At 39.9% G+C, this 65019-nt stretch overlaps 7 protein-coding genes and 1 pseudogene across 12 annotated transcripts in view; 6 read left to right on the forward strand and 2 right to left on the reverse strand.

Annotated features, from left to right (window-relative positions):
• smyd4 (SET and MYND domain containing 4) overlaps window positions 1–3683 on the forward strand; it is a 10026-nt gene extending 6343 nt beyond the window's left edge. Inside the window, exons 7-10 of the mRNA XM_027273723.1 lie at window positions 632–773; window positions 864–980; window positions 1818–1941; window positions 2036–3683. Of these exons, the coding sequence (XP_027129524.1) occupies window positions 632–773; window positions 864–980; window positions 1818–1941; window positions 2036–2159 (507 nt within the window). The 3' untranslated portion in view covers window positions 2160–3683. The remainder of the gene's footprint in view (window positions 1–631; window positions 774–863; window positions 981–1817; window positions 1942–2035) is intronic.
• A 13499-nt stretch (window positions 3684–17182) lies between these two features.
• On the forward strand, window positions 17183–19987 carry tpbgl (trophoblast glycoprotein like). The gene has a single exon (XM_010743979.3). The coding sequence runs from the start codon at window positions 17428–17430 to the stop codon at window positions 18499–18501; it is 1074 nt and encodes a 357-aa protein (XP_010742281.1). The 5' UTR covers window positions 17183–17427; the 3' UTR covers window positions 18502–19987.
• A 15544-nt stretch (window positions 19988–35531) lies between these two features.
• On the forward strand, window positions 35532–36494 carry LOC104929449 (olfactory receptor 24-like). The gene has a single exon (XM_010743973.3). It carries the CDS (start codon window positions 35532–35534, stop codon window positions 36492–36494), a length of 963 nt encoding a protein of 320 aa, XP_010742275.2.
• Window positions 36495–39065: 2571 nt separating this feature from the next.
• LOC104929453 (olfactory receptor 1496-like) lies at window positions 39066–40162 on the forward strand. The gene has a single exon (XM_027273725.1). The coding sequence runs from the start codon at window positions 39143–39145 to the stop codon at window positions 40160–40162; it is 1020 nt and encodes a 339-aa protein (XP_027129526.1). The 5' UTR covers window positions 39066–39142.
• A 4297-nt stretch (window positions 40163–44459) lies between these two features.
• On the forward strand, window positions 44460–46425 carry coa4 (cytochrome c oxidase assembly factor 4 homolog). 6 transcript variants are annotated; one of them, XM_019261215.2, is made up of 2 exons: window positions 44460–44588; window positions 45997–46425. In XM_019261215.2, the coding sequence occupies exon 2, from the start codon at window positions 46033–46035 to the stop codon at window positions 46288–46290; it is 258 nt and encodes an 85-aa protein (XP_019116760.1). In that variant the 5' UTR covers window positions 44460–44588; window positions 45997–46032; the 3' UTR covers window positions 46291–46425. The 6 variants fall into 6 exon arrangements, with proteins under 6 accessions (XP_019116760.1, XP_010742271.1, XP_027129639.1 ...); XM_010743969.3 differs by having other exon boundaries at window positions 44484–44650; window positions 46000–46425; XM_027273838.1 differs by having other exon boundaries at window positions 44485–44588; window positions 46000–46425.
• Window positions 46426–47519: 1094 nt separating this feature from the next.
• On the reverse strand, window positions 47520–50699 carry LOC113744407 (radial spoke head 14 homolog). The gene is made up of 3 exons (XM_027273839.1): window positions 50408–50699; window positions 47799–47884; window positions 47520–47716 (listed from the first exon to the last, which is right to left on the reverse strand). Exons 1-3 carry the CDS (start codon window positions 50411–50413, stop codon window positions 47560–47562), a joined length of 249 nt encoding a protein of 82 aa, XP_027129640.1. The 5' UTR covers window positions 50414–50699; the 3' UTR covers window positions 47520–47559.
• A 5908-nt stretch (window positions 50700–56607) lies between these two features.
• Window positions 56608–57674, forward strand: LOC113744362 (olfactory receptor 24-like). The gene has a single exon (XM_027273726.1). The coding sequence runs from the start codon at window positions 56685–56687 to the stop codon at window positions 57672–57674; it is 990 nt and encodes a 329-aa protein (XP_027129527.1). The 5' UTR covers window positions 56608–56684.
• A 1259-nt stretch (window positions 57675–58933) lies between these two features.
• On the reverse strand, window positions 58934–63233 carry LOC109138559 (runt-related transcription factor 3-like; annotated as a pseudogene).
• Between the last annotated feature and the right edge of the window lie 1786 nt (window positions 63234–65019).

Below are 65019 nucleotides of genomic sequence, written 5' to 3' on the forward strand. Positions count from 1 at the left end.
TAAATGCACACATTCAGTGTTGTCTTGTCTTATCTCGTCTTGTCATCTTGTCTTGTCATACCTGGTTTTAGCAACACTAGGTAACAGTAGCCTTAAGCCACTGCACTTTACTTATTTATTTTAACTTAGCTTAGGTCTTGTTTTGTCTTGTGAACTTGCACTTTACTACTGTTGTTGTTGTTGTCTATGTAAACGCATAGGAAAGTGAGAAACGTAATTTCGATTCCTTTGTATGTCAAGTACATGTGAAGAAATTGACAAATAAAACTGACAAGTTGTCTTCTAAAGTTGTATAGTGCAAACAGAGACAGATTTTGTCCATTGTCTATTGTCCCTCCTGCCATAACTGAGAGCTGTTGTACAGTCTGCTGGCCCTGGGGACGAAAGAGTTCTTAAGTCTGTCTGCCTGACCGCGCAGGGCTCTACATGTGAAAATAACAAGCTTAAAATGAATTTATGCACTTGATGAGTAGTCAGAGTTGAGCAGATAAGATGGGTGTGATGTGAGTCGTCTGGTTGGACCTGCGAAAGGGAATCGCAATAACAGTCACACATTATTAATTGTACTGCCTATTGATGATTTCTTCTCTGCAGGTTAACCTCAGTACTGTTGACGTTATGTAATTTTCAGAATAGCAGTGAGGACAGAGGACTAGGATTTCTATGTTCATCCTGTGGTCATCGCGTGCCTTCCTCTGAAGTGAACCACAAGCTGCAGGAGATCAGGGTCGACCTGGAAAAGGCTGTGGACCTCATGGAGAGAGACAGACCAGGTAGTTGTCATACACTATGCAGATAAATTACATATGTACGTATGTATGATTTTTGCCATTATGTCATTCTTGTGCTCTGCCCTCCCTCAGATGAGGCTCTTAGCCTGTTGAAAAGAACCCAGTGTCAGTCCGGGCTGATCCTTGCAGAGACACACCCACTGCAGGGAGAGCTGGCAGATGCCACGGCCAGAGCATATGCTACTATGGGTGAGAATAATAAATGCATGAGTATTTTCAGATGAGCTTTGTTCAAGCACCCCTATGTTTTCATGTGGTGGTCTGTTTAGGTAGATTTACCTTAACACATGGGCTTCTAGCATATCTATATATTCATTAAATAACTCCCCCATTCACCCAAAGGTTTGATAACTTCTCTACCAAAGAGCAGGAATGTCAAGATAAACAGAAAATGTAAATAAATTCTAATTTCCCCGTTCATGATAACTGTACATCTTTGCCGATATTTAGATTAGCCGGGAAGTGGAAGAAGCAGTAAAGCCAACATGGTGATGGCTAGTGCTGCATATGTTCAGCTTCAGAAACCTGTGGGTGACGTCTCATGCCCTGTCCATTCTTTACACTGTCACTGATTAATGCCAATTTCCTGGAAGGTTTTCACCTGAATGATTGTGGTGTTTTGAAAACCCAGTGCGCTGGGACCATACTTCCACCAGTTGACATATCACAACTCAAAATACTTTCTAGCGGTAGAAAACACCACTGAAGGGTGAAGGAATGATTAACTTCCTGTACCAATGTACTTTTCTGTGACAGGCATATACTGTAATAAACAACATCATGCAACACCATTTACTTTGAGCAGACATGAGAGAATGTAGCTCTAGTAACTATGTGGCAGTTGAAAACTTATTTTAAGGAGGTCAGAAATAACCAACCTCACACTGCACTGTAGCAGACTTCAATAGGAGAGTAGTACTAACAGCTACTGGGTGTCTAATTAATTATTATGAACTTCAGCACTAAGCTATGAGCTGAGTTGTGCAAAGTTAAGATTTTGCTTTGCTTTTGCTTTGCCTTCATTAGGTGACTGGAACAATGCAGCCTCCCATCTTGAGCGAAGCTCTGCAGCTATTGGTTCCCAGTACGGAGCAGACAGTATTGAACTGAGTCGTCAACTCTTCAAATTAGCTCAGCTTCACTTCAATGGGTGAGTGAGTCACACAGACAGTGAGGAATACTTTTTCTTGTGCAATTAATCCTAAAAGTACTAATAAAGCTCTGTTCTCCTCTTCTTCTCCAAGTGGTGCCAGAGGACCGGCCCTCTCAGTTATCCCCGAGGTCAGACGCCTGCTCTGCCTTCACTGTGGTCCTCAGTGTCCGGAATTACAGGAGCTGCAAGCTATGGAGGACTGTCTACGAGGGTAGTCTTACTTACTGATGAAAATGATTCAAATCTGTGTATTCTTCTCTTTGAGAAACTAAAATGTTCCTTTTTTACAAGCCCTTGTGTTTGTATATACATGTACTTTTATTGTGATATATAAATACACTGTTCTAGAAGCAACACGCGAGTCTGCACAGCTGCCAAATGGCCACAGGTATACATGCGGTTGATTGTGGCTCTCTGACCTCTTGGTGTCAGAATGTATCCATCAATAGTTTCAATTTCATGCTTCAGTGGTGGCCGTGCAGCACAAGGCAACTTTTCCACCAGGTGCTTCCAGCTTCCATGTAAAGAATGAGACTGAAGGGAATGTGCGGGCTTTTAATGACCGTGGTTAAGAAATGGTTTAGATTCCAGCTGGTTAATCAATCTATACAATCTCCAAATACCCTCGGCTGCTACACACACATATAGGTACACCTCTGACCTTCAGGTGGCAGCAGTTAGCCACTGACAAATTCAATTTCATGCTCTGATGGCTGGAAAGCAAGATGTAGCACTGACTGGACCTACAGCACCCACCCCATGTCCTTCAAGACCTTTATACATCTAACTTAAAAGTCTTTAAAGGCCTGTTAAAGCATGACATGTATGTTAAGGCTTTTAGTTTTTCCCTCTCTCATTTCATAATGGATCAGTAACCCTCTATGTAACTAGTGGATGAAGAATAATTTCTAGTGTGTCACATAAACGGTCAGAAAATAAGGTGTCCGGTCACTGTGAGCTCTGCAGTAGAGGTTCACTGGTTTTCAGACATGAGAGACGACTCCTGTTGAGCAAAGACAATAAAATAGCGATCACAGCTGGAACTCTGAGGCATCTGCCAGTTAGACATCGCCTGTGTCTGGAGGGCGGCCAATCTGACAGACGTGGATAAGTACTTGCAGGAAGTCAAGGTTAAGTCAAAAACACCACAGAGGCAGCTGGTGAGTCGTGTAACAGTGAACTCAAAAGGCCCCACCGGGCAGGTTCCTGCTGATCACTGTCATGACGAGGTTGCCACAGGTCCCGGACCAATGAACGGAAAGTCAAGAGACAAACAAGTATAGTAATATCACAGGTCTTTAGAGTATTCAGAGGAAAACTCAGATCACAGCTGCAGACGATAATTATTTTCATCATGTATCAATCTGCTGATTAATTTCTCCATCTGGTTTGGTCTGTAAAACATTGAAACATCCTGATACATGTACCATTTTGTCTGATCAACAGTTCAAAATGTTTACTCCAGTGTAAGACACATTTGAGACCCTGGAATTACAAATTAAAAAACAAAACAATGAGTGAATTGATTATCGATTTCTGTTTTAAATCAACTAATCATTGCAACTCTGAGTTTACACAGGGTTGACACAACCTTCTTAAAATAAACATCAGACAATACGTACTGCAAATAGAAACGTGTCCTTTCTGTAACCCGAGATGATTTTATTTTGTCTTATTACTGATCATGTTGATGCACAGTCTGTAGACAGTCAAACAATACAATACATTTTTGAATTCAATGTGAGATAGTAACTCCTTTCCATGCTCAAATCCCCTTTAGATAATCCTCAGCACTTCTTTGTACAGTTTCTCCTCTAACAAGCTGCTCCATATTAAGGTAACATGACATAAAATCTGCAAATGTTGAGCCAGAGATAACAATGCTTACAGAGATATAAAGTGATCCCACACACAATAGGACATCCCTTCATAGTTGTCATAGTAATCCTAGAGATAATAAAGCTACAGTATTTGAATGCTGAAATCCAGTAATATCCCTCTATAAACACACTGATAAAAGAATATTGATATAAAAAAAAGACCATTATGAGTCAGGTTTTAGTTTTAGTGTCTCTCTTTGCACACAGATTCTGATGTATTTCTGGTTGTTTGTTGGCTTCTGTGAGCTAAGCTATGTGTGCGTCTCAGCCAGGAGCTTGGGGAGAAAATGTAAGCTTGTGTTCATAAGAAAAGACACAAGCAAATTGGAAAATATTGTGGAGAAGGCAGGGAAATGAAGAGGAAGAGAAACACAGGCAGCATGAATAAGACTGCAGACGTCTTGCTGTTCCAGTATCAGATCGCAAGTTCCTCATTCGACTGTCCAGTGCCATTTGAGGCCATTTCCAGTAGCTGTGATCTCAGGCTTATCAGATGTCTTGCTATACATAATGCAATCAAAATTGGCCAGACCGCAAACAAAAAGTGTATTCTGTAACAATGCTTGCGTCGATATCTGTAACACAGACAGACTGAGTTACGAACAGCCGAGTTTGCCTGACTTTACGTGTCTCCTGTAAGCCATTACAACCACCCTGCATGAATTATACACACAGCTGTTACCATAACAACTCAACTCAACCATGACAGCTCAACTCTGACCTTCAGTGTGAAGGTGTGACTGCAATGGTAAAGTGACACACAGTTTAAAGCATGGAATGATACAAGCTACGGTGAGATCATCAGAATAATCACAAGCTGCTTCGATAAACAAACTTGTAATGAGATACACAATACCTCTACAGAGTGTAGCATGAATGTTTTTCATTTATGATGAGGGGTGGAATTATTATTGTCACCTTGAAAATTTGATGCTACAAACTATAATAAGAGTAACCTACAAACTAACTACAAAAAAACTACAAACTAACTACAAAAAGAGTGTCATATTTGAGAGGTATGAAGTCTTTCATCCGGAATCACAAACAAATCCAGTGATTTGTAATTGTACCACTATTAAGTTAGAGCACTGGTTCTCAAACTGTGGTACATGTAGTGTTGGTTGTACGCAACCTCCTTGAAGCTGTATGTGGAGGAATCCAAAACAAAGCAAAAAAACGCATAATACTATCAAAGTACTAAGCTGGAATGTAACTTGAAGGAGTTTTTTTTTCTTTATTTTCTAAAATATTTTGTTTCAATATCAGCTTGATATGTAGACACATTTATGGAGGTAACGCACACGTCCACAATTAGCTATAAGCTAAAGTTGGTGGTAAGATAAATATGTCAGTGCAGGTAAAACAAACAGCAACCATGGCTCCAAACAAGAAATATTATTTATTACTTTTTCACCACACTAGCTCTGGTTCTTTAGCTGCACCATTGCACTAGTCACCAGTCCTTTATCCAGTGTACAAATGTTACTGCTGTACTTACCTGTATGTACAACTGAGAGCACAGTGAACGGGAGTCAAATTCCTCATGTGTACACACACCTGGCCAATAAAATGATTCTGATTCTGATTCATCTGGTTCTGTTCGGGATTCAACAACAGTCAACAAAATAATAAATCTTCCTATTAAGAATACCTGCCTCCTGTGTCAACTGTCTGCAGGTGAATTTGTATTTGTCATGATGGTGGTACTTGGAGAACCGAATGTTTTCGGAGGTGGTGCATGACGTGAAAAGTTTGAGAAATACTTAGAGGATTCACAAAAGACAGATTTAAACAAGGAGCCTGCAGCCCACTATCTGTGAAGCTGCGATGTTGATTGTAATGAAAGTCATTACAAAGAATTTGCCTCATAATGGTACTGAATGAAAATGGTGAAAATCAATGGAGTAGTGAGATATTCTGATGTTTTGTCCTAAAAAAAATGGTGAATGAAATGGGTCCTACAATTCCCACAATGCAACTGTTTCTTTATCTAGACCCTCAGTGTCTCATAAGCTCCCTCCTGTTTCAAACTCTGCTTCCAGTGTCTAACAGGTTTTCCAACAAAAACGTATAATCATGATAACTTGTTGTCTTCAGAGCATCAGGAGACGTCAAACAGCCGCTTTAACAGGCACTCCTCATGACAGGTAAACTGATCCTGATGTGTTAAGCTGCTGGAGTGTCTCTTAACCTGTCTTGCTTGTTTTGCTTTTATTCAGAGTTAAGCTTTCAGACACTACTGTCAGTTTATCTGTCCAATCGAAGAGCAGAGGCTTAAAGTCACTGCCACTATAGTACAGAGGCCAAGCTCCAAAAAACCCAAAAGAAGACCAGATACTAAAAGCAACGGAAGCAAAGCATTAATGCTTAAACTGTTCAGTCACATTTTTACAGCTTTAATCATTTCGAGTTGCTGTCATTGTTGTTTGTGATCAGAATTTTCTTTCATTTTGGTTCTTACACTGTACCAATCCCTCTTACCTCCCTTTCACCACTTATCCATCAACCTGTATTTTAAATCCCCCCAGGCAAACCCCTGTGGAGGGTCTCATGTTCACCGTTATTGGACAGAATATCCCCTCTTGTTGCTTTCTAACGATCCTGATAGTTACACAAGCCCCTCACTCGGCACTCTCAGAGCTCTGACCCCCTTGAGCTCTCCGATGTCTGCATCTACCTTTAAGTGGATTTGTTCCTTTAGTCGGTCTCCTCGATCTTTCAGCCCCTCTCACCATAGCAGAGGACATCTGATACATGATGCAGACGATGCTAATGTGGCTGGTGCTCATGTAAAAATAAAATCCCCATCACTCTCTCACATAGGCAGGGTTATTACAGCCTATTATGGAAATGGCTGACAGTAAATAATAGTCATTCAAGACCAAATGTTAAGTACAATGATGTATTAAACAGTTTAGAAAGAAAGTTTATCTCGATCTCTGTCGGAACAAAAATAGAAACATTCATTAGTTTTTACTTGCACTTGCAGGCTGCAATTTCAACATCCAAATCATGATTAGAAAGAGACAGGAGGGGCTTGTGGGTTGAATGAGAATCACAATCTATGTGTTCGAGTGCTGGTATAATTTCAGCTGCAGAGAGAGAGGGGAGCCTTGCTAAATTTGGCACGTTTGCGTGAGAGGCGTGTATACTACTGGACAAGGTGAGGGTCAGACGGGGCGCCAGACCCGCCGGCAATCACTCTCCTGAAACAGTTCACCTTGCTGGAACATAGTCCCAAACCTATGACTAAGCAGCAAGCATAGAGTTTGATTGGCATTCCAGTCTTTGGCTTTTTTTAGCCGTGTAAACAGCTGGATGAATAGAAGATATTCATGGTTTAGGATGAATCCTACTGACTTGACTTACTGATTATTAGTCACAATGATCCTTTAACTTTTTAACTAGCACCACTATCATTGTCAAATATTTGTTCGATACTTTGGTTTATCATCGTTAATATTAACGACATTCCCTCTTCTACTTTGACGCTAATTCATAAATGCTAGCATGAGCTATGACACTTATTTTGCAAAGATTACACCCATATAGGCCTACGTATGATTACACCTTCTGTTTGTGTCTTTGTGAGCATATCATGTATCATGTATGTGTAAGTTATCATTTAGCTAACACCATGCAGCCCCACAGAGTCTCTAGCATGGCGGTAGACTCCAGTTTCCTTGTTTGTGAGTTTGGGAAGTTATGTTTGACCTTTTCTACATCAGTTGATTCCTGTACAAATCCTGAAGTAATGTTATTATTTTGTATAATTTTGATTTCATTGTCATCTTACACAATGAGAGGAGTTGTTGCCGACAGACTCCCTGACTACTGTCTCTTTGCTTGTTGTGATGTTCCCAGATATGAAAGTTGAATATTGCTGACATTATTCATCACCACACCAGGGAACAATAGCCCAAGTGACATATTCTGAGCCCTCAAAAAGCAAATAAAAAATATTGACTGGAAATTCGCCCTTGGGGAAATTTATTTATTTACTTAGTTTATATTCTGTGCTGTCAGCTCTAACCTCTGCAGCCTAGAGTACTAAATGTGTTAGAAGAATAAAAGGGCTGCAACTCCTTTTCTATCTTTTCTCATAACTGCTATAAAAGTGTATCAATCTGACAAAGCAATGATAATAGAAGTGGGACATATTTTGTGTGTGTTTGATGAAGCTGTAGTCGAGTTTTCTAAAACAGGCTCACATAAAACCGTAGATCTATCTTGTCGAGCCATGGGGGTAAAAGCTAAGAATAGGTCCCTCTCTCTCTCACTGCTCTCCAGATAAAAATAATGACCTCCCCTTTTTAATAAGCTCCGCCATAATAAATGTAAGATAATCTCTTCCTCCTCTTCCTTGTCCATCTATCCATGCCTCCTTTTCTCTGCAGATGTCTCACTCTGGTCGCAGCCGTAATAGCAGAGTATTTTCAGCACCGTGGTGAAACGTGGATGGATGATGAAGACATTTCCCTCTATGACCGCTCATGCTTCTCCTTCATCGGCTGTCCCTCCCTGTAGTGTAATATGATCCTTTATTGCTCTCTGTAGAGACATTTCATTTTCACTTTTTCTCTTCACAAGAAAAGTACAGGATCAGCTACAGAGCAGACGGGACTTTGGTGTCATGTTCAAGGACACCTCAGTAGGGAAGTGCTAGTCCTCCTGCTGTCCCAGCCCCAGAATAGTGGTGGTTTACCTTGGAAGGTTCACCCTGATTGTGGGTAGAAGTGATGGACAGGTGGAGGGTACTACACTGATTGTCTGGCCCTGCCAAACATAAATATTGTCTCTTATTTTGCCCCTTCAGGAGCGCCTGTCAGCACCAAGGTTTATTGAAAGAGGATGAGGGAGTGATGTCAGGTAGGCCAGGCCACAATGTATGAGTTTGTTCTCAAAAAAAAGTTCACGTCCTTTATTTGTCCTTTTTATTTAATTGATTTAAAGTGATTAATTTGAGCTGTTTGTATCTGGATAGGCTGCCGCTGGTATTTAACGATTAGGTAACTGGCATCAACACACTTGATTTGTCACTTGATGATCTGATGACCTATGGACTCTGGAAACTCTCTCTGCCCCTGACAAATGTTACTTCTGACCTCAGTCTGATTGTATACTTGAACAAAGTACACAGACTTTATGCTGAGCATCGTATTAATGCATATAAACAGAATATGACCATTGATGATACGGTACCACCATGTTATTTAACTCAAATGAGTGAAAGAGCACAAACAGTACAGTATTTATAGTATAAATATCTCTCATACAAATCATTTTATCCTTGTAGTGGCACTGAAACTGGATCACCTGGAACTGATTAACCCCTTCTAATGGGACTGGCGACAGGCCAGTGTCTTGCCCTGACTCAGGCAGTTGGTTCACTTTCCAAGGGTGTCACTGATACACTTCACCCTTCAGTGTGAGTGCCTTAACCGCCATGGGCGTCAGTCGATGACAGCCACAAGGACAAATAGCGGTCACCTGAACATCAGATATCAACCGTTTTGTAATTCAATCTAAATAGAGACATTGCAAATCCGAGCCAAGTATCCGTATCGTTTGTCGTGATCAAACTCAATGTTCATTATGGACCAGGAAGAGACGTAAACTAATCCAACTGGCTACAGGAGGAGTCATTGTGTAATACTAACTGTGTAAAGGCATAGGACTTTGGGGGGGGGTTAAAATATATACAAACACAAACACATTTGTTCGCACTCAAGTCCTTAGACCTGAAGGTTTCATTTTGCAGCCCAATAAACAGGATTAATTAACAAAATAATAAACCTTTTTGACCAAAACAATGCCATAATAACCCAAACAAACTGTTGTGTGGAACAAAATCAATTGATTATTACATGATTATTACATAATTAACTCACAGACATCTTAATAAAACATTACAAAAACATTTTGGTGTAGGGGTGATTCTAAAGTCAGTTACATGATAGTCAAAATTAGCTCTTGGATTTAGATCAATAAAGTATAACCTGTAAATGTGCAGCTGTATTACATGCTCATGTGATGAATTCAAAGACTGCATATTTAGAAAGTGTGTGAATTTGATCTTCACTTCCTCCTCTGGACTATTGATTTCATATCACATTACATTCAGACCTCCACATTAGAAGAGTTTGAGGACTGTGGAGTACCACTGAGAGAATGTGATGCATCACATGAAAGTACGTCCCCCCAGTCAAGACTGTAATGTGAAAAATTATAAAGTTATGTATCAGTGTGACTATAAGGTTCGAAAACATCCTTCATCTACAACCTTGAAATGGAATATTAAATTTTTATTATATGCAGGAGATTTGGTGGGCAAGAAAGATGGTTAATGGAATATTATATTTATTATTATATTATGTATAAAGAAAGAAAAGAACTTATGAAAGAAAAAGTTAGTTATTTTACTTTTCCTGTGTGTGTTTATGTATCAACTAATATAATGTTTTCACCCTATCTTTAGAGATCCTATATGAATCTCTAAACAACTAATAATAATAATTATAATTAATAATTTACTGCTGTTTGTATTATTATATTAGTAAAATACAATTTATTTCGATTGTTTATATTAATATCAGAATCCAACAAAGAGAATATATTCCAGAGAGTATATTAACAGCAGTAGCTCAGTTTGTAAGGACTTGGGGAACCAGAGGGTGGCCAGTTCAGTTTCAGCACAGACCACAGTATGGTGTGTGGAGCAATAACTGTATAAAGAATGGATAGTGCATGAGTGACGTAATCCACAGACGAAGACATGGATCATCAGCAGACCCGAGGCAGTCTTAAATGACTCCTGGATCCTCTAAGTAAAAAATAAATAATCCCCATTGAGGGAATAAGATAAGATATAATAGACTTTAATGATCCCACACCAGGGAAATTCACTTTTCACAGCAGCTCATATACACAAGGATGATAAGAAATGACTCAGAAATAAAAATACATACAGATAAGAAAAGAAAAAACACTCACAAGTAAGAAATCTATAGAAAAGGTCATGAAGTCATGCTGATGAAAGTCATGAAGTCATGCTGATGAAAGTCATGAAGTCATGCTGAAGAAAGTCATGAAGTCATGCTAAAGAAAGTCATGAAGTCATGCTGAAGAAAGTCATGACGTCATGCTGATGAAAGTCATGAAGTCATGCTGATGAAAGTCATGAAGTCATGCAGTGTTAAAGAGTGTGACAGCTGTTGAATGAAGGACCTGTGGTAGATCTCCTTCTTACATGGTGGGAGTAGCAGTCTGTTACTGAAGGAGCTGTTTAAGACCTCCACAGTCTCATGCAGGAGGTGAGAGGAGTTGTTTGTGATGGATGTCACATCATGAACATGAACATGCTCCTCTCCCCCACTTCCTCTGTGGAGTCTAGGGGGCAGTCCAGGATAGAGACCTCTGGACCTCCTCACCAGTTAGTTGAGTCTTTTCTTAAAATAAAAGTAAATCTTCTCCTGCTCTTACATGTTAAATTATATGTTAAGTTATGACATAGACTGTCAGAGTGATTCATCATAGTTTTCCATTCTGGCCACACAGAGTGATCAGCGGCAACAGCTAACTCCTCTGATTGAGTGACTTGGCTTTGTTCGCCCGGTTGTGTCCGTCTGGCTATGGCTCACTCTATTACAAGTCTAAATGACTAATTAATGGTCCCGAGACAGGTGACACCGGCTTCTCAAGATCTATTTACACCCTCATCACCACGAGGCTCTAGCTGGACTCCCCTGCACTTCTCCCTCACCTTCATCCTCTCCCCTCCACGCTCATCCCCTCATGTCTTATTCATCTGGTGGCGGAGTACTGTTTAAGAAGCAGGTCTGCGGATAGACAGATGGGCAGATTGAGAGACAGGTGATCTAGACAAATAGAGGTAGAGACTTCATTTGGCATTGGAGGGAGAGAGAGATAAAAAAAGAGCGAGGCGGCTGATGTGTTACTATCTTCACTGGTCTTTTCAACTGTGAGGTATTTTGCAGTCCTGAGGAGAGATAGATGAACTCTGATCTCCACCTACCTATGAGTGCAGAACACCCACACTTCTCTCTGAAGAGTCTATGTTGGTCAGATAGATAGTATTCAACCCTGTGTGTGTGTGTATGTGTGTAAAAACACATTATTCACAGTTTCTGTGAGTTTCTTCAGAGTCCTTCAACTTCTCACCCCCAGTTGCTTTTTAAAGTGACGGACACTATCAAACATTCACACACGGAGTGCAAGGAGAACGATTCGGGAAGATTTTAGATGAAACTACTGTTACCCATGAGCACCCTGGTGTACCAAAGTATATCCCCTGGCACCCATCTAACAGACAGCAGCAGTTTAAGTGTGTGTGCCTCTAGCCAGTAATGATCCTACACATACAAAAACTCCTTGAGTCACTTTCAAAGCCAACAGAGTTATGTCTCTGCAGAGAGGAAAGGAAACGTTCACTTTTCTTAAAGTTAGTCTGAAAGTCCTTTTCATGCAAAACTTTAATGGGCATTGCTAATCCATCAAAAGGTAAGAAGAAGGGCAGAATCCATTGAAGGTGTAATGCTGTAAATCTATGGGAAGGATAGAGCTGTGTGACAAAGTAGTTTAAAAGACCACCCTGTTATTTAAAGATCATGATTTCAGAATGGGTTTTTGAGTGCAGCTCAAATATGGGAGACAATAGAAAGGGAAACTGGTACAATATGATGCAGTGTAATAGAACAGCACCACAAACTACTGCCTTAACCATTATTTGAATAGCATCTCTTTGAAAACTCCACATCATACTCATTATTAGCACAGTTTTTCATAATATCGTGGACATCCACACTTTATTCATAAGTGTAGCTCCTTTATTCCTCCTTGCTATGTTCACTGTCATTTGCTGCAGCTAAGAGAATCAGATAAAAACACTTTTGCAAGGGTCAACATGTAAACGTCAGTTCTAAGCACGGGTACTGAATCATTTTTAGGCTTTTTTTATGTACACACAGTGTTCTCACTGTGATATTGTGCCAGAGAGATGATCAAGGTGCAGATTATGTCTCTGATGTACTGAGACTGTGTGTTGAGTTCAGACATCTCCAGCAAGATGAAGGAGATGGTGACTGACTTCAGTTCACACTGGTGAACATCCAGGGATTGGATGTGGAGATGGTGGGAACAGTGGGGAGGAAGTTAGCAAAGCTGACATCCATCACAAACAACTCCTCTCACCTCCTGCATGAGACTGTGGAGGTCTTAAACAGCTCCTTCAGTAACAGACTGCTACTCCCACCATGTAAGAAGGAGATCTACCACAGGTCCTTCATTCAACAGCTGTCACACTCTTTAACTCAGCATGACTTCATGACTTTCTTCAGCATGACTTCATGACTTTTTCTATAGATTTCTTACTTGTGAGTGTTTTTTCTTTTCTTATCTGCACCTATTCCAACTATTCTGCACCTTCTGGTACCTGCAGGCCTCATCATCGATATGCTTGTGTCCTCTACCTGGGTAATATCATATTTAAGTCCAGCATGTGTCAATCATGTACTAGCTGAGTGGAGGACGACAGACAGATCAGCTTGGCTGTTAAAACAAGGTTAATGAATGACGAATGACACAGCAAGGATGAAGGAGGAAATTAAAATGTGTGACTGCAGGAGCAATTTGATATATCCACATATATCATTTTATGCACAAAATGTAATCGTACATACACACAAGGCAAAAACAGTATGCAGTATGCAGCATGTGTGTCAGAAATAACGACACACCTGAGAGTAGAAGGAAAACTCGCCTGCCAAGGTTATTGCCACCTGGTCACCCACAAGTTTACACACACACACTGTAGTCTGGAGATAGGGATGGGCAGCCTTGAGTAAATCAATTACAAGGTTCAGTGTCAAGTTGAAGGCCGTGAGGAGGGCACCATAACAATATCCCAGCAGCGACCTGTGAATAGCAGCCACCACTAAATCGGCTCTCTGGACTGGTAGATAGCGCAGACACCTGTGGAGCAGGCCGAGGGGTCCAGAGAGGGAGAGAGGACTGAGCTGATGTCCTTGTTTGTTTGGAGAAAGAAATACTATCCCATATGCCTAAATAGGCAAAACAACCTGACGTTAATATGGCCCCTTGTGCTTATCAGGAGCAGCAGCAGTAAGGCCATTCTCCATCATTCTCTATCTCTTCCTGTCTCATTGTCTCTCTGTCTCAGTTTCTCGTTCTCACTGTCTCCCAGTATCTATATTTACATCCCCACCGAAAGCCATTTCTGTCCATCCGTTCCAGATTTAGTGGGCATGACAGCGGAGTGCAATCAGCCCAAGACTGCAGTGCCATGGCCCCCATTAAATACAAACAAACACTAGGTCTTAATGTCTTCTATGGTTCCCGTTGTCCTTTAAAGCACCACTGCGTCACTTTTCTACCATACAATAACAGATTTTAAATCATTTTGATGCTACACTGACTTGTCATGAGGTGAATGTTGCCTCTGTCATTCACACTTTGTGCCCCGTACGTCTGTTCTCGCACTATGTAATGTATGTATGTATTACACATCACCAAATATTTCACTGATTTTGTTAAACCATATCTTATGGAGAAAATGTTTTCTGATTTCCTGTTCCTTTCTGATTTGCAGTAAAGAAAGCTGCTGCCAACTGTAGCTGCTGTTAGCTAATGTTAGCTCAATTTGTTAGCCGGGCTGCCCAAACTGTGAGCACAGAGCAGTGGTGGAGTGTTAGTGTTTGTGCCAACAGGCATTTTGGACCACAAGGAGGAAGAAGAGGAGGTTTCCAGGCCCGGTGCACTGGGAAATGTGGGAAAAAACGAAGCTGGGCAAGCGGCCATTGCTCAGCGGCTTCAATAGACGTAGTAACAGAGACGACAAGACCGAAGGGTATGTGACAGAAGAACCTAAGAAGAGAAAAGGAGAAAGTGCCCAAGTGAGATGCTGCCGGAGAAGAGTAAATGTGGGACTGACCTCTAGTCTTTGGCGAGAGCTTGGTGAAATAAAAGGCTGAAAGACAGATGCCGAGCTGGGCTGACTGCTGTTGGAGTAATTAGTAATATTAGCTGCTGCTGTGTCTGCTGTTGGACTACATTCTCAGAAAAATTAGCCCTTGATAAGTGCTCTGGAGCGCTTTGTGTTCTCTGGAAAACCTTTTTGTCTTTAAGAACCTCTTTGGAGAACTGAACTCATTTAAGTCGTGTCTGCAGCACTTTTGATGCATAGAATATATTTAGAGAGAATATATTTATGTGTCATTTTTTTTTTCCTTTTAAATGTTCTTTGGAAAACTTACTAATAAATAAAATGTTCTTTGTGGAACCGACAAAGGTTCAGGCATCGCCATGAAGAACCACTTTAGGTTCTAACTGTGAAATAAGTAATATTAGCTGGCTGCTATGTCGTGTGTTGTTGCACTTGCTTGACGTTGAAGTTATTTTGTGTATTTTTGGACTAGGGTTGTTGTTTTTTTATAATTTGAGCTCCATAGTTCTATTTAAGGGAAATATTCATTTGACATCATATGCTGATATTTTAAATAACAGCATGCTTCCAACTTTCTGGCAGCAGTTTGCAGGACGTCCTTTCATGTTTTAACGTAAAAAAACATTAGTTCCCAACTAGCAACTTCCTAAATAACAGCCATTTGTGAATGAGAAAATGGCTGGCACTGTGACTACAAAACAGGCCTCAATAGCATTGAGGATCTAAATCATTAAAATAATGAATAACAAGCCAAGATGATGTTTAGCAATCTTTTGTTTTAATAAGCCAGTTACTGTTGTATACTGTATGTACATTTTGTTTTTATGTGCGAGCCTGGGGACAACTGAAAAAGCTGGCACTTAAATAGAAGACATATCACAGTTACACCTTTTTACTTTATCTGGACAGGAAACACACACCATGGTCTGATGCTCTGTGCCTTGAGCTCTCACTCACTCAAGAAAACACACACACACACACACACACACACAAAGTGCTCATTGTGACCGTGACCAATGACAGCTTCCTGTTACTCTTCATCTGCTCCAATTAACTAAACCCCAAATGGTTTGATTTGAACTTGGTTTGTTGGTTTGTCATCCTGAAAGTTATTTTTGTATCCAGCGTCTTTTATAAATGGCACCATGCACGACCACATGTGGCAGTGAGGGATGATACTGTTAGGATAGATGTGGCCTTTCTCTCCTTCCTTGATCAACCATTTCCTTTGCTTTGCTTCTCTGAGCTTTATATCTCTCACTCTTTCTGTACTTCTCTTCCTTCTCTCCATCCTCATGTCCTGCTCTGACGTGTGAAGCTATCCGTGGTGCTGAACCTCTCTGTTTCACTGACCTCTTTCCTGTCTGCTTCCTTCCTTCTTTGACTTCCTCAGCTCATGTTGCATTTGTTGTCAGATAAATGTATATTCCTCCTTTCTTCCTTGTTTCATTTCATCCTTCCTCTTGCAGGATACTTCTGATCTTAAACAGCACTTGAGCTTTCTCTGTGCATACTTCCTTTCCCTCTTTCTCTTCCTTTCTTGCTGACCACTACCACACTTTCTTAAACTAACCACTTTGTTCTGCACAGCGTTGTCTTGGTTGGTGGCGGAGCAGTGAAAAGATCCACTGTAGCATGGCACCTTGAAGATGCCATATTGCTTAATTGGTGGTAAAACTCATTTCAACCTTATTACTTCCAGGCTTCAGTATAAAACTTTGTTGTTTCATCTGCTTGTTTCTGGTTGAGTAATGACATATCAGAAGTCTGTCAAGCACAGCATATGCCATGCAAATCTGTGTTGGAGCCTTATGTATTCAAGCATAATGATTTGTTTGCCAACTCTATACTGTAGACCTGGAGAGCGTGACCAACTCCCCAAGAGGGAGTTTTTCATCCTTTGGAAAATGGATCAATCAGAAAGAACCGACCAAGGCCCCATTAAACAGGCTCCACTGCGCGCACTTAATTACAGCAACTGATTTGCAACCTACACAAGAAGCCGTAAATTAAGGCTGTAATAATGGAAATGCGGTGTGGAAATTAAGGAAACGAGCGACTCTCTGGGAGTTTAAATGCTCCTGCAGCCATCTGGTGATGATGAATTAACTCATTCTGTCCTTCAAACTGGAAGAACTGGGTTCAACGAGACAATAACTCAAGAGAGAATGTCTTCAGGCAAAAACCATTTTATTCCATTCATATATACAGTATGGCCTCCTCTGCCAATCCTATTTTAAAAAACAATAACTATCATTTAGAATGGCTGTGGAGTACTTGTATCCATCTCTCCCTCTCTCTCTCCCTCCCTCTCCCTCCCTCCCTCTCTCTCAGTGACAGGCGTCAAAAATACCACCAAGGGAGCGCACATCAGCAGCTTTCCACGCAGCCACACTCCGGCTGCTGTGTACCGTCCAATACGTGAATATCCCACAGAAAACTCGTCTTTCCTCCAGACTCGGACGCAGAGCGCCGAGATGACCGCGGAGAGCGCGTCTTTTCTGTCCTGATGGTTCATAGTAACCGGTGCCGGGTCGATTCGACTCTACATACATGCCTGAGAGGATTCTAGTCGGTCCTTTGCAAGACAGCATCGGCGTAGACCTGCTTTGAGACTCTACCATGAGGGAGAACATGTGGATATTTCACAGTGGCGACCATTCAAAGTGTCTTTTTTCCGTTTGGAATCAGTGGTACTTGTGTTACGCAGCGGTGGTGTGTTTGTTGTGCTTGCCTGTCAGGACGGATGATGCCTGCCCGTCGTCCTGCATCTGTGCCAGAGACTCCGGGATCGTGACCTGCCGTGATGGGGAGGACACTGAGGTCCCGGGAGACATCCCGGAGTGGACGTCCACCCTGATAGTCACGGGGAGAAACATCTCAACTTTACAGCGCGGCGCGTTCATGATCAACGGCACCGAGTTGGAAATGACAACACTCTCACTGTCCTCTAACGGGATACAGGTTATTGAACCTTACGCCTTCCTGGGACTCCACCGATTGCATTTGCTGGATCTGAGCCACAACCAGCTTGAGTCTATCTCGGCCAGGGCTTTCCACGGGTTACTGGAGCTGCGCTCTCTTTGTCTAAATGATTCCCTTTTACCTGCGGCCACGGCGCAGCTCTCCAATGCGCTCGACACACAAAGTTTGCGCAACCTGCACAGGCTGGAGTTGGCGGGAAACAGGCTGAAGTCTATACCCCTGGTGACATTAGATATCTATAATTTGCACACGTTAGTGCTGATAAATAACTTAATAGAGAGCTTCGGATGGGAGAACGTAACCAATTTGTACCAGCAGAGAAACATCCGAGTCTACTTGTCTTTAAACCCGTTTCGGTGCAACTGCGACCTGGAGGCGTTTTATTACTGGGTGAAGAACTCATCCCAGTGCCCGGATGCGGGGCGTCTCCTGTGCAGCGAGCCGGAGGCCAAGAGGGGGATCCCCGTGGAGAGGCTCCGGAAAGAGGACGTGGATTGTATGAACGAGAACCTTGAGGCGGTTTCTTACGTGTTCCTCGGTATCGTGTTGGCTCTGATCGGTGTGGTGTTTCTTATGGTGCTGTATCTCAACAGGGGAGGCATCAAACGGTGGCTCAATAACATAAGAGAGGCGTGCAGAGACCAGATGGAGGTCTATCATTACCGCTACGAGCAGGACTCAGACCCGAGGCTGGCCAACGTGGCAGTTTAACCTGCTGAGACATCAGAGCCCTGCAGTGTGTGAGAGGGCAGTGTGTCAGTGAGGATGGAGAGCTGGATCAGGACTTTATCAAAAAAGACTGAGAAGGTTTCCTGGCAGCTCCTGTTACAATCGAAATCAATAATAAAACAATAAAAATAAAAACTCGGCCATGAACTGCAAGTGTCCCTCTCACACTGGGATATGCACAGAGCCAAAGACACTTAAGAGACTATAACTGTACATATTGTATAGAAATATGTCCTCAAGACATGAATGCTTTTCATGCATCATGTCAACTCAGTCTTGCAGCTTGTCAGACAAACTTAGTATTATTCATCTTATTAACCAAGTGACAAACATATATAGATTTTTTGATTTGGAAACTGCAGCCCAAACTTGTGCAAACTAACTAGTCTGCATTCAGGAAACCCTCCAGGGAAAACAAGGTATTCCTGTTTCCACTGAGGAAGGGCGTGCATAATGCAAAAGGTGACTGAGAAGGGGGTCTAGGGTAGGTAAGGTGAGGCGAAGATGTTTGTTGGAGTGCCATGTTTGAGCAAGCGGGCGACGCTGAAGTAAACTGTCACGTTTAATCATCAACCACATGGCTTAAGTTACCAACCTTGACTTTATGAGCAGCCTGAATCACTAAGTAACACGTGTGTATCATTTGAACAGCAGGTCAGTTCATCAGTGAATGGGCAAAAATATGAAGACAGAATCTAACCATGCATGTGATTGTTGTAGGCATAGAAAACCAACCAACACATTAATAAAAAAAAAAGGTCAAATAAACATGGAGAGTTAGCTGTGTTCTTTATGTCAGTATGTCTTATCGTCACTGTCAGGAAATGTTGACCTCACACAGCATGTGTCGGACATTAAACGCAAGAAATGTTCCCATGTTCTATTTTGTAAAATGAAATTTCTAAATTTGCTGGAAGTAGATGTGAGCGAGTGCACCTTCCTGATGTGACTACAGTAAGATGTCACACCGTCACCTCCGGGTTCACCAGAAAAGGTTCAGACTATCTCGTCTGCTTCTTTTTAAAAGCAACAAAGAGTCCAAGGCTGGCAGAGGTCTGCATGGAGACATGCATAACAGAGAGAAATGGCAGTGTTAATCTCATCAGCACTGTGACTAATAAACCATGGAGAATGATGATCGACCTGTGAAGTCTGTATCTCTATAGCCCAGAGCTCATCAACCATCTTAACGAAAGGTCTGCATTACAATCAGAGGGATTTTTGGAACCAAGCACAAAATGAGAAAAGTGAGAATGTGTGTGAGAATATTAATTTTAGTCACGTTTAAAGAAAACAACAAACCTATAAGTCCATCAGAGATTGTAACGATGATTATCTGTTTCAAAAAGTAATAGTTTGCCTTCATTTTTATGTTTGTGCATGGGAATAAATGTTTGACAGAACTATTCAGAATCTCTGTGAATTCACCGGCTATCACTTGCCTGTAAATGATAATAAATGTGCTTAATACACCCAATTTAAGACAACAAGGTGAGAAATTAATCATCTACAGTAGACAACTATGTGACAAGAAGTGTGTTGATGAGTAGCACTGGACACTTTGACGCTCACAGATCAAATAACTAAATACTCTTAATAAATAAAAAGAAAAGGGGAGCTATAAATAAGTCCTATTATTTAACACTTAATAAGATAGATAGATAGATAGATAGATAGATAGATAGATAGATAGATAGATGAATCTATGTCATAGCTGCTTTACATAACAGTGAGACATTGTCACTTGTTATACCAGGAACATGTCAGCATGCTATATACTGTCATCTTCTATATGGAGGCTGAGGAGAGACATCTAATCATGAGGATAGCCGTGTTTAAGGATAAGACTATGTTGACTTGACCCGTTTTGACATCATACACTTTAAGTATATTCATAAGTGCTTCTGAGAAATTTCCCACCAGGCTCAAGAGCTTTAGGAGATGCACACCAAGACATCCATTAGTACAGAAACAAAACAGACACCTGGAGCACCCACTTGTGTGTGTGTTCGGGCTTATGGAGTAGATAAGTCAGAAAAGCTATGATAACATACCTCAAAGAACATATAGCAGCATGTGAGAAATGTGTTATGACAGTGCCTGTAGCCATCCTAGCCACGCTTTGCAAGATTGTGCTTACATCAGCATGCTAACATACTCACAGTGAAAATGCTAACATGCAGGATGTTTAGCAGATGTTTACAATGTTCACCATGTTCCTATGCTAGATAATTAGCATCAAACACACATTAAGGCTGAGGCTGATGGTGATAACATTAGTTTGGCAGGTATTCAACTCAAATATCTGACAAACAGAAACCTTAAAATCTATCCTCTGGGGACCTTGAATGTCTGTACAGAATTTCATGGTATAGATTTATTTTAGCTGACAGATAGAGAATGTCATCCATGGAGCCACATCGCTAGTATGGCTTAATGTCTCTAATTAATTTAAACAGTCAAGTGTTGATTGCAACTACCAGTAAATGTCTGTAAGGTGACTGGATCTGTTGTATAGTTTTGGGTTAGTCTTAGAAATGTGTCAGAGTCACACATGTACCAAACAGAGAAATGACACACTGACACACTATTGAACACATGCTATTTGTATGATTGATTATGATAATTAGCTGAGATTGGATAAATAACATGAGGCATCAAACAGATGAAAAACCCAAACCATAGAAATGACAATTCTCATGTAGCAGAGACAGAGAAAGAAAGAAACAAAGGAAGATCTTACTTGCTGTTTCAGCACAAGTGCTGGGATTAATGGTTCTGTACTGTACTTAAAATCTGGAAATATCTGACCTCAAAAAGTCTAGACACACACAGACACACACACACATAACACACATAACACACACATGCACACTCTTTGCCCTAGTCTTTATCACAGTATTAATGCTAAAGAATACATAGCTTCTTATACAATTTTACACCATGTGTGAAATTAAATCGACAAAACTCTGTGTAACTGATATTTAATGATTCTGTGTATTTTATGATTCTTCAGCCTGCCTTTGCTGCTCTCTTCTCTCTGCCGTCAGTTTTCTCTATTTTCTGGAATTCTGGGACATAAATAAAAGAGGTAGAAACAAGACAATATTCTGTTATTGGTCAAAAAGACAAGACCGAGCTTGTCTTTTTAAAGTATTCAGACTTCGACTCTGCACTCTCTCTGTTCTTCCTCCATTTTGCTACGTTCTCCTCACAAATACAGCACTTGTCAAAGACATCCTCTCTGCCCTCCCTCTATCTGTCAATTCCCCTCTCTCGCTCCTCTTCATCCAGGTAAATGACTTTATCCAGTTGAGTGACTTTGTAAGGACGCGGGGACAAGGTTTAGGCTGAGCCCAGCAAAAAGGAAGGACGCAAAAAAAAGAAAGATAAAGAAAAGGGAAGTAGAGAAAAGATTCATTAGAGTTCTTAGTCCAGGCACCAAATGTCCTCGTCTTATGCAAAGCGATGAGTCATCGTCTTGCTCTATATATGAACGCCTGGTAGGCCAAAGCCCAACTGCAAACTAAGGGAGATGTCTGAAATGAAGGTGAAAATATCATCTTTATTGCTGAGCAGCTGCTGCTATCAGGGAATTCAATCGCATCTGAACTTAAGGCCATTTTTTTAAATGTCCTCCATAGGAACACTTTCACTATGATGAGTTGTCTGAGTGTGTGATGTCTCACAGACCATCAACCACTGATTGAACAGGATTGCTACCTTCACACATGCATGCATCACTAGGTGTTGCAAACTGAAGGTGCAGTGAAGCCACTGTGGGCGAATGTAAGTAAATGTTTGTTGCTCTCCCCAGGTGAAACTGGTGTCCTGGGAAGCAGAATGTGAGAAGTTCATGATGTGACATATGGAGATGTGCTAGTTTGTAGTCTGGTTACGGGTTATCAGAGGTGTCAAAAGCATTCACATTCATTACCAAGATCCTAGGGTTTAAAAAGACTTCTGTAGAAGTTGAAGTATCAACTCAAGCTTTTTACTCAAGTAGAAGTGTAAAAGTACTGGCTTCAAAAGTACTTAAAGTATAAAAGTAAAAGTAATGTAAAGGCATTTATACTGTACAGCCATCAAATGTTATAGGCCCAGTGCCTCAGTGACCTATAGTGCTCTACACGACCCCCCCCCCCCAAAAAAAAACATCAACATCAAGGCCATAATGACTATAATGTTATATTAAAATGTTAATATTGAAAAATCTGGGATGCACTAGGCTACCTGTTTCAGCCTCATATATGCTCAATGAAAATGAATGCATTTTAGTATAATGCAAATACATTAAAGAACCATACTTTATATGTGTGCTACTGAGCATGTGTTTCATGGAGCGAAAGATATGATGACTAGTTATAGGACTATAAGTAAATAAGTAAATAAATATTGTAATGGTATACATGCTATGCTATGTATAACAGCACTATACAGTATAGTGATGTCAAATTAATGATTAATCCAAGTGATTCATCAAAAATAATAATAATAATTCTCATAAAAAACAACAACTCAGATTTCTCTTGAGTCTCTGCTACGAACATTTTCGCACTAGGCTACATAAATTCTTCTTGCTTGCGTGTGACATGATTTGTAATGTGCAGGGGCGATGCATCACGTACAAACCGATAGTGTTTCGGAATGGTATATGTTTATACTTCTCATCCAATCACAATCAGATTCACTCTATAGTGGAAGTGTTTTGTGAAAGATGGTACAGGAAACTACTACTTACTTTACACGTGCTAAATAAGATGTACAGCCCCACTGCTCTCATAACATGTTCTCTAATGCAGACTGACCCACACAGTTCTACAGCAGGACGCTTTAAAGAGCTGTTCTGTTCACACTTTTCTTTAAGCTTGTGTCAAGTTTTTGTCACCATCATTATTAATTATTATTATTAATATTGTTTCCAGTGAGCCTCTTATCAATGAACAGAAAAATACATCAAACAAACAGCAGCAGGATTAAATAACAATCAGAGCAGCTTTTGCAGCCTTGTGACAGTTTCAGTATGATGGTGAGCTCTCAGCTTTCTGCATCACTACATACTGTTGATAATCGAAGAAGCACCGAAGCTTTACATCTGTTCTATATGTTAGAATACGACATTTCAGCATTGAGGTACAATCAGGCTACATTTATGATTTTTTACCATCAAACTAACCAAATAACTTGTTATTGATTATCATATCACTTTAACTGAGTCTCAAAATGACGTCATAGCTCTGTGAGGAGTCCATGCTCGCTGAGCAGCTGAACTTTAGATCCCGCCCTGTGTGGGTCTTTACACTGTCATTGGTCAGGCGTGCACACACTGTAAACGATACCATTGGCTGTAGAGTGTGACAATCTGCCAATAAAAATCAGCCATCAGCCAACACTTTTTTGTTCTCCTCCATCTATGTTGATCTCTCTGTGAAGAATGAATGATGGAAATCGAGTAACGAGGTTGTTTTAAAAATGTAAGGAGTAGAAAGTACAGATAATTGCGTGAAAATGTAAGGAGTAGAAGTAAAAAGTCAGCTGAAAACTAATTACTCCAGTGAAGTATAGATACCCAGAAATTCTACTTAAGTAAGGTAATGAAGTATTTGTACTTTGTTACTTGACACCTCTGCGGGTTATTGATTGCTGGATGTGCCATGGCTGCTGCCTGGAGATAAGATAAGGGGTTTGGCACTGTAGGAGAGGTGAAGGAGAGGTGTTACTGTGGCAGGAAGTCACGGGTCACATCTGTCTTTTAGACAAAGCTTAAGAGGTCCAATAGCAGAGGACGGATAAAGTTTCAGAGTAAACCTTATATACTATGAGCTGAGAACATGTTGAAATTACATCTCCATTGTGTATTCTAATGTCTGCATTGTGTTGGGATCAAATTTGTTGTTCTGTTTCCCTCCTATCAATATCCTATACAAAACCAGCAAGCAAGACTTCCTCCTGCATCTCAAAATACACAGCAGAACATAAATCACAGCGACCGGAAATTTATTGCAGCTTTGATTCAGTGTTAACAGAAAAGCTTATGAGTAGGAGAAGGAGACAGCAGCTGTTAATATGGATGAAAAAAGGGGTCAATGGAGGACACGTCATGGCGTACAAATACTGAATCATTTGACATTGCTTTTTATGGCTCCTCTGCACTGAGCATTACAGTATGTCACAGAGTGGAGGAGCAGGGGTCTAAGAGGCGCAGAGGACTGAAATTTAAAGTTTCTTCCCTCAATCACCACCCACAGAAAGACCTCCAAAAACTTCAATAGTTTTTGATTAATGATAAAAATGTGTGTCCCAGCTAATACTAGATTTTTCAATCAATACTGATATATCTACAAAATGAATATTAGCTATGTATCTCTTTTGCTCATTTACTTACTGATTTATTTACTGATCAGATATGAATTTATATGAATATATATATATATATATTACAAATATATATTACAAAATACTGAAACTTAGTGCACTGTACTGTATATCAATTGATATTCCACGATACAGTGGAAAAAGATCACAGTGCATTCTGGGTAAATATGCTCCTCTAGTGTCTGTCATTACATTACATTTGATCAATTAGCTGATGCTTTTATCCAAAGTGACAATCAGTGCAAAAATGACATGACATGACAAATGACATGTTAGTCCAGCCATAATTATTGTGACAGTTGTAGAGGGGATAGATTTCTAATGTCCAATTGTTGGCAGTGTTGAACAGGAGGTCCTCTCTGAAGAGCTGGAGGTCTTCAGGAGGTTTTTAAAGGAGGGACGTTGCTGCTCTGGTAGGAACTGGTAGGACGTTCCACCAACGTAGAACAACAGGCGAGAAAAGTTTAGATTGCCCTGAGCGAATGGGTGGCAGAGCCAGACATCATTCATTTCAGGAGGTAACATATAGCTGTATAAGGGCATTCAACTAGGTGGTAAGACAAGTGATTTGACTTGAATTGGTAGCCAAGGGAGACGGGTAGCCAAGAGAGCTTGATGAGCAGCGGGGTAACGTGACCTTTTGGTTATGCATCTTTTGATCCATTACGGATCATCTGAAAAGGTTTCACTGTGCAGGCTGGACCACAGCCTGTATCAGGAGTTGGGTAGCATGAACTAGGTAAGGCCTGATTTTCCTTATGCTGTGAAGTGCAAAGTGGCACGACTCGGCAACATGATCAGAGAAGGTCAGTTACTCATCGATCATGACTCCTAAATTTCTTGCTATCCTGCTAGGGGTGAGACACAGGTAGTCAGTTTGGATGTTGATGTCACGGTATATGTAGGTCTGGTTGGGAGGAGCAGCAGTTCAGTTTTTGAGAGGTTCAGCTGGAGGTTGTGTGCCCTCATCCATGTATATATGTCTGAGAGGCAATTAAAGACCTGTGCATAGACTGAGGGGTCATCAGGTCAAAATGACAGATAGAGCTGAGTGTCATCTGCATAGCAGTGATACAAAAAGCAATGCAACCTGATAATCGGAGGTGGTGTAAATAGCAAAGAGAAGGGGCCCCAGCACCGAGCACTGGGGCACCCCTGTGGTGAGGTGGTGAGATGTGGACAACTGTCCAAGCCAGGATACGCTGAATGAGCACCCTGTGAGATAGGATTCAAACCAGCAAAGAGCTGAACCAGAGATGCCCATGCTTACTCTCCCCTCAGTCCTTGAACGGTTGATCTCACAGAAGTCCAGTCGAGATCTGACTTCAGATTTTGAAGGACTGAACTTGAGGTAGAAGAGGTATTTAACCACTGCTGAGATGCACACAGCCCTGAATGTGTGTTACAGAAGAAGAAGAGTTGTTCATTTGTCAGTTATCATGTTTACTTTAAATGAAGCGGCAGCTTTCCAGACCAACCTTAATGACTCATTATCAGTTTGCGCCCCCACAAATTCCCTTCCAGTTTTAATTGTTAGAGTGCAGGCTCAGGGTGCCTAACAAGTTCTTATGAGATTAATTAAGCTTAAATTTGAAGAGTAAAAGGTTTGTTTGTTACAGGCAAGGTCATTAACTGGCATTCACTGGTAATGTCATCATAAAGGAAGCTCATTAGAAAAACTCCCAGGAGTCAAAGGCCTTTTGTCTGGGGTCACAGTGTCCTGTTTGGTGATAAATGCACCTCAGGGAATACTGTACATTTGGTATGTCATCATTTCATTTGTGGACTTACTTCCCACCCATCCAAAGCTCACACAGTCAGATCAGATCATTAAAACTAAATTATGAAAATAATGATTCAGTCTCAGCTTATAGCTGCACTGCTGCACTCAATATTTCAATTTTCTACTCTACAGTGTGATTACAAACCATGGGAACTTGCACTGAAGTCTGATATTGTGAGCTTCTGTCTGGCCCCTAAGCTCAAAGGTCATGTGGGTTTTGACAACTTCAGTCTCAGGCCTGGGTTTTGATTCATCGTGGACTGTGTTGACTTGTCGATTGGCCTTTGACCAATAGAACAGATTTTGTGTTAATCAGGTGTACAGGTGCCTCTAATCTATACACTAATTAAACCCATTGACTTGCCTGTTAGTTTCTAAAATGAACCAGCGTGTGGAAGGAGCTTATGAGAAACATACAGAGAGAGTGTTCTGACCTTAATCTCTCGCTGTAGGACACACATTAGTTCATCAGATTTCACACGTTAATTCCAATCGAGCTCTTTTCTGGCAGCGAGAGCTCAGCTGCTCATTTCGGATCAGATAAATCATTTAACAAGGATCATTAATATCCCTTACATCCCAGGTTAGTGGAATGAGTGAGAAGGTAAAGCTCAAGATACAACACGGCACTGCTGAAGTGATCCAAACTCACAAGTGAGAACTCAAAAATCTGCTGTTTCTTTATCTATCACAAAAATATCTTATGACCTTATGTCACCGTCATTTCATAAAAACCTTACAGCACTTTTTACAAGTTGCTGTCTACTGTACTGAAAGCACCTCAGCAGCTGCCTCGCCGCTAAGAGGTATTAATTAAGCTTTTTACTGGCTGGGCTGTCCTCTCAAGGACAAGCAGAAAACACTCTATCAGTATGTGGATGAATAATTGGATGTCTAAGGTGTACAGTTATTGTGGACTTATTATGGCATGCTCAGCAGGAAATCTTAGAAGCAGGATATCACTCATCTTTTGTCTCCCTCTGTGATATCTTCAAATCGAAGAAGAAAAAATGTTTATGATTCTTTTCAGTCAATTCATTTATGAATACAGATGAAATTCTCATCTAATTTGAGAAATACTATTTATGGGTAATGTGACGGCGTTCACAGATCTGCACTGTGCTTGTGCTTCTAACCAGAATTACAGCTCTACATTTCTTACTTGTAAATCATTTACTTATTTTAGTGGTGGTACGTTGGGGAAAACCAAACCACTGTGACTTCACACACACACACACACACACAAATATCATACAATACATTGTTTTGAAAGCAATGAAAAATCCTCATTTAAAAGCCTTATAATAATTATTCATCTTAATTACCAAATGTTTAGTGCTCATTAAATCCCATTCCCATTAATCACACCCTCATCAGGCTGTAGCTCTGCCTAATTAGCTGCCAGTGAGTCAGTCTGAGCAGCATGAATACATGATGGGCAGTCTCTCATTCAAATGGCTGTGAAAAAAAAAGCAGTCTCAGCAGTTTGAATATTTCATGCTGTCCTTCAGTGAAGAGAAGCCGCCGATCGGCTGACTGGTCATAACATTGACCAGTTACCTCAGAGAAAACAAGCACAAGCTCTGACAACCTGTCTGTCACTTTCTCAACATCCAAAGAGTTCTTTCCTCTCAGTATACACCTCAAATTTCAACTAGCGCCACTGGACAAGCCTTTACAGTACAACATTTTTTAAATTTATTTATTTTAACCCTAACCCAATTATATTTAAAAGGTTTTATCACAGTGGTTTCATGTCTTTACCTCTCCTGGAGCCTGTACATCCTATAATATTAAACTGACACGTACAGCTCCAACATTGCTCTGCAGAGAAGAGCATAACCCTATTATATCATCCACTAACTTTTTTGCACCACTTCACTATTAAAATCTTTACTGCTACTGCCCTCCTGTGGGCACTTGGCTAAAATGCAGACAGACAAAGTCGACTGGCATGTATTTTTATTGTGTAGGTAAGAGCTTAGCAAGCTAATGGTTGTATTTTATCTGATTTATCTGAAAAAGTGTTGATAATGTTGTCTCAACAACTGGGTAATTATTATTATCCTTACTTCTTCATGTATTTGCCATGACGTCTAACTGTTCTGTATTACAATCTACATCAACACCAGAACACAGAACATCTTCTGTGATATTCAAGTCAAGTCATGTGGGTTTCATTGTCATTTCAGCCATATACAAGAACCATGGTGCTACATGAAACATGAAACATAGTGCAGACAGGACTACATTAAAGTGCACACATTACAACACAAAATACAACAAGTGCTACATAAAGTGCTGCATTTAGTGCAGTATGTTTCCACATACAGAGCCTTGTAGGTGTATGTACACCCTTATTTACCCATTCAATATGGTAGGCACACAGCAGCCATTAGTTAAAGCTGTACGTACTTCAGGTTCACACAATATAAATATAAAAAAATATGTTCAAACTGTTCCTTTGTTGACTTTCATCAAAACAAAGCACATTGCTGCAAAATCAGTATTCCAAAAAAAAAGTAAGATCACTAAGCACCAAAAGTTCTGCAAACTTTTTTGCATTCAGCTCCCCCAAAGAATTGTAAACAGCAAAAAGAATGAAAAGATTAAAAATGTTCTCCAGAGAACTCAAAGTGCTTCAGAACATTTATTGAGAACTAGTTTTTCTGACAGTGTATGTATAGTATGCTACATATGGATACATACAGTATGATTATAGTGGCTGTATATAGTAGAGAGGTAGATGAATAGAATTCAACAGCAGCAGAGATACAAGGTGCAAAGTGTGCATGGATATACGTGCAGTGTGCAGACTGCTCTTATTTATCGCTCTGGTTTAACAGTCTAATCAGACTGTTGGTTCTTCCAACAACACTCTTTCCTGTCCGGGCAGTACTGGCCCTGAAATTGCAGAACCTTATGAGACACGATTGATACAACACGCTTACAGAATTTCTACAATGGGGGCAACTTATATATAAAACAATTGAGAGGGTTAATTATGCATCAGCTGACTTACATAAAACATTAAACATGTGAAGCTCCGTTGAGGCTGAGCTGTTGTCCTATATAGAAAATAAAAATGCTCTCTTATATTCTGAGAGATGACTCAGTAACTCTACATAGTATAATGATCAGAGAAATGATGTCTAATTTCATGTTTGTGTTAATTAAGATTACTCTGTATGAAAAGGATAAATAATCACTATCCACAGAAACTGGTCAAACATGTTTGTGCATTAATTGAAATAAATCATTTTACAGGAATAGTTTTATTCTGCAAGGCCCAAAATATTTAATCAAATATTTCAAAAGATTGAAGAACTGATCTTTGAGGGAGAAGGTGAGAGATGAGGACTGATAAAGGCTGATGAAGCAAACGTTTCTTTTTATCAACTTACACCTGTAGTATTAACTATATATAATATAAACCTGTCGTGTGTCCTTTTTTTTTGCCACACTCATCAGTTACAGAAACATTACTCATTTGAGAAAAGATAGATATTGAGATAATAATGATAATGAGGATGAAGAAAAGGTTTTATTTCTTACAGACAAGATTCTTTTTAACCAGAACCCCATGAATGAGTCTCATTGGGAGGTTCTCAGAGTCAAAGAGTAAGGAGGGCATTGTGTTTTCTAAAGACAGTTATCTGCTGATGAAAGCATATATATTATAAAATACGTACATACATAGTATATCTGTCAGAGTTAGTGTACAATAGCAGGTAAAGAGTGTAGTGGAGTGCCATAAAATCAGAATCATAAATCAACGTCAGGATTAAAGAAATGTAGATCAGGCAGTTTAGGTGCAGCCATAAATCATTAGTTAACAGCAGGAGACGTTTGTTAAATCTGATTTTCACATAAAAGTTTCACACATAAAAAGTTAGTGATTTGTGATAAAACATGATATTTTGACAATGAGTTTCTTTTTTTTATCAGCCAACTCTTTGATCAAAACACGTGCTATAACTCTGCATGGCCCTGAAACTCTGAATTCACTGTTTGGAGGTCTTCTCTACAATTCACAGAGGGTTTCTCAGTCTTGCCTTGTCAGGAGCCTGTAGTCCAGGCATCTAGTTTTACCCAATAACCTACATAAATCAAAGTCCAGCCCAGACTCATAAGTTCTGTCTCAGTGCAAACCATCAAGTCAGGGTTTGTCATGGGTGAGCCAAGGTCAGAGTACTATTCAAACATTGATTGACTCAAACACGCAATACACACACATGAGAGAACCCAGGGGACATTAATTATATCATTATTTCTTGACACTTTCATGTGATTCCCTTTGGAGTTTACAACTTGCATTCATTATATTATCAAAAAGGACATGATGACCCAAGACAAAAGGATTGTGTCTGTTTAACTCCTCAGAGTCTCTCTTATGAGTCTCTGACGGCATCACAGGGGAATGATGCTTAAGGACCTTGCATGTAAACAAACAAAACCTTAAACCTTTTCCCTAATTAATCTTTTCCCACATTCATGAAAAATGGAGGGGGAAATGAAGGTAAATATTTCAGAAAGACATAACATTTTGAGAAAAAAAAACCTCACACTTAATCATCACCATTAAATAGCCACCCTTCCTTTAAACCCTCATTATACAAAAGCTTAGTGTTACAGCCCTGTGTATTAAACAATTGTGCACATAGTATTCTGATGAACATTAAGTGATATTATAGCTGCAGATTAGCACAGTTTGTTCACTTACAGTGGTTTTAGAGTGCCTTTTACATCGAGATAATTAATCATGGATGCTAATTCATAACTTGCCAGTTTAGATGCAAAATGCTCACGTCTTACCTTCTTACCACGAGAGCACATTTTAGCATTAAATAAAAAGCCCTTTTTTTTAACTTAGATTGTTTCTCTGACTGTAAGTCTTTGAGTTTTGAGTTTAAGTTTGAGACAGCTCTTATCTGATGTGTTCTCATGGATCCTGCTGGGCTCTTGGCTGGGACTTATCACCAACCATTTCTATTTCCTTTTTCATGATGGTCTGGACAAAGCATTTTCAACAATGTATCGTGCTGTTGGTCTTGCAGCCTCCTTTGAAAGTACAGAAACACCCTATTTGTAAGATTTCTGTTTTGCTATGCAGTGCATCTAGAATATTGTTAGGATATTCTTTTTGAAACAGACCACAATGTCTGAAAAGACCACAGTTGATACAAAGACATGTACTACATCTTTAGAATCATGTCTCATAGTACTGGCAGTCGGTGAATGTTCTGTCACATAGGCAGAATGGGAGGTGGTAAAGGCTCAATGACTACCAAAAGCTAACCCTAACCCTTTTAACCTAAAAGAAACTTTTTTCAATATTTTCCCATGTTTTTTTGTGTCTAAATGACTAATAGTGACAACAAGTGTTAATTGTCTGACAACATTATGTTGTGGTTTTGTTAAAAAGTAACATTTCTTTAGTTTTCCCAGAGACAGGCCGTTATATCGCTCTTTATAAAGAGAGAAGTTCACATTAAAGAAAAACAGCTGCTGGTCTATCACTGCCTTGATCAGTTCAATTATTTGTGTTATTATGGTGAAGATGTAAATTGCAACTGACTGAATAACCCTCACCTCAATGTTTCGTTTTACGCATGGAGAATAAACTACAGTGGCTGTGAAACTCATGAAAATCCCTAAAGGTCCTTTGTATTTGGTTTGTCCCTTCTGGGCTGCTGTAGAAACAAAGTGGGTCAACATGGTGGACTCTGTGGAAGAGGACCCACTCCCTCTGTAGATATGAGAACCCCATTCTAACGTAATATGAACATTATGATTCTTATTTCAGGTGATAAAACACTAATGAAAATCACTTGTTGTTGTTCCCTTCTATATTTTTATCTTTTTTATACTACATTTCAGGGACAATTAAATACCATTGGTTGATTATACTTAATTTTTCAGGTTGTTTAGAAGCATTTCAGTCTCCAATGAATGCCTTTAACTTAGTTGATTCTGCAGCGCATCGTGTGTCCAGTACAACAGACTAAACTATAGACTAAACAAACTAAATGTCAGTCTAAAGTTTAAAGTGCCATTAAACTTTTGATTGTTTGTCGCACTTAGCCGACTAATTATAGAAGTGCAGCATCAGAAAGGGCATTAATTGTGTGTAGGTCTGAGCTTGCAGGCCTATCTACTGCAGCCCTTCAGGGAAGAGATGACTATTAGATAATTAGGGGGTTTACTTGAGCTTTTAAAAAACACCAATGACTCATTAAAATCAGTGCACAACCCTACCCATTACGGTTTTAATTGCTAGTGTGCAAAACGTCCTAATGGATGCAGATGAGATTAATTAGGCTTAAGTCTGAACAGTACAAGGTTTGTTTGTCAGAGGCAGGCAGTCATTAACCAGAATCTTTTGGTAATGACATCACAAATAGGGCTCATTACCAGAGTTCCCATGAGTCAAAGAGGAAGGAGAGGATCCTTTGTCTAGGGTCACCATGGTGATAAAAGTCCTCCCCGAGAATATTATTCTGTTAATATTGTTACATTTATTTCAAGTTTATACAAAGTTAGGAAGATTTGTACACCCTTGTGTGGCTGTATGTACCAATCACTGATCTCTGTGTGCATAGTCAGTCAGTTAGTACTCTACTAGAACAGATGAGCCTGCCTCTGTGAAATTAAAATTACAGCTTTGATCATTTATTGACTGCCTAGTTGGACAATCAATTGTATTTCAAGAAGCCACTACAAGATCAAATAATGTGTTACTGTACCGTCCTTCCAAATGTGAGACTGGAAGACCTGCTAATAGATGCAGAGATTAATTAAACGATGATTTAAACAGTAAAAGGTTTGTTTGTTATGAGAAGGATCATTAACTTGCTCGGGTGATGAAATCACAAACTGGGTTCATTACAAAGCCTCCTCAGAGAGGATGATGCATGAGATGTTTGTTTGTTTTTCACTTACAAGTTGTTCTAGTCTAAAGATTTCAGGTCCTAAGTTTTTATTAACATCAGAATAACACATCAAATATCTGTTTGTGAGGACATCTCTCCTGCTGGTCGTAGAGCACCATGTCTAGTTTTGTGAGACCTGGACTTTAACAGTCAATTAATCCCATCTCTCAGTCAATTTATGTGTTGTGTTACAGAAATGTACAAACATTATAAATATTACAAAACATGGTAAAAACTGGTGACCTTCACTGGACAGTAAAATCAAGACTGCCTGACATCTCAGCATCAAACCAGCAGTTATCCATTCATTTTCCATTATCACTTATCCTCATCAGGGTCATGGGGGGGCTGAAGCCGATCCCTGCTGACTTAGGGCGAGAGGTAGGGTACACCCTGGACAAGTCTCACATTCACACCTACGGCCAATTTAGAGTCACCAGTTAACCTGTTATGGTTCATGTCTTTGGACTGTGGGAGGAAGTCAGAGTACCCAGAGAGAACCAATGCAGACATGGGGAGAACATGCAAACTCCACACAGAAAGGCCCCAGCTGAGGTTCAAACCAGGCACCTTTTTGCTGTGGGCTGACAGTATTAACCACTGCACCACCGTGCTGCCAACCAACAGTTATATTATATTTAATATATATTTGTTTAAACGTCTAATTAAAAGGCACAGTGAAAAGAAAACGGTCATGGTATGACAACGATCTGAATGATGAATGCTGTCCGATGGAAATAAAGGATTGTTTCAATCACTAATATTTGAAAAGACAATAATGTATGTAAATATAGGTTATTTTTGTTCCAATCCTTTATAATTAGGTTTTATTTGTATTATTTATTTGTTTATTCTTTATACTTAGCATGTTTTCCTGTTCTTGTGATAAAGTGTAATGATAATGACTGTTGTGGAGAAATTGCTGAAGTCAAAAGTCAATGGTGAGGTCAGGAAGGAAGAAAGTGTTCAGGAGCCTCTGATGTCTTATGCTGTATTATTTATTGATGCTTGGCCAAGGAGAATAGAGACACTCTCAAAGTTCATCAGAAGTGCCTGAGTCGGTCTCACATTCTGCCCAACTCATCCTGGTGGATCGACTTTAAACCCCAAGATAACACACAAATACTATACGACCAGAATTAGTCAAAGAGAATGTCTTTACCCATGGAGGTCTTATTGTCAGTATATTCTAGTCTGGAGACACAGATGTCTTTGAGACAGACACAGATGTCTGTGGAACATCAACGTCCAGCTGGACGTTGATGTTCCACTCTGCATAATACATAATATATTATGTCTAGGAAGGCAGCAATAGGTCTCTTCAACCCTGGCCACCACAGTGTTGAGACAGACTGGCACCTACTGTTCTCAGCCAAAGCCAAACAACTAATACTGCAGAGGACCTCAAGGCCCACACGTGACCTTGTGTTACCTAAGGATAGAAAATTCCATAACAATAATGAGGTGCTTAGAATCACAAAACGGTGATGACGTATTTGTTTTGCACGACGAATACATGACTCTCCATGGAATGATCAGTGATAGGGCAGTGCATTTTTCATACAAATTATTCTTAATGATAAGACTGTAGGTTATCTCTCGAGATCAGTAAGGAAGGTATATTGTCTACTGTTCACACGTCAGCTGTGCAGACATTCAGTGGCTGCTTGAGCCATCGTATGGAGTCACAGTCATGAAATAGTGTCAGCATAACAGGTGAGCCACAGGAACACTGTATTCTGTTGCTTCCTTTACCTAAAGATAATAATATATTATACTGAGTGTATATGTGTTCATTTGAGGTATGTGATGAGATGTGATAAGTAATAAGATGTGTTCCATTCCTCTTTTTGAGACTGGAGAGCTTTTACCCACTGTGAAGCAGAGGCTTTGCTCCGACACACAGTCTGTGGACTTCAACTATGTCTTTTCTCAGGACTGTTTTCAACGACTCTGTCATCATTCATCCTCCAGGATTCTATATCATCGGATTTGAGACATTCCCCTACATCAGTGTCTACATCATCTTCCTAACATTTGTCTATGTGGTTACACTAGTGTTCAATATTTTATTGATCTACATAATTGCCCGTGACCACTGTTTACACACTCCAAAGTTTCTGGCTGTGGTCAACCTTGCAGTAATTGATGTACTCTTAAACACAAGCACTATTCCCAGCATGATAAAGACTTTCCTCTTTAAGGATAACTTCATTCCATTCAACCTTTGTCTGTTACAAATGTATGTCTACTACTCTGTTGTATCTCTGGAGTCATATGCACTCGCTATACTTGCCTATGACCGGATGATTGCAATTTGTTTCCCTCTGCGACAGAACTCAGTCAACACAGTCACAATCATGTCGTGTATTGTCGGTCTGACTTGGATTTACAGTCTGGGAAGAGTAGCATACAGCACCATCATCATGACTCGACTGTCTTTTTGTAATTCTGTCAGAGTGTTCAGCTATTTCTGTGACTATGCTCCTGTGTTTAGACTCGCCTGTAATGATTACACACTGCAGTGGTCTGTGGCTTCAGCTTCTAGCATGGTGAATCTGATGGCTCCCTTTTCTTTCATAGTCCTGTCTTATGGCAGCATCCTGGTGACTGTGTTCAGGATGAAATCAGTAAGCAGTAGGATGAAAGCTCTGGCAACTTGTGTTGAGCATCTAGTCCTTGTTGCTGTATTTTACATTCCTATATTTAGCATTTTTTTGCTCGGGCTTTATGTGCGATCCATTGACCCGGACCAGCGTGTGCTGAGTCTGTCACTGGCCTCCTGCATCCCACCCTGTGTCAATCCTATTGTCTATTCTTTGAAAACCAAAGAGATTAAAACCAGAGCCCTGGCACTGGTACACAGAACAAAAATAAGTGTTTGACTGTGTGTAGTAAGACAAAAGAGGTCTGTTTTAGTGATGACTGTGACTGATTCATCAGCATTTAAAAGCAGCCACAATTCCAGATATGTCATATAATGTCTTCGCTATTATTCAATAATGTGTTTTTTCATATTTACTTCCACTATTTCAACACTGACCAAACAATAAAATGCAGTACATTTCCTGACTGTTTTTGTGATTTATTTGTAATTGCTAACATTTGGTTGTAATTATATAATATTTGCCCATTTGACTCTTATCTGTTACCTGAAAAAACCCTATATGAAACACTCATGACATTTATTTCTGTATCATACATATACAGCATATATATGTGGTTGCTTAGGGACATGACTGCTAACAGGGGCCACACATTAACATGGACTGCTGTTGCCTGCTCCTCACTTTGTACAGTGTTAAGTTGACTGACTCGTTCAAAGGCTGCAAACTCTTTTCCAGGGTTCATTACATGACATAGAGGGCATGGCTCTCCATATGAAAAGATACAATTGTATGTTTATTTCTGGTTCTATTAAAATTATGCAGGAGAGATAGAATGAACTGTATTTATTTAAAGCTGTAATTCTATTACTAACTATCCCCAAATGAATATTTTTGCTTTTTTTTAACCTTTTTAAAAAGTAAACTTAGATCATGCAGTACTGCTATAGACACAGGATGGATGGATATTATCTACAGCTACTTAAACAGTTCAGTGAAGTACTCAAACAAAATATGAGCAGATTAATAACTGAAGGTGCCAACTGCTCATCAGTTTGAGGAGCTAACCATTCACACACATTTACACACTGATGGCACAGCATTCAGGACATGCAGACTGGAGGGAATCGAACCGGGGATCAACCCGCCAATCATCTGATTAGAGGCTGACCCGCTCTACCACTGATCTACAGTCACAGGAAGAGCTTTACTATGCACTAGAGCCAGGCCTGTGTCATCTGTAGATTTAAAAGACTTATTTGCAGGAAACAAAAGCACTTTTTTTTATTTATGAATATTATATTTCTGCCATGTTCAGTTAATATAGCTACCTACATCTTAATTGTTTTTTTTCCCCTAATAGGTGCAACTGAGATCAATTAGACTGAAGCTTAAACAGTAAATGGTTTGTCTGTTTGCCAAAATCAAGGTCATTAACCAGAATTCTCTGGTGATGGCTTCACAAACTGGGCTCATTAGAATTGTTTTGTTTTGACTCAACAAGGCCTGATTAATGATAAATACATCCACAGGGATCATAATGCAGTAAGTAAGTCATTAAATGTGTTTGTCTGTTAATTAGTACAAACACAGTTCATCATACGTGTAATTCTCACAGTATGAAAATGAAATGAAAAGTAAAACAGTACATTGATGAAATTTCTTCTCACATCCTCCTGGATGATTCTCAGTTTTTTGCTACATGAAACTCATTGTGGAAGTGGTACACTCCAACAATGAGGCATTAACTAAGAGTGCAAATTGTGCAAGGTACTGCTGTCAAAATTCAGGAATTTAAGCAAATAGCTTAAAAATTACACACAAAACACACACATTGTTGTGTTTTGTCTACTGTAATGCATAAAAACTGTGAAAGTGTTGATTTGTTTTATATCTGATTTCCCATATCATGAGTAATTTGATATTTGAAAAAATAGTCTTACTAAGATTTGAATAATAATGACGATGGTTCAGGCTGTATCACTCAGCTACTTAATTTAGAGAAAACAACTGCAAATTTCCACCACAATGTGACAGCGAGCAAAATGCAATTCAAAGATTATTTAGACTGACTTTATGTCTGTCTTTTATGGAACTTTGAACAGTGAAAGCAACATGTCTTCCATGATCCATCATCTTTTATTTTATGTTACTAAGCCTTCATTTTAAATGTTTAGTCAAATAAAAATTATGTTGTTAATGTATGAAATTTCATGCATGTCCAAGAACCAAAAGAATTAAATTGATAAGATTTTTCACAGTGACTTTGTCATTCTCACTTTAAGGTTGACTGATCTCTAGAGATCAGTCAAGCAGTCACTCAGAGAGTATATCTACCACCACCCACAGATCATACAGGCAGCCGCCTGTAGGCTGTTTCAGTCAGCATCACGAGTTAGTGCTAAACACTTCTGAAACAGAGAATCAGGTAAGCCTTAATGACTCATGAATGTGTGATTTAAAAACATTTTAGTAACCTATACCAAATCCCTGTTTTATCTGAAGGCCTATACTAGTTTACTTTGTCTGATCTATTCATGCTGTTTATGAATTATCAGAGAAATTTGCTTCTTTTAAAATTTAATCTCCATTTTCAGTTGAATGACTGCTATTGATAATGTATTAAACAGCACTGGTTAAAAAATAACTAATACTTTGAGTAGTTTTTGAGTAAAATACATTTATACTTTTGATTTTTTACCACTAGTAGTTTACTTAATGTATGCATACCTGAGTATAGATTTTAAGTATTTTTTCTACCAAATAACTGCTTGGTTTCAGAATGGCATAAAATTGTGCATTTTATGCATTAGCCTTTATAGAAGTTAATGCTATATAGTAAATTATGATATGATCCGCTTGTTCTTTAGACTGGATAGCTTTGAAGCAGAGGCTGTGCTCCGACACACAGTCTGTGGACTTCAACTATGTCTTTTCTTAGGACTGTTTTCAACGACTCTGTCATCATTCATCCTCCAGGATTCTATATCATCGGATTTGAGACATTCCCCTACATCAGTGTCTACTTCATCTTTCTAGCATTAGTTTATGTGGTTACTGTGCTGTTCAATACTTTGGTGATCTATGTAATTGCCTTTAATCATTGTTTACACACTCCAAAGTTTCTGGCTGTGGTCAACCTTGCAGTAATTGATGTCATCCTAAACTCGTGCACTATTCCCAGCATGATAAAGCTATTTCTCATTAAGGATAACTTCATTCCATTCAACCTCTGTCTGTTACAAATGTTTGTATATTATACGTTTGTATCTCTGGAGTCATATGCACTCGCTATACTTGCCTATGACCGCTTGATTGCAATTTGTTTCCCTCTGCGACAGAACTCAATCAACACAGTACGGAGCATGTTGTGTATTGTTGGTCTGACTTGGTCTTTTGCTCTGGGATTAACAGCGTTTACCACAGCTATCATGACTCGACTGTCTTTTTGTAATTCTGTCAGAGTGTTCAGCTATTTCTGTGACTATGCTCCTGTGTTTAGACTCGCCTGTAATGATTACACACTGCACTGGACAGCAGCTTCTTTTCTCTCAGTTTTGTTACTTGTAGGTCCCTTTTCTTTCATAGTCCTGTCTTATGGCAGCATCCTGGTAACTGTGTTCAGAATGAAATCTTTAGATAGTCGGGTAAAAGCTCTGGCCACTTGTGTTGAGCATATCATCCTTGTTGCTGTATTTTACATTCCTCTCATAACCATTTTTATTGTTGGGTTTTATCTGGGATCCATTGACCCAGACCAGCGTGTGCTGAGTCTGTCACTGGCCTCTTGCATCCCACCCTGTGTCAATCCTATTGTCTATTCTTTGAAAACCAAAGAGATCAAAGTTAGAGCCCTGGCTCTGGTACAGATTAATAGAATTGGAATTGACGAACGTAAAAGCAAACCTTGGAGAGTTAATGAAATGTTGAAAAAATCCAGGCTCTAAATGTTTGTGTGGGTCAAAAGACAAAAGGACTCCTTTCTATATGAACGTTTTTGGTTTAAACAGGTTTAATAAGCTGTGCTATGATTCATTATTTGTTCATTCATCGCTAATCGGTTGGTTTCTAAACAGACAAAAACAGTCAGAATATCTTCACAGAGATCTTTTTGCTTGAAATGATTTCTTCTCACCAGTGATACTTTACACACTTACTGTGTCCCATCTAGATGTTTTATTTGAGGTCATTCACCATATTGGGGCAACTGGAGTTTTTCAGTTGTTCAGTTGGTTCAGTTGGTTTGTTGTATTCAAATATTTTATGGTAAGTGTGCTAAATGTGAAGCATGTGATGAATAGATTTAATTTTAATGACATTTCAGAATTTAACTTCCATTTTTCAGACTGCTTAAAATACTCAGCAATGTTATATTTGACCGGATGTTCCTCCTTGAGGCTACTGAATTGTTACTCTATCAGGGAAACCATCAGAAGCTTTCAGATCAGCTGATAATCTGTTACTCTGATTTCTGTTTCAAACTTATTTATCATCTTCCACCAGTTTGTGATTCCATGTGTCTGCTGTCTGGTATCATGTGATCACCATGCAGACGTGTTCATAACATAAACAGGTGCAACTATTTCAGAGTTATACTTTGTTATGTCATGTCATGTCATGTCATGTCATGTCATGTCATGTTATGTTATGTTATGTTATCTTATGTTATCTTATGTTATCTTATCTTATCTTATCTTATCTTATCTTATCTTATCTTATCTTTTATGTACTGAATTACTAAAATTTGGTAAAGGTTATAATCTGTTAGATATTATGTCAACACTGATTTGAAGCATGAGATGAGACACACTCTTGATGAGGATTAAAGTGATTTCATATTTTTGAGTCAACCTGTCAAAACATTTACAATAAAAATAAATACAACATCACGTGATTTTCTGTGTACATAAACATATATACATAAATACTATTCAAATAAATATTTATAATATTATGGCCAAATGTATTTAAAGTAGCTGATTTCTTTCAGTTTTTGGTCGTATTAGATCTGACAATAGTGACCAATGCATTAGCTCCATTATGTGAATGGAATGTATATCAAAAAGGGACTATAGGAAGTGACCATTATCCTATATATAATAGAATAAATATAACAACAGTACAGGTCACGGAGAGAGTAGGGGGTAGATGGTTAGTAGATAAGGCTAATTGGGATGAATTCATGAAGGAAGGGGAGGAAAATCTGTCTCAGATTAGTGATAATATGGAAGTGGAAATGATGGATAGGGAAATAAAGCAGGGGATCATATCAGCAGCAACCAACTCTATTCCTAAAAGTACAGGCAGGAAGATGAATAAGGCAGTACCATGGTGGGATGAAAAATGTAAACAAGCAATAAAGAACAGAAACAAAGCGTTTAAATTAGTTAAAAGATACCATAACTTTCAACACCTGATCCAGTATAAACAAGCACAGGCAATGGTAAGAAAAACAATAAGACAAGCAAAGAGGTCGTATTGGAGGAAGTTTTGTGGATCAATTGGGAGCACCACTAAGATAGGAGAAGTTTGGGGAATGTTGAAAAAAATGGGTGGAGATAGAAAGGATTGGAGTTATCCAGTCCTAAGTTCGGGTAATAAAGTGGCTGTAACCAATAAAGAAAAGGCGGAGTTGATGGCTAAGACTTTTGTTGTTGTGCACAGCTCAAATAATTTAACAGAGGAGGGAAGACAGGGCAGGGAAAAAACTAGAAATGAAAACAGGGAGGTGTTAAAAAGAAAGGATAGTAGGGAAAACGAATTAGATGTTCCATTTACCATTGGAGAAATGAAAAGAGCATTAGCCAAAACAAGAAGGAGTGCACCAGGTAAAGATCAAATATGTTATACTATGATTAAACATCTAAGTGAGGGGGGATTGATGAAAATATTAACATTATACAATAAAGTCTGGAAAGAGGGTAAAGTCCCACGAAGTTGGAAGGAGGCGATAATAATCCCAATCAGGAAGCCTGGAAAAGATCCAAGTAAGACAATAAACTACAGACCCATAGCACTTACATCACATATAGGTAAAATAATGGAGAGAATGATTAATGAGAGACTCATGTATTATATTGAAAAAAGGGGATTGGTGAATAAATATCAAAGTGGATTTAGAAGGGGTAGGAGCACAATGGATCCAGTATTGTGTTTAGAAGATGACATCAGGAAAGCACAGGTAAATAAAGAAACGGTGGCAGCAGTGTTCTTTGATGTAGAAAAAGCCTATGACATGTTGTGGAGAGAAGGTTTGATGATTAAAATGCATCAAATGGGAATTGAGGGAAACTTATTTAACTGGGTTATGGATTTTTTAAGGGAAAGAGTTATTCAGGTTAAAATTGGATCAGAGATATCAGAAAGCTATATTGTAGAGAATGGTACACCGCAGGGGAGTGTTATAAGTCCTACACTATTTACAATAATGATAAATGATATTTTTGATAATATACCTACAGGAATGGGAAGATCTCTGTTTGCAGATGATGGGGCATTATGGAAGAGGGGAGGCAACATAGATCATATAGTTAAGAAATTACAGGAAGGGATAGATCAAGTGGAAAAATGGGGAGCAGAATGGGGTTTTAAATTCTCGGTGGAAAAAAGTAAAGTAATGTTCTTCTCAAAAAAGAAAATCAGTGAAAATAAAAAGTTAAACATATATGGAAAGAATTTAGAAAGGGTAAACAGTATGCGATTCTTGGGAGTGATTTTTGATTCTAGATTAACATGGAAAGAACATGTGAAGGGAATAATTAAAAAAAGTAAGGGAGTGTTAAATATTATGAGATGTTTGACTGGGCTAAATTGGGGAGCTGATTTTATGTCCTTAAAATATATATACGTAGCATTAATAAGATCTAGAATAGACTATGGTAGTGTGGGGTACGGATCAGCAGCTAAATCAGTGTTATCACAGCTAGATATTATTCAGTCACGAGCAGTAAGAATATGTCTCGGAGCAATGAAAACAGCTCCAGTTTGTTCCCTTCAGGTTGAAGCAGCAGAAATGCCATTATGGGTAAGGAGAAAGCAGCTAATAGCCAATTATTGGATAAATTTAAAAGGACATAAGGAAGACCATCCAACAAAAAGAGTCTTGGAAATGTGTTGGGAAAAGGGGAGAGAGCAAAAATCAAGCTTTGGGTGGGTCAGTGAGGGAATAGTAGAGCAACTAAAAGTAAAGGAAATAGAAGTCAGCCCAACAGTTCTGTGGACGACAATACCCGAATGGACATTACACGAAGCAAGTGTAGATCTAAAAATATGGGACATTAAAAGAAGAAATAAAACAGTGGACTTGGTACAAGAATTTTATAACTATACAGATGAAAAGTATGGGGAATATATTTATTTATATACAGACGGATCAAAAGAACCAAAAACAGGAGCAACAGGTGCAGCAGTAGTGGTTCCTAGTCATAATAACAAAGTATTAAAAAGAACTTCAGATCATTTAAGTGTATATGCAGTGGAACTTTGTGCAATAGTATTGGCAATAGAATGGGTGGAGGACAGGGCGGACAGGAAGATAATCATATGTAGCGATTCAATCTCATCACTCTTAAGCATTAAAAACAGAACAGCAAAATCACATCGGGAAATATTATATGAAATAATGGTGAGAACATCCAGATTAGCACAGCAGGGGAGGGAAATAACATTCATGTGGGTACCAGCTCATTTAGGAATACAAGGAAATGAAAAAGCAGATCAAATGGCAAAGGAGGCAGCAAAGAAAGAAGAGGTGGAAATGAAAGTAAAATTATCAAAAGCAGAAGGGAAAAGTTTAATATGGAAAGAAATAATTAATCAATGGAAACAATATTGGAAAATCCAGGAAAAGGGGAGACATTTATATAAACTACAAGATGAAGTAGGAGAGGTGGGATGTTGTGGAGGTAGCAGAGTGGAACAGGTGACAATGAGCAGATTAAGAATAGGGCACAGTAGATTAAATAGCACACTCAACATAATAGGGAAACATCCAACTGGTCTATGTAGCTGTGGGGGGAGAGAGACAGTGGAGCATGTGATGGTTGAATGGCATGGATATGAAAGGGAGAGGGAAGAGATGATGGCAGGGTTGTGGAGGACAGGAACAGTGGAGAAAAGTTTCAAAAGTATAATAGAATGTGGGAAATGTAGAGAAGGGAGGAAAATCATACTGGGATATCTTGTTTTAACTGGGTTAATAAAAAGAATTTAAAAAGGAAAAGAAAATTAAGTAGTAAAGAAGTAAAGTCCAGAAGAGGGCGGTATATGCAACTTTAAGGATGCCGACTGCCGTAAAACACCAACGAAGAAGAAGAAAGAAGTTTTTGGTCGCCTGTCCGCGGAACTCATGTATGGTGTATTGTCGGAACTGAAGTGAAGTGAAGGTTATGACAAATTAATTTCTCATTGTCACAGAATAACTCGGCGGGAACAAGGTAAAGACGATGTGTGTTAGCTAGCTGCAAGCCCCGCTCTTGATCATGTTAGCTTAGCTTTGTAGCATCAGGCGGTTGACAGTGCAGAGTGTGTTGAAGTATATCTCTGTATATGTATGTCAAGTAATCAGCGATACAACCATTTGTAAAAACAATCCATTACAAGCCAAAGTCACATGACGTCGAGGTCGTGTTATCAGAGAAGTGTCCTCGCTGTGTTATATATCTGCTTTTTATCAGTGACGCGTTAGATATTTTCATGATGCATCGTTACAGGTTCAACAGCTGTCAGTGAACTAACGACTCATTTTAATAATTCATGTCGTCATCAGATATTTAGTATGTAAAAAAGGAGCTGTGACTGACTGCATGTGAGTGAAAGAAGTACAAGCACCTTCAAATGAACTTGCATATTATAAATTCTTCTTATTTTTATTACTTGCATATTATATATTGTACTATGCATACTGTGCAGTCCTTGAGTATACTCGAATGCTTATATTCCAACACCACTGTTGTAGGCCAAATTGCTATGTGCACAAATCATATTAACAAATGATCGTCAATAAAAGACAGGACAGATTCACACCACACACCTGAGGGGAAATTCAAGTTTTCATTTTTCTTTTATTTTTAGTGTTGTATTTGCTTTCTCATATGCACTGTGTGAACTCAGACTCAGCAGTACAATGAAATGTGTTGGACAAGAGGAAGCGCTCAGCTCAGCATTAAGAGTGTGGAACAAACAGAAAGAAGCTAAAGGCAATACAATACTAAATACAAAACTATGAAACAGTAGAACATGAAATAATAATCTTATATACACTATCTTCTCTACAAAATATGTATCTAATCTGTAAATATACATCACTTTTTACAAAGCCAGGTAAATGACTAGATGTTTAGCTGTTTAGCAACTCTACATTTAGACATTTCAGTGCTAAGAGTCTTAAACAGCAAAGTTGTGATAAAGGAACACTCAGAATGTTCTGTGCTTGTTCCTAAAACTGTATTATCGTTTTTTTTATTAATGGTGCAGAGAGATCGGACTCGTACTCAAAGAACAAAGACAGATTAGAATGGAGTCTTGATTTGAAATAGTTCTGTTAAATACATGAGGGGCTGTACAGAGAGTGAAAAAACGTACAAATGTTTCAGTCATGTTAGACTGTTGCTCAGTGCCAAATGAAGCCTGCCAGCCCCCTGTATATAAATTACTCTACAGGTGCACCTAGTCAGTGATCTGGGTTGATTGAACACAGCAGGTCCAGTCATTAGAAATCCATTAGAAGATAATAATAACATAGCATAATATGTTTTTTACTGACATCATGTGTTGTCTTTAGCAGAGACACTGAGTCAGCACCAGGCACTGAGACAAGATGGCGTCTCCGTCGCCGCACGATCGCAGCCGCAAAGAAGACGTCGACGAAGATGACCCCGTTGAACAGATGATATCCCGCACTGGCTGTGCTGAGCTACACTACGCTGTGCAGGAGTGCATGGCTGAACACCAGGACTGGCGAGCGTGCCAGAGCCAGGTCCAGACTTTCAAAGACTGCATGATGAATTTCCAAAACGCCCGGAAAGAACAGCTGAGGAAGCAGCGTTTGAGCTCAACTCAGTCTGCAGCCAGCTGAGCTCAAACGCTGCACACACACACACACACACACACACACACACCTGCACACTGTGTGTGTGCTTGACATGCTTGAGATGGAAAGACTGCATAATTGAATTATTTGTAAAGAAAATAAATGAGCAGCTACAAAACATCCTGTCTTGGACTTTGTGGTGAATAGCTCAGCTGATCAATCTGAGTTACTGGCAAATAGATTATTATTGCAAACGTTTATATGTAACATTTGAGAGCTCATGGAAGTTAATTTTCTCAGCTGTGAATTGTCTCATCTCACTCAGCACATATCTCTGTATATAGTATAGTGTATATAGTATATATCTGTAACTGTATTGTTTAAAAAGACAGTTTCCGGGGAACAATATTTAGCTGTAACCTTTTTGTAATTCACATATAGATCTACACCAAAACTCCAGACAAAAATACAGATGCATTATTAAAACAGAATAAATAATACTATCATGAAGTAAAACACATGTTATTATATACACTCTTTGTATTGTGCTGACTTAATTACATCAGGGACAAACCATTCCAGAATGACTTCATACTGAAGCAGATGACTGATGTCAGAGGTGGCTTCGTAGGTAGTCTTGAGCGCCCTGACATTCAACACGAGATATTTGGGGACTTTGTAAGGCTATAAATCCTTTATTAAAGTTTGACCTAGCACAGGCTAGGTAGCCAGTCCTTGGATAAGCAAACAGCACACCGATGCTATTTTGACAACTACACTTAAACCATGAAAAACGCTGGAAATTGCTCAGCACTTCTGTGGTAGTTTAAAGAGGGTCCTGGCATTGAAAACGAGGCATTTTGGAAATATGTAAGTGTATGAATAGTTTATTACAGAGATCGTTTTGTGTGTGTGTTTGTTAATGTAAATAACTTGAAAAAATAAACTCCACTCAACTCAATATGTGAAAAAGGATGTGTGATGCAATTTTCATTTTATTAGAATTGATATTATAAAATAGGTATTGAAAAAAGGTATCGTTTAGGAACCAGTATTAAAGTGCAGGTATCGGTATGGAAAAATTTTGATTGATACCCAGCCCTAGTTGGATGGCACAGTTCCAAACAGTTTGGACTCACACATCACCTCCTTTTCTTTCCTAAAGGATGCTCCGTGTATCCTCTGCTAAAGGAGATAACAAAGGAAGCATTGAAGCTCCTTTCCTTCACAGTCAGAGGATTCAAACCGCTCTTATTATGACGGATCTACAGACTTCCAGTTGATCAGCTAGAATTATTTTACTACATTACTTATTTATCTGTTGTATTGATTGATCTTCGAGTGTGTACCTGTGGTGATGGTCACAGTGAACATGATGATGGCGTTCACCTGAACCTCCAGGTCTTCATGCTGCAGCAGACCCACCAGGACAGGAAGTAAGTTCTGCTCACACACCTGCTCCTTCCCGTCCCTGCAAACAATAAAGCAGTAGACTGGATCAGAACCACAGACAGACGCGCAAACTGAAGCGCTGAAAGAAGTTGAAGTGTCACCTGAGGGCCATCAGGGCGTCGGCCGCCTCCCTGTGGATGTTGGTGGAGCGATGGGAGAGGATGTGGCCCAGCAAAGAGACGCCTGTCTGCAAGGAGGAGACACGGAAAAACGCAACATTTCACCAACGCTTCACCAACGTTTCACCAAAGTTTCACCAACGTTACATCCTGTAAACAACACCTGTATTGTAATGGGATGTTTTGTACGTGCATGTCTGTGCTCAGCTCACCATGTGTCCTCACTAACTGAAGCTCTGACTCATCACTGATGTTCCTCACACTCTGCTGTATGTTCACATACACTTTAACACCACATGTGTGTCATCACATGATCAGCCAAACTCCACCACCTCAACATCTCTGCACTCCTTATCCACATCCTCTACCATCGTCACCAACACAGGGTGGAGTCCTGGGCCCGTTTCTGTTCACCTCTGATGACACTGACACACTGACTCCATCAGTCATCTGGAAGTGATCGTCATGAATAAATGATCAGTCAGATATTTCAGACTCACTCTGGACAATAAACTCAACTTTCATCATCATCTTCAACATGTCAGCTGCCTGAAATAAGAACATGCTGACACACATAATCCTCTCAGACCTCAACAACAGAGCACTGAGCCCAGCAGCCTCCCCCTCAGCCCATCATTCATCCTGCTTCCATCTGCTCTCAGATTCAGCTCCCCGACCTGGAAGCGTGCTCGCTATGGCAGGAGGTTTGTATCTCAACGAAGTCCCCGGTAACCGTCACGGGCGGGAACGATGCAAACGAGATCGGTAAATAAATGTGATTAATGTCTGTTGTTGTGGTGTTTGTGTTTCTATGCATGTATGTTTGAGGCTCTGTGCAGACTGCAGAAACTTGTGTGTGAACTTGTTTGGACCAAATGTTCAGACAGAACTCATGACGAGCTCGTTTGGATCCTCGTCACTGTTTTAACGAACCTTTCAAACTGATTCTGAATCCATGTTTAAAGACCTGGAGGCTGAATCACTGCAGTTTGAACTGATGCTGTTCAATTCAATGACGTGAGTACAGATAAAAGAGATAGAATTTGGAAGCTGCTACATAAATACACTTCATTATTATTCATACATATGTCTGTCTGTGTGTGTGTCTGTCTGTCTTTGTGTCTGTCTGTCTGTGTGTGTGTGTCTGTCTGTGTGTCTCTGTGTGTGGGTTTGTGTGATTGGGGCACCTGGGCCCGGTGCCCTGAGATTACAAAGGCTCATGATTCATTGATTCTCTCTCTCTCTCTCCAGCAGACGTCCGTGGAGTGGTGTGTCAGACGCATGGTTAACCCTTCGTTTCTTCTTTAAGTTAAATGCACTTCACCAGTGGCGTATTCAAAACATTTTTACTGGGGTGGCCAGGATGGGACACAAAGCTAGTGTGGGGTGGCCATGGAGTTTAATGCCATGTATGCGTACATGGCATTAAACTCCATGGCCACAATTTAAATCCAAGTCCTTTTCTGCATGTCACATACCCTCTGTCTCCCATAATTTCCTGTCTCATAAGTGTTAAATAAAGGTTTCTATTCTGGTAAATTTATATTCCTCAAGTATATCTGGTTATTTACTAAAATGTGTTGAGGATAGGGTACACATTTTCTAAGAGCCATTTCCTTGTTGTGGATTAAAGTCCTCATCTCTTCACAAATTAGATTAGATTAGAAAAATCTCAACTGCTCTTAACTCATCCTATAGAATAGAACTATCAGCCATCAGCTCATCATCTGTGTCACCTGTATTGTTACCTGTTTGCTTTACTAATTGAAACGACATCTTGTGGCCTAATTAAAACCCAGCAATCCAGGCAACAGAACAAACCAAAACTTTTTTGATTTGTTCTTTGCCAGATGTGTTTTTAATTAATCACAAGATGGCATTTAAATTAGTAAAGTAAACATGATGGTGACTGAATAATGGCATTCTATAGGATGCCTTGTGATCTTTGAAAATGTGCAAAAAGTGGTTTTCAGCCCAGACAGTATTCATGTTCCTGATGAAGACATACACTGAAACATTGGCTTTGATGCACATAAATGTATTTATTTAAATCAATATTAAAAACAATATATATTAAAACAATGCTTTTTCATAAAGTGACTAATGAAAAATGTGCAGAAACAATTGTAACATAACCAATAATATAAACAAATAATAAATAAATATAAACTCCAAACAAAGTACATACTATAAAGCAATGTTATGTAAAACAAAACTCTCATGAACATGCTTAGCCAGACACTGCGGGATCCTCCTCTGGGTGTGGCTGGTCAGCTGTTGGAATACACAGATATCTATTATATATTATTATTATATATATATATATATAGAGAGAGAGAGAGAGAGAGAGAGAGAGAGAGAGAGAGATAGATAGATAGATAGATAGATAGATAGATAAATTTTACACTCACACAATCATACATATAAATGTGTGTGTGTGTGTGTATTATGCACATTTTTTTTATTGTTCTTGTCTTTTACAACTGTTTGAACTAATGATGTTTCAGACGGTTATAATTGTATAACTGGAAACACGTTCAGCTTTAATGTGAGCCTACATGGAAAATTCAAACTATCCCAGCATGACTTACCATCATGTGCAGGGGGAGCTGACTGCCCTTGCCCTTTATCACTGCTGCTGTACCTGGGCAGCTGACATGTTTCACTGATGCTGCTGGTAGAAGCTGTGGCTGACTCTGACTCTTTTCTCTTTTTATTGAAGAAGTCTGAATATTTCTCTCTCTCGGCAGTGTAGTTCGTATTACTCTTTCAGCTGCTACTTAGGACTAGATAATGTTTTCCTGCACATTCAGAGGGAACTACGATATAAATAAACATTACATTAGCATACCTCCGACGGATTTCACCGGTTTATCCAGTAGCTGAAGCTCCTTTCACGGACCTGTTCAGCAGCTGCAGCAGTAACGTTGAGCGTCTCATCGGTCACCTGACACTTGACCTGTCTGGCCATTGGCCAAACGTACGCTGAACAGAGATCAGCTGTCACAGCCTCAGTATGACCATTACTGTGATACTTCAAAATGTAAATCTGGCTCTAAATCAGTTGATCGGCTGTCATCATTGATTGACAGCATTGCTCTTGTTTCTCGTGTTGACGAACTTGACCAACTACCTATCGGATCTGGGGTGGCCGCAGGGGTAGCCAATGAGAATTCAGGGGTGGCCCCGGCCACCCCAGGCCACCCTCCAAAATCGCCACTGCACTTCACAACACACACTCACTACATTGTTCATCCTGAAACAAAACTTTTAACTGCACCAGAAAACCTGCAGAAAAAGAAGGAGGAGGTAATTTCCTCTTCCTCTTCCAAATCTTTATTGGTGTGGGTGCCTAAAAGGCTCGCACACTATTGTTATCCTGTTTCTTTATTATTATTATTATTGGTGTGGGTGCCCAAGGGGCCAGCAGGCAGAAGCCGAGCGGCGGCCATTTTAGTAGTTCTTGGCACTTAATTTGAACTTGTCTGTCTAAAATGGCAGACAGGGACAGGAGAGCAAGACATGCTATATAATAATGCATGGGGACGATGGGGCCAGAGTCACGCACACTCAAAATTTCTTTAGAAATGTTCTAGTTTTTCTAGTTATTCTTACGCCCGTTTTTTGGTTTGTTTCTCCTCCCAGAGTTTTTGTCACACACACACACAAAACGGGTATCAAAACGACCGGCTCGGCCGGGAATGGTGTGCTATGACTTTTCTAAGAGTTTCGGCAAAAATCCAAAAACCACGGCAAAAAATGAATGGGTGTGTATTGCGAGAATTTTCAGAGCTAGAGTGAGTGACGTCATCGCTAGAGTGGAGAGGGAGAGAAAAAGTCGTCGAAAAATAAATTTGTAAACTGTGACTGTGCCCGCAAATGTGAAGCTACAGAAATCATTTATAGCTAGAAACGTAGGAAAATTCGAGGCGGTCGCAGTAATAACACTGTTGAAGCTGGCAGCAGCAACTCCCATTCTCAGCCTCATATACTCCCATTTTAAAAAGGCGGGAAATTTTCTGGAGGAAAGCAGAAGTAACGTTTCTCTGAATTGCTCCTATGGGCACATTTCTTCATTTATCGACACAAAATGCCTATGTAGACCATCAGGAAGGGCACAGGATGCCTGAGGTTAAGCCGGTTCAATGATTGGAAATACGGTTTGGTCAGAGATCCTTCCTCTCTAAAATTAGTGCAAACGCTAATTTCTAGCACGAATGCAAATACTATTTGCTAGCGCGTCAGCCACTAAGAATACATGCTAATTGCTAACATGCTAATGCTAACATGCCCCCGGAAACAGCCCACTCGTCACTCTCAAAATTTCTGCTGGAATTTTCTAGTTATTATTCATTTTCCACGTCTTGATCCCGAATCGAGTGCTATTACTTTTCTAAAAGATTTGTCTTGATCCCGAATCGAGTGCTATTACTTTTCTAAAAGATTTGCGAGTTTTTCATGAAGTTATTCGCGAAAAAGGAATGAATGGGAAAGCCCAAAAATAAATAAATTTCAACAGACATTTTCAACAATGAACTGCTCTGGCATACTTTCACAGAGAGACTTTATTTAAACTTCAAAAAGTAGGTATGCTTGCCTTCTCTTCAGGGATTCACTACACTCATCGACAGCTTTTACCGTTTTTAAACTATCAAGGCTCAAAGTTGAGCAGGTTTTTAGTCAAATTTATGGGTCTATAATGGGTGTGTATGTGGTTTCCTAGAGTGATGACATCATCAGCTAGAGGGGAGAGGAGGGAAAACGATGAGTCAAAAAATAAAACATTTTCGACTATGGTGGCCTCAAATGCACAGCTACAGACATGATTATACCATCAAAACGTAGGAAAATTTGAGGTGGTCGCAGTGATAACTCTGTTGAAGCTGTCTCTGTTATAGTTTTGGCTCGCTACGCGCTAATTGATCGAGTACTCCCCCTCCACAGCCTCATTCACTCCCATGTTATTTTAAAAGAAATTTTTCCTCTCAGAGGGAGAGGGACTGAGCATGTGCAGCTGTCACTAATTACTCAGACACACACACAGAACACAGACAGTCAGAGAGGCACAGGCACAGACTGACACACAAATAAGACAAAACTCCCCCAAGACTCCCTTCAAAATAAGAGTCCCTTCAAAATAAAAGACTTAAAACTCTTCTTAACAGCTCTCACCTACTTCCACAAATTTTGTACTACAGAAATAAAAATTATATCACGACATTCAGCTTATTTACTGTCCGGAGACTCACCTGTCCACATGTGCAGCTCAGCCTGTATTGATCATAGATCAGCAGATTTTTCTTGTTTGAACACAATGATGTCGATCTGTTTACTGAGCGTCTATTCAGTGTCTGTGTGTGTGTGTGTGTGTGTGTGTGTGTGTGTGTGTCTGTGTTACTGTGTGAAGAGTTTTAAGTCTTATTTTGAAGGGACTAGCTAGCACTAGCCACTAAGAATTAAATACATGTTAATTGTTAACATAGCGCGTCAGTGCTAGCAATTACCATTAGCCACTAGGAATTAAATACATGCTACTTGTTAACATGCTAATGCTAACATGCTAATGTTAATTGATAGCCCGTCAGTGGTCGCCACTAATTTTTAGCCACTAAGAATACATGCTACTTGCTAACATGCTAATGAAAACCTGCTAATGCTGACCTGCTAATAGTAATTGCTAGCGCGTCAGAGACAGCAGAGCAGACATGTAAAGACATGCTAACTGGTAACATAAGCAGCCAATGCTAAAATTAACGCAAATGCTAGTTACCCGTCAGTGCTAGCAATTAATATTAGCCACTAAGAATAAAATACATGCTCATTGCTAACATGTTAATGTTAACATGCTAATGTTAACATGCTAATGGTAACCTGCTAATAGTAATTGCTAGCGTGTCAGCATTGCAATTAACATTGATAACATTGTTAACATTGCTAACATTAGCAGCCAATGCTAAAATCAGTGCAAATGTTAATTGGTAGCACGTCAGGGCTAGCAATTTGCATTAGCCACCAAGCCACAAAAAATGTATGTTAATTGCTAATACGCTAATGTTAATTGCTAGCGTGTTGCTCCTGTGTCTAAATAAACATAGTAAAAATTACTATTTGAGGTGTGCTTTTTGAATACAGACCCCCGGCAACAGCCCACTCATCACTCTCAAAATTTCTGCGGGAATTTTCTAGTTATTTCTTCTGCCATGGGAGTCTATGGCAGCCCATAGAATCGTATGGTAAAAAGTTGTCATATTTTGCACATTGATTAAGGACAGTCGTATCTTTGATGTCACCAAGTTACATGTTGGCAGTAAACACGGTATAGCGTCACCAATGGGTCAAAGTTTAAGGTACGTTTTTGTATGTAAGTTTTGAACCGTTAGCCCCATTTTCAAAAACAAGGTATTGTTGGATCCCTTGGATCATACCGAGTTCAATGCACCCTATGACGTCATAATGCGCCATGATAGATTTTCCGCCATCTTGGATTTTGTTGAAAGTGAAACAATATATTTAGCAGTCGCAAATTTTGACGGATTCTCACGAAAATCGGCACAGAGTATATTTAGATCAATCCGCACAAAACTTATTAGATGGATTTTTCAATTTCGACTTTGTTTGCGTGCTACAGCCAATCGAAATCAGCGGCGAAGGCAGCAATTTCGATGTGAGCTAATTTCTCAGGAACGCTTTGGCGAAACAAAACCATTAATTTAACCAAAAATTTGGTGCCATGCATTGAGGCTCTGTCCCAAGTCCAGGAAACAAATATGGTGTTATTTCATCTCTAGGGGGCGCTATAATTAGCAAAACATTGTTTTTGCTCATATCTCTTGATGTGTTTGTATTTGAAATGAAATTGTCATATCCACAGATACTGTGGGTTGCCCCATTGATAGTTGATGCCAACTTTTCATGTTAGCCAATCGCCGCCAAACAGGAAGTTTGCTCATATCTCGGCAATGCTTTGACTTCTGAAGACCAAATTGGGTCACGTGCATCGAGACCCGCCCCAAAGTGTCATTTGTCCACTAGGAGGCGCTGTAATTAACAAAATTGCATTATTGCTTTTTTGTCTTGACGTGTTTGTATTTGACGTTAAATTTTCACGTGTGCTAATACTGTGGAAGGTCACAATTCAGGTCCTGTCAAAATTTTTCACATCAGCTTAAGATTGTGGCTGCCACATTGCATTTTGGCGAAAGTGAATCTAAAGATTCAGCTGTTTCAAATTTTGGCCAATTCTCACAAAAAACGGCAGACACGATCTTCAGACGAATCCGCACAAAACTTGGAGATGGATTTTTCAATTTCCACTTTGTTTGCGTGCTACAGCCAATCGAAATCAGTGTCGAAGGTAGCGATTTTTTATATTAGCTTATATCTCGGGAACGCTTTGGCGTAACAAAACCAAATTTGATGCCATGCTTCGAGGCTCTGTCCTAAGTGCAGGAACGAAATCTGGTGTCATTCGGTCACTAGGGGGCGCTGTAATCAGCAAAAATGCGTTTTTGCTTTTTTCTCATGACGTGTTTGGATGTGAAATAAAATTTTCATGTATGCTGATGCATTATATGATCACCTGATCTGCATGGGCCCCTCATTGCTGCTTGCAGCTATATTTTTATTTAGAATTGGTTGTGGCAGATGTCCACCCACCATGATCCGGGTTCTGCTCAAGGTTTCTGGCACAGGCAGTTTTTCCTTGTAATTGTAATGGAGATTTTCACAAAACTTTATGATTACAACATTATATTAAACACTTTGTCAATATCTTATAATGTTTCCTGGTCATTTCACACTTTATTACAAAATTCTATCTTTTCATAGAAATTTCCACAGTTGCATCAGGCATTTCAGCAGAGGGCATCAACACTGCAGGAAATACAGTGTATTTCTTATCCCCTTTCACAACATTTCTAAGCAAACAGTTAATTTTTAACAGCCGAAATCTTCTCTCATATGAACACCTGTTGAAAGCTTGATCTGTCACATACCTAAACAATGGTAGAAGTGATATTCTCTAAACTACTCAACAGTGTCAATGATGTATGGGGGAGAGTCACGGGCCAGAGTCAGGCACACTCAAAATTTCTTTAGAAATGTTCTAGTTTGAATTATTGTGTTTCACCTGTGAGAAAATCCAAAGCCATTCGCAAGTCCCAGAGGATTTGTTTGCTCACTCTGTCCAGACCAACTTCACAAACTGTTTGTAAGTTCTTATATTTTTATAGTGTATAACAGTATATATTAATCAATAATGATTCTATACAAATTTCTACCTCCTCTGAGTCACTCACTAACAGAAGAGCTGTTACACCCTATCTGCTGTCACAAGAGGTCACTGAGACAGTTACAATGTATAAAAATGAAAATGACCATTTTTTAATTAAGACTAGGTCAACAACAACAATAATAATAATAATGATAATAATAGTTTTGACTGCAAGACAAGTTCAGTGATAGTAACCTCTCTCTTTATGAATCATTAATGTCATTAATAGCACTTTTATCTCAAGAGATCAATGTGGAAAAGTATATCTTTCAGTGTGCACAGGTCAGACATGCAGTCAGCTGTTTGCTGCTCATAGATGCAGCATCAGACAGAGTTGCTGTGGAACAATCCTTAAGAGAACATCGGGTAAGCCACATTCACAGATTTTTAGCAGAACATAAACATTGAACACACTGAGAATCTGTTTTATTTACTGCTGAATTTAAATGTGCTCATCAAACTGCCATGAAAATGATACACATGATTTAAACCTCTGAAGGATCTAATGAAGAATATAATATGATTTCCCTGTTCTTTAGACTGGATAGCTTTGAAGCAGAGGCTGTGCTCCGACACACAGTCTGTGGACTTCAACTATGTCTTTTCTTAGGACTGTTTTCAACGACTCTGTCATCATTCATCCTCCAGGATTCTATATCATCGGATTTGAGACATTCCCTAACATCAATGTCTACTTCATCTTTCTAGCATTAGTTTATGTGGTTACTGTGCTGTTCAATACTTTGGTGATCTATGTAATTGCCTTTAATAATTGTTTACACACTCCAAAGTTTCTGGCTGTGGTCAACCTTGCAGTAATTGATGTACTCTTAAACACAAGCACTATTCCCAACATGATAAAGACTTTCCTCTTTAAGGATAACTTCATTCCATTCAACCTTTGTCTGTTACAAATGTTTGTATATTACTCTGTTATTCCTCTGGAGTCATATGCACTCGCTATACTTGCCTATGACCGCTTGATTGCAATTTGTTTCCCTCTGCGACAGAACTCAGTCAACACAGTACAGAGCATGTTGTGTATTGTCGGTCTGACTTGGGTTTACTGTCTGGGAGTAATGGCATTTGCAACAGCTATCATGACTCGACTGTCTTTTTGTAATTCTGTCAGAGTGTTCAGCTATTTCTGTGACTATGCTCCTGTGTTTAGACTCGCCTGTAATGATTACACACTGCAGTGGTCTGTGGCTTCACATTTTAGCATGGTGAATCTGATGTGTCCCTTTTCTTTCATAGTCCTGTCTTATGGCAGCATCCTGGTGACTGTGTTCAGGATGAAATCAGTAAGCAGTAGGATGAAAGCTCTGGCAACTTGTGTTGAGCATCTAGTCCTTGTTGCTGTATTTTACATTCCTATATTTAGCATTTTTTTGCTCGGGCTTTATGTGCGATCCATTGACCCGGACCAGCGTGTGCTGAGTCTGTCACTGGCCTCCTGCATCCCACCCTGTGTCAATCCTATTGTCTATTCTTTGAAAACCAAAGAGATCAAAGTTAGAGCCTTAGCACTGGTAAGAATAAATAAAATTGTCACACAAAAAAGGATTAATAAAGCACAGAAATAGTTTATACTGTGGTCTATGAGGTCATCAATGTAAGCTTTATGAACAGATTTGAACTGTGAACTGTTTACCTGATTTTAACAGTACTCACCATGTCAGAGATCACTCAGTCATTCAGTAGTCATGTTCTTCTTATAGAAGCTCTGACATAATGCACTACATTAGATACTTTGGTCCAATCTTATAAAAAGTGTTAAATTATATCTTCTTTATTCCAATATCAAATTAAAATACAATATAACAATACATTGCACTGTAGTTTAAGATGTCCATAATGGAGGACATTGGTCTGATCATAGTCAGTGCCTGCCCTCTACTGGGATTATGTGAACAGTGCAAGCTGTGCCGTAAAGAATGATGACAACACTACATGAAACATTAGAAAATGTAATTATTTGAATAAAGTTTTACTTGTATTACTGGTGTTACAGTTTTTTCATTCCATTTCACCCATACTTCAGATACTTTTTCTAAACTCTTAACAGACAAAACACAACTGGCCAAATGGATCATTTTCTTCTTGAAAACACATTTTGTTAAATATATACTAACTCTTCATTTCAAAATAGAACACATCTTTCTTTGCACACACTAACTTTACCAAAACACTTGAAATCTGACTCAAAATGAAATTATTCAGTTACAGTATGATAGAAAAAGGTTGTACAGTATTGCTTACAGTGAACAAAATATCCATGAAACACATAAGAGCATTCTGAACAAAAAAAAAACAACAGCAAAAAGCCCAGATAAAAACAAGCACAAAAATACTGTATCTAATCTCTGCGATCTTTAGGGTTAGGCCACATGTTTTCATCAACATCATCTCTGATATTATCAAAGGCGACGCTTGGTATGTAGGATCCACCCACGGCAATCATCAACTGTGATGTCCCTGCAGCCAGCATCCATGACGGAGGGACATCTGGTCATGTGGCTGATGGTCATAAACCTTTACCTCCACGCAGAACTCCTCTATGGGGTTGAACACTTGTTTGCGATTGAAAAAAACTATTATCAAATCAAATCAAATAAATTTTATTTGTATAGCCCAAAGTCACAAAGTACATTTGCCTCAGAGGGCTTTACAATCTGTACAGGGAGTGACACCCTCTGTCCTTAGACCCTCAGTTCGAGTGAGGAAAAACTTGCCCACAAAAACCCTTTTAACAGGGAAAAAAATGTGGAAGAAACCTCAGGAAGAGCCACAGAGGAGGGATCCCTCTCCCAGGACGGACAGACGTGCAGAAACCTGAAAAACTTTAGGTGTCAAAACTGTCAAATCAAATGTTTATTTAGTGTTTACAGAAACAAAACAACAAACAATAAATAATAAATACATATTTTAAATACGAGAAAACAATAGCACACACAACAATTTCTTCTGTACAGTTCGTGAATTAAAACAAAGTCAAATTCAAAAACTCGTCAACTATTTTATTTAATGAATCATCAGTATGCCTCCAGACAGGCTCCTCCCTCTTAAAGAGAGACCGTCCCCAATATAATTGCTCAGCGTTGTGACGTTGCGGTCCTCCCCCGGGTTGGTGCGGTTGGTTCGGTCCGTAGTAGAAGCTGCCTGACTGGAAACGGACCACTGTGGCTCAGTGGAGGGGGAGGAGGGATGATGAGGAGGAGAGGATGGATGAGGAGAGGAGCAGAGAAGGAGGAGTAGGGAGGAAAGGTAGGAGCTGTACGTGTCGGCTGGGAGGAGTAGGAGAGGGCGGGCAGGTGGTGCATTCTGGGATTGGAGTGAAGAGGAAGACAGAGAGGTCACATGGCCCAGGAAGGACGGCTCATTGGTCCACACAAGAGGAGGAGAAGGATCTGCAGCTGGAGAGAGATGAGCTCGAGATGAAGGACAAAACCACCGGGTGGAAGATAAATTTAAAAAAAAGGATTTAAATGATACCTGGTGATGCAGCGCTGCTGTTGGATGACCTGAACACTCCTGACTTCACCTCCTTCTGCCTCTGTCCTGAAACAGAAGAAGAAGAAAATCACTGTGACTGAAAGCTTCATCATCAAACTGTAAAATTGTCATCTCAGGTGTGTGCTGACGTCTCGGCAGCCGCTGTCCGTCCACGGTCACTTTGATGGCTCTGTGTAAGGTGGCGATCTGAGGGGGCGACGTCAGCACGTTGATGGAAAGTGTGAAACTCTTGCCTGGAAAAAGAGAACTTTGTTTATACAGCACCTTTAGAATAAAGTGTGACACATAAAACACATTAAAAGATCAACTGAAGGCCCTTCTATAGGAGCGTATTTTGTAGAGTCTGCAGCCCTGATCTCCACTTCGGGTCCGTCCACAGTCTTGGAGCTCTGACTGTCACCTTTGTGTTTAAATCTGGAGGTGATGTAGGGCACTAAAAGATCAGCTACATAAACTTTAAAAATCAGCTCTAGCCAGTGTAAGGAATACAGATCGGTGTGATGTGATCGTGTTTCTTTGCGCAGAGCTTTGTGGATGAGCTGCAGACGAAGAGAGTTGTTTTCACTGATGCCAGAGAGCAACAAATTACAGCAATCTAGCCGAGTGGTTTTCAAAATAAATGCGTGACACAAATGACATTTGGCATTAAATATAAACTTTTTAAATCTTTGCACTGTTGAGGCTCTACAGTTCTAATAATAATAATAATAAAATAATGATACATTTTATTTATCAGCACTTTCAATAGAACTCAAAGACACTTTACAAGATTACTGAGAGCTTTGTAGTTGATGGAGGATCTTGAAGTGGATCTGCTGCTTTATTGGGAGCCAGTGAAGGTGTTGCAGGATGGTGTAACGCATTTCTTTGACTAACTTACACTTTGACTTCTAAAGAACCTGCTCTGATGTTACAATCCTTCTAGCTGACGTGACCCAGGCAGAACAAACGCCCAATTTACAGTGGCAGATTAACAGGGACTCCTGGGCAACCAGCAGACAGGTGTGCAAGTCCAGGTGCTGTTTCCAACCTGATGGAGTGACAGCGGGGACGGCCAATCACACAAGAGACGGCAGAGCCAATCAGGAGCTTGCGGGCGGTAACCAAGGGCAACAGGCTTCAGCTTGAGCGGCCGCTTTCCGCTTGGTCCTAGTGCCTGACGGGTCTCTGTTTACCTGTGATTTCCTGTAAACCACCTGTAGAAACAGGTAGGACCAGAAAACAGAAAAGCGTCAGTGTTAGACTTAGGCTCCTGACTTTGCGAAACCGCAGAGAACACCTACCTATAAGTAGTTGTCAATTCCGGCCCCTAGTAAGCAAGGTGCATCAACTCGAGACACACGTATCACTTGCTGACCAATCGAACCGCCCATTTCCCTGGTTTCTGTGGGGGATACCCCCATGTGCGGGGATGTGCCATGCAGGCTCTTGGTTAAGTTGATCTTCTGGGTACCTTTTTCAGCATCTCGCGAGGCTATTGTTCGTCATGAAGGTTACATAGTCTTATGGTACTGCTTGTCCTTGCTCGAAATCGTTTTTCCAAACACTTGAGATCGGTGATGTGCACATTTTACGTTGTCTGACAGACTGGCCTGTTCTTAAATGGCAGAGGCATTTACAGTGACCATCTACCTTTATCCCTGTTCCTTCCCATATTGATATGAACAGAGATCTCTTGAGAGGAAGTGGAGCATTCCTCAACTGTTCCTCTGCTGCAGTCTGACTCGAGCCACCTTTATCACATCTGGTGGAGTGGACAGAACCCTGAACTTGCGTTTGGCAAATGATCGGACTCACTTGTTAGATTAGTGTGGTGACTTAAGATGAGGTGTCACCTTCTTCACTGAGCGTGGCTGCTTCCAATGGCAGGCCATCGCGACACAGGGATTGACACAGTCCGCATATAGTCACCCGGGTCCGTTCTTTGAGCAAACGGTCCATGTCTTTGCCTGACACAATTTTTCTTCGTGAGCAGCAAGGTGCTTGAGAACAATTGTACCTCTATGAGCAAAACCATTTATTATATCACATGGATTAAAGGTGCAATCTCTTCGGCAAGGTGCTCTGATGTGGCCATGCCCTCTGTCGTTGGGTGTAGAATATGAATTTAGATTGGGCAGGAATAAAACTCTCTTGAATAGGTTATGGGGAGAGGGATTTTGCTTTGATGAATAAACCTCTGACCATGCAGCCCAGTAATCCTGCTGACTTGGAATGACAGCTCTTCGGGATACAATTGGCGAACTTTAAATGCAGACTCTTTTCCTTGCCCCTGTCCAAAGTTCTCCTTCTCTTGCAGAATGAAAGGTGTGTCCACTTTGGTTGTCCAAAGTGCATATCGAGCAATCTCAGTCTCTGGGTTACTGTCGTGACAGCCAGACTGGAATAACTTGGATGTATAAGTGCTGTTCATGTCTTGCACACACGGTTAGATGTTGCTTCAATTGACACATCATTGGTCTGTTTAGGAATTTTTCTATCCTTCTCCTTTGATTGTTTTCCATCAAAAAAAAAAAAAAAAAAAGAAAAAAAAAAAAAGAAAAATCTCTTTACGTTCGTCAAACCCGTTGTTCTTTACTTCTCATTCCTTGGTACGTCTTCATGTAAACACGTTGGGTGTTCCTTTTACATGTGTACAGTACACTTCTCGTTCAACAGTTCTTTGAATGGTGTCCTTTTTCAAACATCCAAGCACAATTTTTCATTTGGCCACAACACTTGACTCGTTCTGCTATAGACTTGTTCCTGAACCTTCGACATGTCTGGATGTTATGGATTTAGCTCTCACAAAAAAACACACTCTTAGCATCGGGTTTCTTCAGAGTACTTGGCCATACACGTTGCACCAATGGTGCGAGTCTTTGGTGTCTTCTTGTTTCACCCTCACCAGACTTCAGAGCATGAGTGACGTTACTGGGTACAAGCTATTTGTGCTCTTTGTGACAAGCACAAAGGGCTGAAGCCAGGAGTTCCTGTCGTGCTTCCTGGATCTCAATGACCTTTGTTTCGGGGCAGTTAAACCAATCAGAGCTTGCTGAGCATTTTGTGATTTTCACCACAAGTCATTAAGATTCAAGACTCTTAATCTGAGACATTGCAGCTTGACAGCCTTGAATGAAGTCTGAAAAACTCCATTAGTTCATTGCTGTCCTTGGTCTCTGTTGGCCATGCAGTGAGCTTATCCCTGAAGGCTTAGCGATATGAAGGAACTTCCGTACCTTTCTTTCGAGGATATCCCAGGCTGCATAGTAAGCTTCATTTGTGCCTAACAGGGTAGCTCTCAATGGCTTCCTTTCAGGTCCGCTAACATACTTGTGGAGGTAGTCAGACCTTCTCGTTTACTGGAATATTCTTTCAATCTATCAATGTTTGAAACACATTTTCCATCCTTTTACCTTAGTGGGTCTCCACTGAAAACAGATGGCTCTGGTACTGGGAGCGCTGCATTATGGACTTACATTGCTTTAGCCAGTGCTGTAGTGCTATCCTCTTTCAGCATTAGCAGAAGGTTGTCCTCTTGGTGGCAGTTTGTGCCATCACAACAGGTTGTTACATGTGTAGTCCTTGTGGTGGTACAGCATGATGTACTGCCAAACTTCCCTGGGTTTCAGTACAGGCTTCTCCTGCATAGCTTACAATCAGGAGCAACTCTGATATCTCTTCGTCTGAACCAACTTCTGTTTGTAGACTTGAGTCATGCTTTTGCAGCATTCATCTTCTTAACTGTCTCTAAGAGCGCTATCTTCTGCGCTTCTCTTCTAAGTCCTTCTTTCTTGCAGCATTTTCTGCTTCTTGTAGTGCAAGCCTCTGTCTATTCTCGGCTTCAAGACTTTCAAGCCTTGTTTTTCAAGTTCCATTCTTCTAGACCTTTAAAGTAGCTTGAGTTGTGCTAGCTCTGCTGCAGCTTCTTGTTTCTTAGTAGAGGACAGCTTGAATGTCTTGATTTAACGCTTGCACTGGGCTCTAGATGTGATGATGAGAAATACAGAGCTAGCATCAGCCCAGCGTGCTTGTTCTTTATGAAATCTTGACCCTTATCCTTCTCTTCGAGATGGTTCCTGCACAGTTCAAGATCTACCTTGGACAGCATGACAAGTGTCTACTCGTCGTCGGTCTCCCCATCAGGAACCAATGTGTTGGCCAAGTCTTCATGAACTCCTTTTACATCTGTTGAAGCATAGCGGAATTTGGTCATGAGGTCTTGGGAGAATATCACTTGAGGGTGATCCTTGGAGGGCTTTCTTAGCTCCTTAGCAGAGCTTTCCATTTTTTGTAATTAATTACGAGTGATGCTGCAGGCATTCCGGGTTTGGCATCAAGAGTGCTTGACCCATATTCAGTAAGTTTCGGGTTCTCTGGCTCCTCGTGGTCCTCATCCACAGCAGCTGTGCCTCTGCGCTTAGGTCAATTTTCTTTTGATAAGTTTGTGTTCAAAGTTTCATTATCCTGAGCAACCACATACATACATAAACTAGTTAATTAACTAGCTTAGCTTGAGTGTTGATAAACGCTTATAGTTCAATTGCCTTAAAACTCTGATTGCAATAACTTACCTTCTATCTTTAGAGTGACTTACGTGACATGAACACCTTTTCACAATAAATGCACTTATCCTTACTTGCAAGCACAAAAAACACTTCCCGTTTAACTACTTAGCCTTTTACACAAATAGTGTTTGTACTGTTACTGAGTAAAGGTTAACTACAGTAGATCCGCATCAACACGCACTTAGTAACATGTATAACACTAACACAACACTTTGATACTATAGCGCCCCTTTAAATGTTATTCACACAAGTAAACTTCAAAACATCTTTGTTAGTATTATTATACAGCTTCACAACATCTTTTCCTTTGGCATGCCAGGTTGCTCTGTCCTCTTCGCTGCGTACAGTTCCACCCTGAACACATACAGTACAATACAATCTTGCACTCTCTGCCTGTGCATTGACCCAAATAATTATCAACAAAAATATGATATTCCCAAAGCAGACTATTTAATTGTTAACCCAAGTACAAAAAAATGACTTAAACTAGTAACGTCTCTAACGGCAGTACAAAAGTTGAATTTCTTGATGGTCGCTGGTGAAAATCTTTTTAGTGTCACAATGTTACAAGTTTCTTCACCGTCTCTGAAAACACCGACTGTTAGTAGTAGACGAGGAAAAACTAGAGCTTTCACACGACCAGCTACGTGTTCTCTTGCTGTTTGAAACTGCGTCCCACTGACACGCTGGCTGACGGGCACCAGTTAACAGGTCACTCGTTGAACCGAAACACCGGCGAGTCGAAGAAATGAAGTAGTTTGTGTTGAGACAATAATAAAATAATGTAATAAATCAATGTTGGATTTAACACTCACCCTGCCTCAGCCTATTCTCCTCCTTTCCGTGCTCTGCGACCTCATCATGGAGT

This window comes from Larimichthys crocea, chromosome XXII (assembly GCF_000972845.2).
Source record: "Larimichthys crocea isolate SSNF chromosome XXII, L_crocea_2.0, whole genome shotgun sequence".
Lineage (NCBI taxonomy): Eukaryota > Metazoa > Chordata > Actinopteri > Sciaenidae > Larimichthys > Larimichthys crocea.

Excerpts from the sequence above, each read along its gene's own strand:
- LOC113744407 (XM_027273839.1), bottom strand. Across the intron at positions 47,717-47,798 it reads GACGCCCTGATGGCCCTCAG|GGACGGGAAGGAGCAGGTGT; the intron begins GTGACACTTCAA and ends TATTGTTTGCAG.
- LOC113744362 (XM_027273726.1), top strand. The coding sequence starts at position 56,685 with ATGTCTTTTCTTAGGACTGTTTTCAACGACTCTGTCATCATTCATCCT.
- LOC104929449 (XM_010743973.3), top strand. The coding sequence starts at position 35,532 with ATGTCTTTTCTCAGGACTGTTTTCAACGACTCTGTCATCATTCATCCT.
- coa4 (XM_019261215.2), top strand. The coding sequence starts at position 46,033 with ATGGCGTCTCCGTCGCCGCACGATCGCAGCCGCAAAGAAGACGTCGAC.
- LOC104929453 (XM_027273725.1), top strand. The coding sequence starts at position 39,143 with ATGTCTTTTCTTAGGACTGTTTTCAACGACTCTGTCATCATTCATCCT.
- tpbgl (XM_010743979.3), top strand. The coding sequence starts at position 17,428 with ATGAGGGAGAACATGTGGATATTTCACAGTGGCGACCATTCAAAGTGT.